The sequence below is a fragment of the Poecile atricapillus genome, chromosome 8 (assembly GCF_030490865.1).
Source record: "Poecile atricapillus isolate bPoeAtr1 chromosome 8, bPoeAtr1.hap1, whole genome shotgun sequence".
Taxonomy (NCBI): Eukaryota; Metazoa; Chordata; class Aves; order Passeriformes; family Paridae; genus Poecile; species Poecile atricapillus.
Genome location: NC_081256.1, coordinates 16,267,278 through 16,327,958, shown reverse-complemented (window position 1 = coordinate 16,327,958; position 60,681 = coordinate 16,267,278). Strand labels below are relative to the sequence as shown.

Here is a 60,681-nt window from a genome sequence, read left to right as displayed (position 1 = left end):
CTTGCTTTTACCAGATCTTTTAATTGGCTCAATTTACCCAGGAAAGACAGTGTGTTAATTCAGTGCCTTTTCCTTTCTGCAATTGTGTCAGCAAACCATCAGCCAGAGAAACCAGGAGTTTGAAATCATCTCTAGAGACCACTCCCTGTTGAAATACCCATCAGTAGGGAATTGCCTCGATGCCAAGGCTGTGTTCAGCCTATCTAGCTTTATTAATCTGCTGACAGCCTGCCACTTCTCACTGGCACCACTGAGCAAGCGAGGTAAACTGCAGCCTAATTAATGGCCAGGCTAGAGGCTTTCTTCAAAGACTGACTGAGACAGATGCTGGTCTTGCCCAACAGAAATGCCAACCCAGTTTAAGTGTTCCTGCAACCTCCACAGTCAGGGAATTTATACAAATTTGGTGTGTTTGAATACACTGTGCAAAAGGATGTTCAGGCATCCTAAACACAAATGGTGTCCAATGCGTGTGCACTTGTGGGTCAGATACCTGCCAAAAGCCAAGGCCTTTAGCAGGATGAGAAGATATTCCTCTTCATCACTGCTTTGAAACAGCTTCAGTTTGTATGAAACACAGACTCACAGGACTGGAAATATCTCCAGCCTTAGGCTGTATCAAAACATGTGTGACAGAGATTTAAATGGACTTGGATGCAAGTCATGTAAGGTCAAGTTTCCATTTAAGAGCCATTTGCATTAGCAGTCCTACCACCGTGGTAACACAGGGGAAGAGACACTAATGATATTTAGCACATTAACATGGACAAAAGCTATTTGCTAAATCCTCAGGAATGAACACAGATGAACTCATAACGAAGCCGTGCTCCCAATCCCTCCTCACTGTGCAGGGCTCTTACAGAAGTTCACACAAAATGCCTCACCGGGCAGTGAGATCTAAGATCTGGTTTGCACATAGTCAATACAGCAGAGGATACACAATCTCTGTCAGTCAGGCTCACTTGACACATACAATTGTGGCTCCTTGTGCATTCTGGTGAACAAGCAGTTCATACCTGTCTGAAAGCCATGCCTGCCTGCTCAGCCAGGTACAGGTTCCTCGCTGCAAAATGGTCTCAGCAGAAAATGTTCAGCTCCATGTGTGGGTAACATCAGCTCCCTTGACAGAAGCAGATGGGAGGTTCATGTGCTGCTATGTCAGAAATATCTGTCATTCTCCTGTTTTCCCTCTGTCCTGTATCTTAGGTTATCAGGCGTGCTCCTCTCAATGCCAGTTAAAAGGTAGGTGTCAAACACAGAAGGCACGTTCATTTATAACTACACAGACTATAATTATATGTAGTCTAGGGCTTATTTCCTGAACTAGGAAGGAGGAAAAATAGGTTAGGTGGGTGTGAGTAACAAGCAAGAGCATGTCTTTTAGAGGTTATGAAACTACCTTGATCTCCCAGTATCATAAATGCTGGCTAAGAACAAACAGAAAACTCTGTGCAGGCTGAGAGTTGGGACAAAAACAAGGGAATTGGGAACTGACAAGGGAATAGTAACAAGTTTCTGATCGAGCCTGGGAACTTAGTATTGCAAGCCAAAATGGAGGAGAAATATGAGGTCACCACTACATCTTATTTGCAGAAAGATAAGTGCAATCTTGGGATTACCAGGTGAGATATTTCAGAGAGAAATGGGGACTTTAATGTCAATGTATGAAGCATCAGCGAGACCTCCTCCCATTTCATACTCGAACTACTTTTGGTAATCCATATGAACTTTGAGATTAATTGAAACCACAGCAGATGGAGGGAAGAGGTCTGAGGTGAACTGAGAGTCATTTAGGAAAGAAGATTGAAAAGCCAGTCTGGTGTAGCTCAGTGAGAAAGGGAGACAAGAACCATCTCCATAAAAATACCTGAGTAAGGAGAAGCGAGCAAAACAGCTACTGAAATGAGAGCCAGTGCTGGTGCCAGAACATCTGGGGAAAGGTTCCTGACCAACAAGGACATGGACAGCCTGGGACAATCTCACAGAGGGGTTACAAGCAAAACCAGAAAATTGTTTAAAGTTGGAGCATGGTCCTTTCATGAAAAGGACCATAAACAACATTACTCCTGGCACAGCAGAGAACTGGGCTCTGTGATCCACGATCCTCCTGTGCTTGTAACTTTAAATTGCCTAATGGGACTGGAACAGCAGCAAAACAAAGCCTTTGGCCACTTGTTACTGGAGGTCTGTGGAATATTTTCACAGCAGTTGCAATGCCAGAAGCTCCAGTGTCCTGGCTCAACACCAGCACATTCCTCTGCTATTTAAGTCCCCCCCGTGGTTTCACTTAGTAATGCTACTCTTTGCTCCCTGTCCAAAAATTGTGGAACAATGCTGCCTTTTTTGAGCTTAAAAATGTTTTCTATTTACTGAATTGCTCTTCAAAACGTAGTATAATTCACTCTAGGGTGTAACTGTGTTGCATTTTAACCTGCACAGAAATAGCATGTGCAAGTGTGGAGAGAGGATAGGAGAAAAAATAGCAATATAAAAATATCCTTATGACAACATTGAGCCCAAGTGAGAAATATTACCCTTATTTTACAGTAGGAAATTTTTGATTCTTTTATTCCATAAACAAAAGAGTTTGAAACCTTTCCTGTGAAAATACAATAAGCAGGTGTGGTTTGGGGCTTTGCTATCAGCTGTAGCTTTTAACCACTCTCTGGAAATTTGGTCTTGAATCTTATTTTATGAGCCTTTCAATGAAGTCTAAAGTTGAATTCTGGCTTTTCATCAAGATCAGAGAAAATTAATGTCCCTGGCCTAAAGACCCTAATTTGCACTGGCAGGCTTGGAGTACGGAACAGTATGAATTTCCCAGGGTGGGTGTGTCAGTGGCTGCTAACCTGCATTACCAGTATTGCAACAGATCCTGGATCCTCCCAAATAAAAATAATGGCATGTCCTATCCCAGACCTGTATCTATGGATGGCAGGTATTATATAAAACAAGGAATCATTATTATTATTATTATTTAATTATTGTAACAATCACCAGACAGCTGAGCTACTCCCACAGCTGCATTAAGTATCATGACTAAAATATACAACCCTTTTTCATTTCATCTTCTATGAGAAAAGTGGACTGTCATATTTCAACAGATGATTTTAAGCACATATTTCTCAGTAAGTATGTTGGAAAATACAGCTCATAAAATGTGCTTTGCTATTCCAGTTTTGTCTATATTCAGTATTGCAGCCAAGTTACACAGACACGTAAAGTAGCTCCAGACAAGATTGGGTCCTGGAGCAGTGCAGGTCGCATGGAGCAAAATATGCACTAATCTGCCCTTAGAGTGGGGTAAATCAGTCTTCACAGAGCTCTGCCTCACCAAGTTGCTTTAATATTTGGATGGAATTGGGTTAGAGATGGCTTGAGTAGAGCTGATTCTAAGCACAAGCCAAGTAGGCAGATTTTCAAGGGCATTCACCACCAGGACACAAAAGCTGCTGAGATAAGAAACTTTCTGCCTAATTTTGCTGTGCCAGAACCCTGGGAAGGGAAGGAGAGAGAGGTACAGGAGGAAGTTTTCCTGCTGGAGCTGCAGGAATAGCACTGGCTTCCCACCACAGCTCCTTCCCAGCCAGTGGCAGAGCTGGGCTGCAGCTCCTCTTCCTCAGGGCGGGGGAAGCTTTAGGTGTGCCCACCTTGGAGAGCTGGTGGGGCTGCTGAGGGCAGGGACCCCTCTCACAGCAGCAGTGTGCAGCAGTGCCTCATGCTGCCTTGCAGAGGGATGGGGACATGGGGCTAGCAATGGCTATGATGCCTTGGCCAGACCCTGCTCCCCAGGACAGGTTTGTTGCAGAGGAGCTTCAAGGGATGGGGTGAAATTTGGTCTCCTAGATATCCTGGAATCACCTTCTGAGGATAACAACTGAGGTGTTGAACTCAGTCCAGGTGTTGTAGCCAACAGTGCTAAGAAGTGCTGCAGCACTTTGAGCAGACAGGAGTTTCCTTAGCACTACAGGCTTTGTGTCCAGCCATTTCACCCTGCTGTCAGCCTGCCAAGATGTGATAAAAGTATCAATAAGGGCAGGCTATTCACTGCCAGGATGGAAGAGACTCCAGGCCAACCTGAGAGGACGATGAGTTTTCCTGGGCAAGGGCAGTCCTACACTAGGGGCTGCACATAAAATCGCTGGCCACATTCTCCAGGATCAAGTGCTGGTCCAAATCTCTGCAGATTTTTATTCCACTCCTCGGACTCCCTGAAACCGCCCCTGCAGACTCTTTCAGGTGCCCACTCCTCATCCATCAGCAATTTCAGCCTAATCAAGGCTGTATCTGTGCCAGCGATAGAGCAAAAACGGTGCCACTTCTCTGGGACGAGGTGGAATCGGAATGTCCAGGGAGCCCTGGAAGGAAATTACTGCGAAGGAATCCCAGGACACCAGAGAGAATGGCAAACTTTACTTTCCCATGGGGAGGGTGGCCCGCAGAGCGCTCAGGGGCTGCGGCAGGGCTGTGTCCTCCAGCCCGCTCCCCCCAGAAGTATCCAGGGGGTCTCTAAGGGCTGCGAGCCGGCTCCAAGGGCCCCGGGCAGCTGCCGCAGGCGGGACGGCTCCGGCCAGGAGAGGGAGCCGTGGCCCCGCGCACCCCGCCTCGCACCCCGCCTCCCCTGGCCCGGCCCGGCCCGGCCCGCCAGCTGCGGAGGGATGGAGCGGATGCCCGCACCCGCATCCGCACCCGCACCGGTACCGGTACCCGCACCCGTGCCCGCCCCGGCCCCGCTGCCCCGGCTCCGCAGTGACCGCCGCGAGCGGCGGGACCGCCCCGAGCGCGAACGGAGCCCGGGGAAAGGGGCGGGCGGGGCGGAGCGGAGCCCGGGGGCGCGGATCGGGGACGACGGCGAGGAGGCAGAAGAGGAGGCAGAAGAGGAGGCAGAAGAGGAGGCAGAAGAGGAGGCAGAAGAGGAGGCAGAAGAGGCGAGCGCGGCGCGCCGGGCACGGCTGTGCGCTCCCCGCGTCCCCAGGTGAGCCGCGCTGCGCGGGGGTGCGCGGGGTACGCCCGTGCTCCTGCAGGCGTGGGCGGAGGCAGCGACAGGGGACAGGGAGCCTGTCCCGCCCCGCCCCGCCCGTGAACTTCCCCGCACGCCAAGGGAAAGTTTGTGTCGGAGGAGGCGGATTCCAGCCCCGGCGCGGGGGGAGCGGGCGGCGGTGCGCAGCTGGCAGCGGCCCCCGCTCCTCGGCTGGCACGGGGGGAGATCGGGAAGAAGGAAGAGGAACCGCTCGGGAGAGCCCGAGGAGCAGCGCCCGGCGGCCACGGGCGAGGGAGGACAGGTGGGCACGGTGAGAGGGATGGGGGAGCGGAGCGGGGGCGGGCGCGATGGTGCCGGGGACCCCCGCGGACCTCGGGGGACCCTCGGAGATCCCTCGGAGATCCCTTGGAGATCCCTCGGTGTGCGGGGACCGAGCCGAGCTGCGGGAGCGCGGGTTTGTCTCCGCTGGCCCTGCGGCCGGGCTGGCCGTGCCCCCGGTCCCCGACATGCGGAGGGATTCGCCTTCATTCGCTCCCGTGGGCCGTGGAGATCTGGGTATTCCTGGCTGGAGCGCTGCACGCACTGAGAAATGCAACTTTAATTTTCATCCGGATTGCAAATTCCTGAGCCTCTGATATCTGCTCTCTGCTGTCAAACGGGTCTCTGAAATGGAAGCGGGGAGACGAAGGGGTCAGGCTTAAGCCGTAGCATGGAAATAAAGTGGAAGAGACATGCCCAAGAAAACAGACTGGAAGCGATGAGATGCTGGCAGCAAGATGGCCTTTGCTGTGTTTGGTGGGGGCAGCTGCCCCCTTATGTGAAACAGCTTTTGGTGGTGGTGGGGGGTGTATCTGGAGGGAGACTGGATGGTGTCCTGAAAAAGAAGGGGGAAAAAGAAACCATCAGGGCTTCGCTGCTTCAAGTGTCGCTTTTCTGTGCCAGTGTCGCTTTCCCCTGTTACAGTGGCACTGCTTGTTCCTCGCTCTGGGCTGGTTTCTTGGAGTGTGCCTGTTCAGTGCTTGGCACAACTGAATCCTGATCTTGGGGCCTTGGGATGTAAACTGGATTGTAAATGCCCTCTCACATGCACACCCTTTTCATCCTGACCTCTGCTATGTGAATAGCTGGTTATAGTGCTTGGATAAAATTCTGGTTGGCTTTACAGATCTTTTTTATCTTAAAAAATTATGGATTTTGTTCCATGCATTCAGTTTTTTGTCCTAGGAAAGGCTTTTCACTTCTGGATTTGGAAGATTGCAGCAAGTTCCTTGTATTTAAAAAAACAAAACAACCCTATCTCCTTTGTAATTAAAAAGTATAATTTTCTTGACACTCCATTTTTAACCGTGCCCCTCTCAGGCAAGCAGAACTGTCACCCAACATACGCTTCCATACCTAGAAGGATTGTGAGGTGTTATTTATTAACTGTACTGTGGAGAGTCCGTATCTCATAACTTAGAGGGTCATTTATAACAGGTTGCTTTTGGCAGCTCTGGAAGATTTACTTGCTGTCTTGTATTCCTTGCAGGAAAGGCATCCCTTTTTTTCATGGAGAGCATCACTCCAGCCCACAGGCTCTCGGGTGGGCAGGCTTGGTGCTGGGAAGGGTCCTGCTTTCTGTCTCCATTGCTTGCCTGTGGCAAGCAGGAGAGGGCAAGCAGACTGGATTAAACTCTAATACTCAGATATTCTTCTTCCCTGGAAGTAAGCGTGGTGTTGTTGCTGGGAACACTTTGTCTGGAGGAGTAGCAAAGGATGTAGGATAATGAGGGACATGGAGAGTAAGCCTGTGAGGACTTGAGGTGGTGGAAGCCTGCAGGGCACTGCAGTGATGAGGAAATGTTAAGCTGGGAAGGTGGGAGCTGTGCATGGAGCTGAAGGAAGGGGCTGTGGGGTGAGAGGTTGTGCTTTTAACTCCATGCCTCTGTGCAAGGCAGAGGGCAGGGCTGCATCCACACAGTGCTGGGATTGTTTTCCGAGTCTCTGCTTCTAGCTTGAGTTCAAAGTGTCTGCATTTGGTATGATGCTTGCTGATGTCTGTCCATGCCTCCCCAGAGTCCAGAAGGCCCTCTGATCCCTCCAGGGTGTGGAAGGAAAGCTGGTGTATGAACACTTCTGGGCTCTCCCCTTCCAGGCTCTGTTGGTCTGTGCAGGTATTCTGCATTTGAGCTTGAACACGTGCAGTAGGGATGAGTACTGCCCTGTTCTGGACTCCAGCAGCCTCATCCCCAGGGTCAGCTAGTGCTACCCAAAAACACCTGGCACCCCGAAGCACACACAGGTAAGAGAGACTTAAGGGGGTAGGGAGAGTAGTATGGCAGCAGGTTGGATGGTGCCTGGATACTTAGAGGTGTGGGAAATGCCTCCCTGCTGCCTCAGAGCTGTAATTTTAAGCTCTAAAATAAGCATTCAGGAAGAATGAGGCAGAAAGATTTTGTCCCAGCTTTATTCCTTCAAGACCTGCATGAACCAGATGCCAGCTCTAGGGAGGAAGCATTATACTCCTTCAGAATAAGAGGCCAAAATTTTAGAATTTATTCCTTCTTCTCACTTACGTTTGGGTTTCTCTGTTGGTTATTTTGGCAGGCTCATGATTCATATTTCTTTTCCCATCTGTCCTGGGTCTCCTCTCTTGTCAAGTGTCCTCCCATTTCAGCAAGACTCTGACTTGCAAAAACTTGCCACAAAGCCCTTGTGACTGGTGGTGTGGGAGAGGAGGTGCCCCAGCCTGGCTCTCACAGCACAGGTTGCATTAGCCAGGGGACAGTTAGGAAGATTATATCAGCATGTGAATGCATTCATGTCTTTTTTTTTTTTTTTTATTTTATCATACAGTAACGGGGACTGCTTTGGGAATAAAAATAGAAATAGGGAAAAGCCTATATAAGCTGAAATCTGTGAACAGCGCCACATTATCTGGGAACTAAAACACATTCTACAGTGGAGCTCTGCTCTCCTCCTTCCTCCCCTCTCTCTCTTGACACAGCTCACGGATTTCAGTGCCCCCATGAGCAGAGCCTGTCTCCTCCGTGCTGCCTGGCCGGTGGCAGCTCTGTGCCTGGCAGGTGGGAGCTGGAGCATCTCTGGCTGGGCAGAGTGGGCCAGATGCAAAGGCAGAAGGAGGCAGAGCTGGCTGTCAGGTGTGCCGTGCTTGAGCTGACCCTTCTCCACACCCTGTGTGAGGCTCAGGGGCTGTGTGCAGGTGGGGCTCTGCCATCCACGGTTTGTAGCTGCTTTGTTCTGCTCCACCACCAGCAAAACGTGCGGCTGAGGTTTGCTGCTAAACTGGAACAAAGCAGCTTCTTCTTTTGGGAGGTATTTTAGGATTTCTCCCCCCCACACCAGTGCTTTTGCCAGGCAGAGGGCTAATCTGACGTTTCTCAGGCACGAGGCTGGTCCGTGTAGGGCTTTTGCACACGCCTGAGCCAGATGAGCTCAGGGAGAATGCAGGGAGGAAACTGATCTGGGGAAGTCACTGGAAATGGTGCCTACGCTGTAGGGAATTGCGATCTTGGCCAGTGTGCTTACTGTGTCCAGCCTCAGAGGTCCCAATAACACACATGCACAGAACATGATATTCATAAATTCAGAGTCTGATTTTGCAGAAAGCAAGACACAGGAAAATGAGTGTACAAGTGTATGTGTTTTGTTATAGGGTTCTCTAAAAATAGTTGCTTGTAAAACAATATCCTCGCTACAAGTCAAGAATCGTGTCTTTAGTCAGTCCTTTGTTAATTTAACAGCTCTCAGTTTCATCAAATGGGAATATATCCCTAGGAATTCCTCTGACACAGGTTTCCCCTGAGTCTGGATGATTATCCAATTACACTTTAAAGAAAATTACAGCAAGGATAATTGGCTAAAGATAGAAGCATCTGAGAGTGTTAGGGAAAGAGAAGGAGAAAGTGTGAGAGAGAGAGAGCTTCACTTTCTCATATGAGTAAATGAGAATTATTTCAGTCCTTAACTTTTGCAGTAAGCGGATTCAAGGCCCCTGGTGTTTGGATCTCCCTCCCTCTTCTCTCCCTCCCTCTACTCTGTCTTGTTATGTGTCGACTTGATATTTAGATGAAAAAGTTATATTGATTCTCATGGAATCTTTTTACATTTACATGTGTTAACAAAAAGAGACTGTTAACTTAAATGCTCTATTTGCAGCAGAGAATAAGAGATTTCCATGAATCCTGGGCTCTGTCAGGGAAGTGGTAGGTGGCTCCTTCTCCTGGGAACACTAGGAAGATGCCAGAGAGCCGTTAGCTTGGAAATGCCACTCAGAGCAGGACCATCAGGAGCTACCAGCTCTTCCCAGCTCTCTCTAGGTGCCCTCAGACCCATTTCTGCCTGGCAGGAGCCCGGATAGCCCCTCACTCCCATCCCACGCCCATCGCGGGCACTGGCATCCCTGAGCCGCCATGGCAGAGTTTCCAGTTGGTTGGGAAGCATTTGGGGCTGCCTTCAAGGCCACTCACTCTTTCATTCCTGGCAGCAGGGCTGGGTGAGCTGTGCTGTTTAACCCTTGCAGTGCTGCCTTGGTGTGGCTCAGGGGTTCTGTGGGAGCTCGATGGTGCAGCCTGGCCGTGGATGGAGTTGGGCTCCCCACGCAGCTCCCTGGACAGCTTTGCTGTGCTGCAGCTGAAGCACGAAGATACGACATGAATCATTCACTTACACAAATACTTAAGGAGCCTCTTCAGCTTTACTGAGCCAAGGTGTTATCAGAATTAGAAGAGGGCTTTAAAAAAAGAGTAAAAAAAAAAAAAAAAAAGGAAGTTTTAATACCTCTCTCTTTATCTGGAAAAGCTGCTGGGATTGCTTTTTTTGTTTGTTTGTTTGTTTTCCTCACAGTTTTGTTTAATCCCTTGAGTTACTGAAATAAAACTGTAGTGGAGTATCTTGCCTCTCTTAGGCCTGATGCTGTTTATTTAGAGGGATGTGAGATGTTTCCAGTGTTCGGAGGAAGATTCTTAGATATTTGATCAATTTGTGTGTAAAAGCTTGCAAAATTGTGACTTAAATGTTTATCTTTAGTGCTGACAGGATGTTGTGGAGTTGTTTAACTGTATATTTGTAACAATTATACTGCTTGGCAAGAAAGACATGTTTTCTTCTCGGAGGGAATTTTTGTTGTTTGTTTTTTTTTTTTGTCCTTTTTCTGCCTGTGAGTTGTGGTTATAGCTGCCTTTCTTTTCTCATTTTACTTTTTGTTTTAGATGTAAATAAAGAGCTAATTACAGTTAATCTCAGTGTAAAGGAATGAAATTTTAAAGAGTGAAAAATAACTCCCATCTGTTGGATTTGCAGTAACGTTTTGGGGTTTGCCTTCTACTTGGAAGGATGCCAAAACTTATCTTGCTCAATTTAAAGTTTTCTTTGCACTATTTAAACTGGATTTTTAATAATTTATAAAAACAAACAGAAATGGAAATAGCTTTTAAAATTATGTTTGGTCATGTTCTTTATGTGGTAGTTGCTAAAATGTGAACACCTCTAACTGAAATGAGTTCAAATCCCACTGCCAAATTCTATAGGAACAGGTTGAAGACCTTCTGGAAAAGCATCTATTTTTCATAGTAGTGTATTGCATTTCTCTGTTTCCTGCCTGCTGAGGCTCCATGTGCCCAACTAACCAGCCCCAAAACCACTTGTTCCAAGGGAGCTGTTCCTTAAATAGTTGCTATTTCAGATAGGCTCAGAACCCCACTTTTTGTGATGTGCATATGCTACTTTTTGCCCCATCACCTCCACTGACTGCTGAGCTCAGGGAATTAATCCATACTTTGTACTCATATGTTATCTTTTGTCTCAGCATCTCTAAGCACTTTAGAGATACTAAGATGCACTGCTGTGGTGTGAGATGGAGAAAGGCTGTTCTAAATGTGGCTGGGGAAACAGAGGCACAGATTTCAGAAGCCTCTACTAATGCACTCAGTTCAGGGGACAGCCATTTGTAAATTCTCTAATGCCTGATTATCAGGGAGGCACTACAGTTTTTCATGCACTGCATTTGATGATTGGTGCCTGCATACAGACTACATGTACATTAGCCAGAAACTCATATTTCTACCCTAAACTAGAGACTTTTGAAACCTTCAACCTTGGAGACTTACAGGAGCCTAGTAAATGGCAGTGTAAGGAGTACAAATTCCTAGTTATTTTTTCTCAGGTTGGTCCTGTTGCAAAAAGTAAAACCTCACTTCCCTCCCACCACAGTAACGTCCAGGCCCCCACCTACATGAATTTATTAGCAATCTGTTGAGTCAAAGCTCTGAGATGTGTAAAAAAATACTTAATTTGTCAGTAAGAGCCATGCAAATTCACTGTGATACAAATAATTGAATTTGTTCTGTTGAGAAATAGCCCCTCTTCCTTCAAGCACAGCTACCTCCCAGCCCTTGTTTTTAAGAATGGATCTGGGTAGTGGGAGGATGTTGCTGCCCAGCTGGCAGGCTCTGGAGGTCTTGAGGGCACCTAGGCTTTCTGAATGAACACAGATGTGCTGCTGGATCCCAAAATGTGTTGCTCTCGCAAATTGTGCTGGTTGCATTTGAGCTGATGTGTTGGGGTGCCTGAAGGACAGAACTCAGACTCCACTGGAATAACATCCCTGTGGACTGGGATGGGATTGCCCCATATCCATTCTCTTGAAAGAAAATAGCCACAGTCTCAGTGCATTTATCTTTCTCCTCCTTCCTTGTCCTCTCTCATGGTGCTATGTGGAATTTCAGGAGCCTTTTTAACTGTCTCCTTGGGAGGTTTCACACACACAGGGTCCCTGACCATAGGCCATAGAGAGATAGAAACACTTTTCTCCAGATTTTCTGTGTCTTCTTTTTCTCCCACTGCACAGGGGAGCTGTACCTTGCATTTCAGCCCTGTTGAATACTCCAGGAGGGTAATGTTTTCCCCTTATAAATTTTTTTTTCCATCTGACAGGTGCAATGACTCTGTAGTTGCTGAGATGAGGTTTCAAAGAGCAGGAGGGAAACTCAACCCAGCTGTGTTGGTTTTGCACAGCCTGGTTTTTGGTGGTGATGGGTGGGGGAACAGAGGTGACTTCTGTGGGAAGGTGCTGGAGAGTTCCACCATGTCCAGCAGAGCCAGTCTCTGGTGGCTCTGAAGATGGGCAGGCTGCTGGTCAAAGCTGGGCCAGTTGGAGAGGTTGGTGGTGCCTCTGTGATAACGTTTTTGGGGAGAGGATCAAGATAAAGTGGGGCAGGTGCAGTTTTCCTTCCAGACAGAGAAGAGGAGGTGAGAACATGTGAGGGAAAACAACATGGAGACACCAAGATCTGTGGAGAAGGAGGGGCAGGAGGTGCTCCAGGTGCCAGAGCCGAGGCTCCTCTGCAGGCCATGGTGAGACCATGGTGAAACAGCTGTGCCCTGCAGCCCGTGGGGAACCATGGGGGATGCTGAGATCCACCCACAGCCCGTGGGGATCCACAGGGGATGCAGAGATCCACCCACAGCCCATGGGGATCCATGGGGATGCAGAGATCCATCCACAGCCCATGGGGATCCATGGGGATGCAGAGATCCATCCACAGCCTGCAGGGATCCACGGGGATGCAGAGATCCATCCACAGCCCGTGGGGATCCACAGGGGATGCTGAGATCCATCCACAGCCCGTGGGGATCCACAGGGGATGCTGAGATCCACCTGCAGCCCCTGGGGCAGGTGCCCATGCCTGAGTGGGTGGGTGCCTGGAGGAGGCTGTGCTCCAGTGGGAGATCCAGTGGAGAGCGAGGGCCCTGCTTCCAGGCTGGAGCAGCCTGTCCTTGGAGTGCTGCACCCTGTGGAAGAGTGACCCATGCTGCAGCAATTTTGGAAGAACTGCTGCTCGTCAGATTGGCCCATGCTGGAGAAGTTCCTGGAGAGCTGTCTCCCATGAGAGAGACCTCACAGTCTCACAGGGGATGGACTCCTTTCCCTGAGCAGTGGAAGAAAATCTTTGTGATGAACTGACACAAAAACCTCCATGCCTGGTCTCCCTGTGCTGTTGGTGGGAAGGAAGGAGAGGTTGGGGGAAAAAAGGAGTTTTAAGGGGTTACTTTTACTTCTCATTATCCTCTTCTGACTCTGCTAGTAATAAATTCACTTTGTTCCTCTAAACTGAGCCTGTTTGGCCCTTGGAGTGTTTTTTCCTGGTCCTTATCTAAACTCATGAACGCTTCATTAATTTTTTCTCTCCTCTGCCCAGCTGTGGCAGGGGAGGGGGAGTGAGCAGCTTTTGTGGGTGCCTGGCATTGTGCCAGTGTCAAACCATGACACCAACTTCCCAAAGACACTCAGTGATTACCTCCTCTCGATGCAAAGATGTGAGCCAGCCCAGGGCTGGGGTTGGCACAGATTTGAGGATATGAAGGCATCTGCTTCCTGGCATTGAAGGTGCTCAGAAATGAAAATTTCAGAGGCTTTTCAGATTTTTGGCCCTTTGCAGCAAGGCTTTAGTGCATAGCAGTATTTCCTTGTGTCTCTGCACCTCATAGCCTTTGGAAATGTCAGCAGCTCATGTATTGCCTTTTGTTTGTCATTCAGCTGGAGAAATGAATTCATTGCCCTTGTGAGATCAATCATATTCTCCCCAAATAATTAATATTGATGACAGTCACAGCATACTGCTGCCTGCAGCTCCATCTCAGCCTTCCTACTGTGTGGGTGCTGTGGGTCAGAGAGCAGACTTTCTCAAAGGAGGCTACTGGACTTCAAATTTCAGGGTGCTGTTCTTTGAAGGTTGAATTTCAAGCTGCACTGATGGGGCCAGTGCAGGCAGAGCCTGAGCAAGTTCCTCGTGATGGTGCAACTGAATATTTGCAGAAGGAAATGTTAGAGACATGGGGAGCAAAAGAAATACACAGTGGGGAAAGGATTGTTTCACTTGTCTCACTTTTCCTCCTTTTTTCTGTGTGTACACAGCTTTTTCTAGTCCCCTTTGCAGAATGCAACTATACTATGCTGACCAGAAGGGGACAGGTGCTCTCATAGCCACCAGGAGGGCCAGGTGGGTGTGTTGGGAATGTGGAGGGCTGGAAGGACCCCTAGAGAACTGTTTTTAAGTGAGGTGCTGTCTTGGGGGAGGCTGCTAGCTCCTGCGCTTTCTATTTTTATATTGCTTTAAATTGATTGATGTGTAAAGCACACTTGGAGCAGCCTGTCTGAGCTGCAGGACAGGGATTGAAGCATCTTGATGTCTTATTCTTGTTTGCTTTTACTTATAAGATTAAATGGGATTAAATTAACATGATTAATATAAGTACCAGGTGTGAAAATGCTGTGTGGCCCAAACTTGAAAAAGAAAAATTCATCTGACTTGCTTTTACCCTTGAATATGTTGCTCATCCCAGGATACCCAGAGTCACTTGAGGAAATCATTCTCTTACGCCTCAGGAAGAGCTGGGGCTTCCCCACTGGCAGCAGCATGGGTAAACCTGATAGTGATGCTGGAGACATTGCAGTTGTTTGAGGAATTTGTGGCACCACAAGAAGGAAGATTCTTGGGAAGTGAGAGACAGTGATGATGTGCTCTGGAGCATGGTGGTGGTTGGAGGATTTTTGCTTGTTGTGTCCCTCTCTGGAGGAGCAAGAAGGGAAAGATACTGTCTGAATACAGAGCAGCCATCCTGGGAATCTGGTCCTCAAGCACTTAGTGCTGTGAGGGGAGGAGATGAAGGAATAGGTATGTAGCTGTCAGCAAGGGCTTGAACTTAAGAAACTCTTGGAGTGTTTTTGACACTGAGAGCCTACTGCAGGTGATGCTGAGCAGGGCTGGGTGCAGCCCCTGGTGTGGCAGGGGAGATGTGCAGTGCGGCTGCAGGGCACTGGTTGGACCAGGCTGGGCTTGCAAGGAGACGCCTCCTGGGAAAGCTGCTCTGGGGTCTGAGAGTCCTGAACATGTCCTGAAAAAGGCATTAAGCCCATCTGAAAACCTGCTCAAGTCTGCATTGTATCCTCTGGATTTAGAGACTTGTGCTGAGCTAGCTTGGGGCTGCTGCTGTGCAATCTGTTGCACAGTGTGGATGTGTTGCTATGTCCACTGGGGCAGTGGAACAACCTCCTAGGGAGGGTACTGGAGCTGCTTACATTGTAAAACCATTAAAAAGGTCAGCAGGCTGAATGTATAAATTAAATGCTTGTTGTCAGATGTCTCCAAGTGTTCCATGACAGTTAATTGGAACTTTTTCAGTGAGGGGGGGAATCTCACTTTGGATTTCTTGAATCTTCTCAGGTCTTTGAGCCACACTGATTACAGATTTCTATTTTTCTGTGCAAAGATTAGTTTCTCCGTTTATTTTGCGGTAGCACAATACGTGCATGTTTCTCAGAACTCTCCCTTCACTATAACATAGCTGTCCAAAATAGAAGCATTGTGTCGGGCTTCATGGAAGATCTCAGCTCTCTTTGAAGCACGGCTGGAAACTTTTCATTCCCTGGCTATTCACACATAAAAAATAGACTGTCTTAGCTGGATACCTTTTGCTTGAGCACAGAAGGGCTCTTGTAGCTTATGGTTGAACACTCGGTGGCCAGCATGGATCCATTTGTAATCCGTACTGTTTGATTTTATAGCTGTGGCTCTACTTGCCCCTCTCCAGCCCACTCCACAGATCTCTAGGCAATAGTCCCAGCTGCTTGTTTGACTTGGCCAGGTGTGCATATTTTGTAGAGGTGACAGAGAGCTCGTTTATTTTCAATGTATGAAATGTAGTGTGTTCTGCCTGCTAAATTGGTGGCAGAATATTGTCAGTGGCACCCTGGACTCCAGCAGAGCAGTGTGCAAGATCTGTAGCATTTCTGCTTTTTCAGCTCCTGAGAGGACCCCAGGAGAACTGCAAAGGGAAGCAAGGGATTCCAAATTTCTTCAGGTATATTTTCAAGCCCGCTGCTCCACTTCTCTCCCCATGTTTAGATTGCACTTTTTCTTTTGAGAGGGAGGAAAAAAGCTTCTTCCTCTGAATTCTCATTGTTAGCATTAAATCTGCTAAGCCAAAAGAGTGCCAGGAGATGGTATCTAAATGCCAATAGCAAATCACAAATTCCCTGCCTGGAAATCTCGCCTTCATGTCCCAAACATTGGCACTGGCACAGGTAAATTTTGCACTACCAAGGAAGCTCCCAGGAATGACTCACTGTGAATGAAAGTCTCCACGCTTTTTCCCGAGCCTCTGAGCTTGAGGGGAGGCTGCTGCCAGCTCTGTCCTCGGGAGCTCTTGGAAGGGCAGCGTTGCTTCTGCAATTTGTGCTGCTCTGTTGAAGGAGAAATAGCTTGGGATCACCTCCCATAGTGACTCTGGAGCATCACACTGTTGTGCTTGTTCATCCCCTTGTTGGGGATTTTGTAAAATGTCATTATTAAAAAGCCATCAGGCCGCAGTCCTTGGACTGGATGTGCAGGCAGGAAGCCAGGGAGGGGCTGTAGTGGGTGACAGGCAAATGGAGCACCTTGGATGCCTGGTGTCACGTCCTTGGCTGCCAATGAGCTGGCTGAGCCACTGGTTAAGAATACTATTTACAGATTTTCTTGTGTATTTGGTTTTGGTTTGGTATTCTTTCCCTTCAGTGTATTCAGTAGCCCTGGGTGTAAAGCTGTGTGCCAATGGCCAGGTCTGGCCAAGCAAGGCAGAAAATCCTTTGTGCTGGTGACAGGAGACGCCTCTCACCAGGGCAACTTTCCATCTGACTCCCACTAGTTTATTTTTTTTTTCCCCCTCTGCAAAAGCAGGTGTGTAATGTCTGCTGTGATTCTAGCTAGTGAAAAGCTTTCAGGCTGCTCAAATTTCAGCATTTCCTTTGGTTCTGATGACATAAATGACTTTTGTAATAGAAACATTTCAGAACAAATTCCTTTCAGCCCGCTCTGCTGTCAGGCATGCGATGGCCTGGTGAGTGCAGCTACCCTGGCACAGGTGGGACCCAGCATCCATTCTGCAGGTCCCTGCCTTAGATGTGTCACCAGGAGATGCAGTGACTGGGTCACACCTATGGCTTCTGTCATATCCCTGATTGCAGGGCAGGCTTCAGCTCTGCTTGATTCCTGCTGAAATGCGCCTGGCTGTTTGGGAGCTGCTGCCAAGACAAATCGGGCTCCCTGCCCTCAGGAGAGATGTGAATGTTTTTTCCGAGGACAGCGTTGGGGGCCCTCTGGTCAATGTGCCTGTGTTTGAAGTGATGAGTGTGGCGTAGCATGCACGAGAGCAGGCAAAGTGCTGCGAGCTGCTTTTGGTGCTCATCATCAAACTGCTGCTGGATTCCTCCCTGCTCTGCTCCTGGGAGCCATCTGGGGATGAAAATTGTAATGAGTGTGGTTATTCCTCCTGCAGGGTAAAAGCTGGACTTCCAAAACCCGTGGCCTGTCTTTCTGCCCAGGTGTCACATTCAGTTTCTCTGGAGGGCTGTCCCTGGGACTGACCAGTTCTCTGCAGAAGGGGCTCCCCTGTGGGCAGGACAGAGGGGGGACCTTGGGCACCACAGCAAAGGGCAGTGCCAGGCAGTGCCCACGTGGCCTCTGGAGGAGACGCGGGGTCAGAGACACTGCGCAAACCCTGGCTAAGTGGCACCAAGATGGTTTATGCTACAGTAATTCCACCTTTTGTCTGACTTACTCCTGCACATACTGAAAAGCAAAAGTGTTTCCTGGAGGGCTGAAGGGCCTTTTCCCATTTTCCATTAGTGTTTTTGCTGTTACTTTTCTGCAGCTGCTTTTTCAGGCTGCCCTTTGTCTGCCTTTTGGGTTCTTTGAATTTACTTGAACTGTGCATTTATTTTTTTCCATAAGAAAGCCCAGCAAACTCATCGAGCATCCTTCTCCAGTGCTGCTGGGTGATGATGCAGGGAGCCAAGGCTTGTGGGCACGCTGTGATTGGGAGCAGAGAGCCGTGCCCCTTTCTTGAGCACCAGCTCTGCTCTGCAGCCCATCAATCAACCTTCATCTCCGAGTCCATGTGGCACAGAACCAAGGCATTTCCTAAGCTAGCCCGCTCTGGATTTTGACAGCCTTCCTTTTGTCTGTTTGGGGGCTCTCAAATGCTTTTGAGTTGGGACAGAATTACAGAAAGAAAATAGTATGGAAAACCTGCTTTGGCTGAAATGATTTAATAACTTTTTTCAGAAACTGCTTTATTTTATATTCCCTTTCAGTCAGAGCACTTAGTGGCAAGGTTCTGAAGGGTGCTTTTGTTCTGCAGGCCAAAGTGTGACTTCTCAGTGAAAAGCAGAAAACCTATCTGCTCTCCCTAGAGGCCTGTGGTTAGGAGGGACAAAGGCATTTGTCTTGGAAAATGCAGCATTGTTCTGTAGAATTGGTAGAGTGTCTTTGAGAATAGGTGTGCAGTAGTTACTTTGAGTGCAGTTCTCTTCGTTAATTACTTGACTTCTGTCTTTGGTTTTATAATTGTTTGGAGAATGTGTGGGCTTTGCAGGGTCCATGCTGCTAAAGGCAGGAGGGAATGATGCCTTGCTGAAGTCTGTTTGGCAAGAATGTTTTATTAGAAGATGTTTTATGTAAAAATATTCATGTTATTTTCTGACATAAAGGCCGCTTGTGACCAGTATCAAAGGAAAAAATCAAACCTTTCCACCCCCTTTGATATTAAAAGCATGAGACACTTCCATGACTCTGCTTCCCCCTACCTCACTTTTCTTTGCTCCTCAGTAGACAGAAGGTGAAAGTTTGAAGAAAAAAGTGCTCAGGAAGGAAAAGGGAACAATTTCTGATTTGAAACAAAGTGAACATTTCAAGATAAGTTCCTTAAAAAAATTCTAGCAAGGGCTGTGATGGATCATTTTCCCTAACTGCTCTATGAATTATTATTAAAATGTTAATTTATGGAGACATTAAGAACGCCTCAGAGTATATTGGTCTCGTGAGAAGTTCCTGGAGTGCTGAGGATGTATCAGAGCTCTCCAGCTACCTTCTGGCTGCTTTCTAGCTGCAGTGTGATTTCTGAGCTGGTAAGCTCTCCTGCTCACTGATTTTTTTCCTGGCTCCCTTTAGCATTTCCTTTTATTTTATTTGCACTGGGTGGATGCAGCTGGGTGAAGCCCTGTGCTGCAGCCTGGGTTTGCACTCCCTGGCCTCTGGCTCCTTTGGCTGCAGCCACATAAACTGGAGTTTTGGTGCAGTTCTACAGAATTGCGCAAGTTCATCCGACGCCACTGGAGTTGCATCACAGCCAGGAAAAATGGTGACATGCATCCTCCTGTCAGAATCAGGTTGCTGGGAAAGGTTGAGAAAACTCTTCTGTTCCTGGCACGACCAGGGTGGGTTGTAGTCCTGTGGTGTCAGGTTCTTAAGGGCGTTGCAAAACCCACCTCTCTCTGCAATGGGATGCAATGCTCTTCTGTGTCACCACAGGGCTGCTGTGGGAAGACCTTTTTCTTTGTGGGGTATCACAGGTTTGGGGCTACTTGGTTTTTTGGGGTTTTTTTTTAGTAATTGTGTGCCATAGGAATGGAGCTGGGCTGGCAAATGGTGGCATGGTCAGGGCATCCAGGAAGTTGTGATGCTTCCCCTTGACCAGCCCTTGGCTCTGTGCATGTCCCTTCCATGGCCCCTTGCATTTTGTGTAGAGTGGGAGCAGCCAGGGCTGTGGTCAGCTGTGTCCCTTTTCTGTAATGGAGAAATTGCTGTAATCTGACAGGCTCTGTGTCTGTCTGTCTCCACTGATAAGATCTCTGGAAAGCCTGGAATGAACCAGAAGTAAATCACTCTATGTGTAAGGCTTCTGATTTTATAGCTGGGTAGGGCAAGGAAAAAAGGATTTTCCTACTAGTAGGCAGAGCATGGAAATCTTGGATACCTTGCTCATGGGAGCAGAGACCTGGTGGCTCTGTGAGGCAGCTGAAAGGAGCATGTTCCTGTGAGCATAGCTAATGGATGTAAATATTAGCTTGCTGCAGAGTTCATGTATCACCGAGTGAAATGTAGTAGTTTATTTTGGCCTCAGGCCACACAAATGGCCTTGCTCGATACAAGGAAAACTCATCCAAAGTCCGTAGTTGTTCCTGCTTGCTTCAGGGCTGAATTCAGTCTGATTTGTGCGAAATGCAGGAGAGAGTCACTGGAAAATAAGGGTGAGTTAGGACACGCTGTGCATTTAGCTAATGACAAATGGAGAGGGAACCATGAGGGATCTTTATTATGGGAATAATTCCCCGCCACTATTTACGCCCCCTCTCTTCAAGCATCTCAATTACCAAAAGTTCCTAAATTCCTACCAGAAGTGCGGCATGTTGAATATCTCTGTTCAGTCTAATGGCATAAAGATGTTTTATCTTTCTTCAGCATTTCCAAGGGGTAGGAGTTCTTAATGTTGTTTCTTCCCTATGGAGTTTTAAGTAACATTGGGAGCTGGTTGTAGGTGGCAATAGAGAGGGGTTTGATAAGCAGCTGGCATTTCAGTTTGGGGGAAGGTGGTAGGGGATGATCAGCCCTCTCAGCTGGGCCCTAGGGGAAAAAAAACCCCTTACTTTCTTCCTTGCTTCTTGACCATTTTTGAAAGCCTGATGGCTTCAGAGGCAGTGTGCAGCCCTTTCCATGGACTGTGCTGGGAAGAACAGGCATGCTTCAGATTTTCTTTGTCTCTTTGAGATGTGCCCAGCAGAGGGAAGGCATCGCACAAAGGCTTTTCAGATGTAAGCTCTGAAAAGGAAGGATTCAATATCCGCTGCTGGGTTTTGAGTAGTGCAGTTCACGTGTTGCATTCTTGTTAATCTTTGCAATCTGTACAATCTTAGGTGTTCTCTGCTTATGCACAATGCCCTTCAGTGTACTGCATATATTCTGGACAGGTTTTTGAGGGACATGTTTAAGGGAGCTCTGTGGCTTCTCCCCCCACACTTTCAGTGCACCCTGATGGAGCAGGTTTCTCTGTCTTCTCATGAGCACATTCCTGACAGTATCACCGTGCTCATTACTGCATCTGCCTGGCAGAGCTGAGATGCTTTGATGGAGTTCAGCCTTTTAACCATCTCTTCTCCCTTTGTGATCTGACAGCACCCAGGAATATCAAATGTGACCTTAACCCCTTTAATGAGAGCATCTAGTAGATGTCAGTTTTCATGACTACCAGCTTATAAATTGTGTCCTGAAAAACCTAGAAACAGAGGGAAATTTAATTCCAGTGAGTGAGCAGCTCTGAGAGCCGAATGCCAGATACTGGAGCGGGCAGCCAGTGAAACTCTGGCAGTGTACATTTATCTCAAATTGCAGGAAATTGTGTTCTGTAGCAGGAATGGAAAAGTCTGGGATTGTTTTTTGCTTATCACTGCTGCTTAGAAAGTCTAAGCCTTTGTTTAGATCATTTCTAAAAAGTGTACAAACCTGACGCTTGTTTACCTCCTGCAAGTTCCAGGGAGGGTTTGACTGGGAAGAGCTGGTGAGGCAGTGTCTTGCCTCCAGTGCCTTCAGGAGCAGGCTGAAGCAGGCAGCTGGCCCCTTTGCAGGTCACTGGCAGCAGACCTTGCCAATTCAGATTGCTCTGGTGTGGCTGTCCCGTCAAAGTGTCGCACGCGTGTTCGGTGCAGATGTGCCACAGCCGCCGCGAGCGCTCTCTGCACTTGTTAGAGATGAGCAGAAGGAGGTCTTGGCAAAGGACATTCTTTTGGGAATCAAAACTCGGGATTTGTAGCCTCCATTTGACTCCTTGTGCTCCCTGATACTCTATTTTGGTGAGTCGAGTCAATGAGCTGGGCTCTCCTCTTCAGAGCCATCACCTCCAGGCTTGGCAAGCTGCCTGCAGGAGGAGCGATGCTGACATGAGGGTGCTGTTCTTAAGGAATCTTAATGAAATAAAACAGGCATGTCCCAGAATTAAAGGATCACTGGGTTGATGGAGGGATAAGCACATTTACTCAGAGTTTAAAAATGGCCTGCAGTGATAAAGCAGTGTTAAATAACCAGGTCTGTGTGCTTTGTCTACCAGGATGAAGATGGTCAGTGTCCTGCTGGTTTCACTCTGGCTGTCCATGGTCACCCTCAGCAGAGGCTCAGGTAAGGATGTGGCATGTGATGGACTCACTCACTTACTGTGCATAGAACAAAACTGTCTCCAGCAAGTTTTGAGCATTCACAGTACTTCTGGACTAAATGGTTGTGCGTAAAGTACTTTAGTAAAATGCATGAACACAGTGTTAGTTCTGGGGGGGGGGGGGGTTGTACAATGCTCTGTGTAGAGACGACCAGTGTGGTGTGAGCGGGTGCATTAGCAAATAGCAAGAGCACCTCGACCTAAAAGTGCTTTGCAAACTCAAAGTGTCCCCTTTGCCAGTATCATTATTGCCCTTCTGTGAGGGGTGAATCCAGGGCTTGGCCCATGGAGCTGCCTTATCACTGAATTGCAGGAAGGACCCAGGCTTGAACCTGAACTCTACTATCCCTGGTTGGATCTGGAGGGGACTGAGATTCAGCTCTCCAATTCTGACTCATGCCTCAGCAATGCAAGGGGAGAGGGGAACTTCTAGAGTAAGAGGAGCTCAGATACCCGTCTCACTGAGTCACTTTCCTGACAGGAAATATGTTGTCATGCTCGCAGCTCCTCTGGCACTCGTTCAGCCCAGCTCTTGTGAAGAGGCAGATTGTGCATGTCTCGGCTCCGGACTTCCTATTTGGGGGTGGAAGGAGACAGCATGATTTGCAGGAGGCAAGTGGAAGGGGGGAGGGAGGAAAGAACAGGAGCTGGTTTTATGGGGGGGAAATGTTCAGAAATAAGGCCTGTGCAGGGATTTGATGAGCCTGCCCGTGAACTCTTGTCCCTCTGCAATGCTGGCAAGCAAGCAGTTACAATATACCCGGAGCAGATGAACAGCTCTTCTGTCATTCTCTCTTGGACCACACTGAATTATTGTGGGCCAGATCCACAACGTGCACTTCAGCAAGGTTCATCTCAGTGCAGTGTTCATGCAGAGGCTGAAGCCTGGGATGTTTTTCTCCTTGGGCTGCCCAAGGGCTGCAGGCACTCACAGTAGGCTGTGGTCTTTAGTGGGGGATGTCCCGTCCTGGCTAACAGGGGCTGGGTGGAAGTGGTGAGCAAAGGAGAAAGAATACATGGCCTAGGTCTCCTCCACTAAGCCCTAGGTAGCAGGAGTGCGTTGGGAAGGAGGGACCCAGCAACATGGATCTCAGCTGCTTGCTGGGAAAATCCCTGCTTTGCTTGTGCTTCTGGACGAGCTGTTCTGCTCTCCACCAACGCAACATCCTCCTCCTGCTGAGACAGCATTACAACACCCCACGTGCAGTCATCTTGGGTTTTTGCAGAAATGGGAGGTAGGTGCAATTGAATCAGGATTGCCCAGGAAGTGTTAGAGCAGCTCTAAGAGCTGACGCAGTCGGCTGGGAAGAAGCTGATTTCAGTCAGGTGAAATGAGCACCCTGGCATTTGGGTCACACAGGCTTGTGCCAATTGATCTGACAGAACCAGAACCCTCTATGCATTTCTGCAGGGCATTTAGTACTTCTTAAATATTTCTCTAGCAGAGTTTTGCTGTTCAGGGTGGCCAGAACCCTTGTAGAGTCCAGCAAGACTGTAAGTCAGGGGGTGATACATGAGACGTGTGATCAGTTAAAATACACTTCTGCAAATCCACTGCAGTGTATGCATTTAATTTCCTGACCGTCTGCGGGTGTCAGACACTTTTCAGTTCAAAGCTTCCTTTTTGTGCCATGGACTTCATAAACCAGTTTGGGCTGTCAGAATGTCCTTTGTGATTCATGATGGGCTTGGATGGCTGTTTGTACTTGAATGGAGGGGCAGCCTTCTGTGCAGCCCTCTGTTGCACTGCAGGGTTTCCTGGGACTGGCACCAAAAGGAGACTGGAGCTCAAGTTTCACCCTTGCAAAATCACAAATACAGAACAGTATGGGAGACTGGCCTTGTTCTGGAAATGTTAAAGCATTTTGGCTCGCTTTTCCTTCTTGAAGCAGTGCATGTAGGTGGGGGGAGTAGAGCTGAGCTGATCTGGAGTGAATGCAGAAGGGCTGTGCACAGTCTACTGCTGCCCTGGTGGTCACCTAGTATCAGGCAGCACCATGGGGATGGGTAGCTCTCACTGGGGAAACTATCTCCTGGTATATTTAACATGTGTGATTTGGTAGGGATTTGTCATTTCAGCTGAGTCCTTTTCTGTGCTTTGACTGTTAAGTCATGTAATGCTGTGTTGTTTGGACCAGCTCTCTCTCCAACCCAGGCTGGACTGAGGAAGGCTGGAGGCAGGGACAGGAGTCTTGTTGTGGTTTGCTGCCACTTTTCCTGCCTCTGCCATCCTTCCTAGTGGAGCAGTCTTGTCAGCAATACTGACCAGGGACTGCCCAAGCCAGGGGTACCAGCTCTGCTGAGTCCCAAGCTCTGTGAGCTTTCAGAGGAGAGGCGAGGAACCCACACTTGCTAAATTTCAGCTCTAAAATACCAGCACTGCTCTGGCTGCAAGTGGCCTTTCCATCCAGTTAAGCCACTATGGCTGTCAGTCTCTCTGGCAGTGCATCAGAAAGCTTTAGCATTAAGCTTCACCCTACTTCCTACTGGAGAGACAAACCCACAAACTTTATTTCCCCTCCAGATTTTGCCTACAGCACTGTGGCTCTAAACATCTGTTCTCTAGGCTCTGCTGTTTCTGCTGCGTATGGAGGCTGGTGCTGAAACAAAATCAGTTGCTGAAAGGGAGGTGCAAGCTGTACAAGGGAAGAAATGTGATCTGAGTAGTGTAGAGTAAAAGATGTAGAGCCTGAGACTGAATTGGTGCCTGAGTCTTCTATTCGCTCATGCTGAATGCGTGGGCAAATCCTTTCCTAGTGTTGAGAATATACACGATCTGCAGTGCCTGGGTTTAAATTCCTCACTCGTGACCTTTGGGTCAGTGTTTGCAGTGGTATTCAAGGTCTTCTGCTTTCCTTGCCTAGCTAAGCCATCCTTAAGATGGAACTCATCTTGTAGGGTGCTTGATGAACCCAGATGTTCTGATAGCCAGGGAAGGATAACAAAAATCAATGGACCCGGGTCTGGTCATACAATAGTTTCTTTGGCACTACTGAAGTCATATAAATATACTCTGGCTTAAAAGAGATGAAAAACCAGGTGGACAAAGAACATAACAGCTAGTATGAATACAGAATAATGTTATCTTCTTATTTCTGAACAGAGCTGGCCAATGTTAGATATCAACTTATTTATAAGATGTAGCTGAAATTGTGCTTCTTGTTCCATTTTTTTTCTCTCTGATAACTAGGTTTCTCTCCCACCCTCCAAGAGTTCTGAGCTTTTGCAGGGTGAGGGCTGGGGAGGTGACCATGGTTGGGAGTATTGTTTTAGGGAATTGCAAAAGCAGAAGAATATTGCTGCCAGGAGAGGAGGAGCAGCCTCATGCTGCTCGATTATCTAACGGACCCATGTAGTGTGAGCAGGTACCTGCTGTGCAAAAGTAGCCCTTTGGTGGGGGGAATCATCATGTTTGCATAGGAAATGCCTCTGTAGCTCCCTTGGGGGCTATCAGACAGGCTGTGTGGTAGGATGAGCCCAGGACTGGGCCAGAATGATACCCCAGCATGGCAGGTAGTGGCTGGAAGGCAGCCAGGAGCTTCTCTCCTGGGAGCTTTATTTCAGGCTTTGCTGTTACTTGCTGGATTCTGAACATGTCTATTTACACTCCCCCATATCAGAGGCTTCCAGCTACTTTGGTTTTGTCTGCTCTGAAGTTGTCTCCAAAGTGCCAGATGTCACCAATGCTTCTGGGTTCAGGTGGTGGCTGGAGCAGTGGAGTTCTGGCTGCAGTGAGAAAGAAACAGAGGTCTGGCTCCAGAGGTCAGAGCCACTGCCTGCACTGTCTCTCCCGAGTGCTGAACTGCAGTGTGTGTCTCTCTCACGCTTAGCAGAGAGGCAGAACAGTTGCTTTTGGCCAGGGGAAATTTGCAGATTAATAAATTACTGTCTGTAAAACACTTTGAAGATGGAAAGCCCTGTACAGCTCCTCAGGATTATTACTATATGGCTCTTATGCTACTGATGGGGTTCCAGTGGCCTTATTTTCCTTATGATTTGTGACAGCCCCAGAAGCTGAGAAGCTTATTTTAGTGTGTAAAGTCAAAAGAAAAATAGATTAAACCACATTATTGTTTTCTAAAGAGACCAAATCCCTCCCCCATCATCATCTCCTGGGATTTCCTGACTTCCTCCTACTCTTCCAATCTCAGCTTCTTGCTGTCCTAATTTAGGATGTGATTTTATAACCATCCATACCCATCTGTGAGCTACTGTGGTTGTAGAAGTTTATGGCACTTGAGGGCATGAAGTCATTTGACACTGAGGTGTTGAAAGGTGCACAGCCCTGGAGTGGATGGAGATAAAACCCGTGGAGCAGGGTTGACCTGGCTGCAGACGTGTCCCCACAGCCGCCAGCCTCCCTCCACACCAGCCCGCTGAGGAGATAAAATCTCATGTCTGCTTCTTGTCAGCTGAGGAAATGGGTTGTGAGGGGGGCAAGCTCTGTGCAGGCATCTCCATGGTGTGACCTATCTGCATTGAAGAGCAGGAATGTGTGGAGGAAAGCAGCCCTTTTTGGGTGTGTTACTGATATGGTATTCACCAGTCACTTTTGCTCCTCTGTGTGTATCAAATGGGGCATCAGGGAGCTGTCATGTCCCCCTCCCGCAGCCCAGAGCTGTGCTCTCACTGTCAGATGTTTTGTGGCACCTGAGTGACCCTGCTGAACTCCTGGACCTTACAGTGCCTTTTACTGCCTGCTGCATTTGATCAGCTCCCATCCTTATCCGAGGACAACTGCTGCAGCATCTTCATAATGCAGACATCCCTGTGGGATGGACGGGGAAGAATTGCTGACTGTATATTAAAGCAGGCAACACCTGGCTAAGTGCAGTAACTGGGCTGCAAGGGTTTAGCTAAGCGAGCCTGTTGGCAGAGCCAGGAGTTTAGGCTGGACCTTGTCAAGTCCCAGTGTGGTGTCCCAGGCACACGAGAGCCCCTGCCAGCTTAAGCACAGCTCAGCAGTGATGCTGATCAGATAAACCCCCTTTTCATGCTGCCTCTCCTTACAGATGACTTTGTAATGAGAGCAATGGGGTGTTCCATTTCCTGTACTTGTCCTCTTCCTATGCTGCTCTGCTTTGCTTCACGCAAAAATTTTCTCAATGAAGTGGGATGGAAAGTAGCTGTTTGCTCTTCTTATCCTTCAGGGAAGCAGTTCATGCCCCTACCTTTATCGTTTTGATCTCAAATTTAAAGAAAGCCTCCAGAAAATTATGTCAAGCTTGCTAGAGAAATCTGAATATAAATTCTTTTTTGGGTTTTTTTTTTTGGCCCAGTTGCTGGAGGTAACCAAAATACTCTGCCACATGCAGTAAACAGCTTTATGCACAGATAGAGAGTGAAGTCACAGAGCTCACTGTGGAGGAGTTCTAAGAGACACAAATAACGACTACCCCATGTTGCAGACTGTGCTTGATGAGATAAGGAGATTCAGAGTCAGAAGCGCTGGGCTCCATTACAGAATCATCGTTTTTTGGATGTCTTGCTTTGGCTGTTTCCCCTGAAGTCAACAGTAGTTTATTTAGTCAGCTTGTCTTTCATGACTTTCACGACTTTCACAGAGGCAGGTTTTCACACCTGTTTAAATTAGACATCCAGGGTCTAAAGTTAATCAACCACAATGTACAAGGGCTTTTCAAAACTGAGCCATTCTGCAACACAAAGTCCTTTTCCTTCTTCTTTTCTCAGCTGTCCTACTTGTTCAAAAGATAAAAGCACCTGGGGGGACAGAGTCTCTGTCCTAGTGTGCAGCATCCAGATGAGAGGCTTCTGTGGGGCAAGACAGGATGAATATGATGGAACTTGGGAGAAGTGTAAAACCGTATCACCAATGCCATCAGAGCAGAGCTACATGGATGGGGTTGGGCTGTGTAGGAAGTTTGTGCCAGGACCACTTCCACCTCTCTGCTCTGCTAGAGAGGCTGTGGGAGGAAGGCAGTGAGGTTACGAGAGGCCTCTTTGGATGCGTTTCCACTGGAAGTGAGATTATAAATTTCTGTGGAATTGGCACAGCTTCTAGGCTGATCCTCCAAGGCAGCATTCAGCTACAACCAGTTTTAGGTGTTCTGTGGCCACCTTCACTGCTGCAGAAGCAGTGATAGCAAATGGTGAGAGCCAGCTGATCTTGGCTGGGTCTTATCCAACTTCTACGTCATTCTCACCCATCTCAGCATGTTTTGGTTTGTGCCTCTTCTGCCATTTACGGGCAGAGCTTCTCATTTTTTTGTTCCATGCTTCTCTCCCTCTGCCCTGTTGCATGATCAGATGGGATATTAAAGAGCAGAGAACAGCCGGGGAGCAGGAGGTAGTCTCGTGCAGGGTGGAAAATGAAGAATGCAGACACAGTGGGTAGAGTGGGTGCTCCTGGCACTGGCATAAATGGGAGATGAACCCACACGTGGTGCTGGCCACAGCTGGTGCCTCCTGTGCTCACAGCACGGCTCCTCCACACAGCCTGGGTTCCTCTGCTTCCTTCTCACTGACTGAACTTGAAAGGTGGTGGTGAGGAAAACTTTTTTAAGGTTGTAAAATGGTTAAACTGGTTAAAATTGTTAAAATTATTAATTCTTGCTTAATTGCTTTGTGTGATCAGTTCTTTTGCCTTAATGATGCTGATTTGTGCATCAGGATAAGGGGCTGGCCTTGCTGCACCCCCTGGGCAGAGGCTGACTCACACCAGCTTTGCTTTAAGGCACTGCAGCAGGGCCAGATGAAGAAAGTAGAAAGCTGTTGAGATCTGGCTTGGCAGCCCCAAAAAGGCAACTTTGTCCTGGGTCACAGCAGGAGAAGTGTGGCCAGGAGGTCAAGGGGGGTGATTCTGCCCCTCTGCTCTGCTCTGCTCTGCTCTGCTCTGGTGAGACCCCAGCTGCAGTGGTGTGTTCAGCTCTGGTCCCAGCACACAAAGGACATGAATCAGCTGGAGTGAGTCCAGAGGAGGGCAAGGAAATTGATCAGAGAGCTGGAGCACCTCTCCTATGAGGACAGGCTGAGAGAGTTGGGGCTGCTCAGCCTGGAAGAGAAGAGGCTCTGAGGAGACCTTAGAGCCCTTCCAGTACAGAAAACCGCAGGACTTCTCACAAGGGTGTGTAGTGCTGGGAGAAGGGAGGACAACTTTAAGCTTAGGAAGGGTAGGTTTAAATTTGATATTAGGAAGAAATTCTTTGCTATAAGGGTGGTGAGGCACTGGAACAGGATACCCAGGAAAGCTGTGGATGATGTATGCCTGGAAGTGTTCAAGGCCAGGTAAAATGGGTCTTTAAGTAATGTGATCTAGAGGGAGATGTTCCTGCACCCACATCAAAGGTGTTGGAGCTGGGTGATTTTTAAGGTTTCTTCCAATCCAAATCATCCTATGATAGTACAGCCCCATCTGATGCTGCAGCTGAAATGTTGTGAGGAACAGGGATCACTCAGCTGGCAGCACTGATGGTTTCGTGTCCTGCTGCCACAGCACAGTCCCAGTCTGCATGCATGGCAGGCCTCCTGAAGGCACATGAAATCAAGGTGGGCATCCTTATCCTCACCCTTCTTCCCTGCCTGCCCTTTGTCTTCCAGTTCTGGAGATGAGTGTTTCATTCCACCATGCAGCCTCCCTCTAGCCTGTGTGATCCTCACTCCTTTTCCTAAGCAGGGCTGTGCAAACAGGACCATTTCTTGCCTTTTTCCTGCCTTGTCTGTCCCAGGTAGGTAGTACAGGTCAGAGGCTGCCTCGCTGTGTAATTGCAGAGCGTTCAGTGGTAAGAGGGGTCAAGGTATCTGCAGTGCTCTTGATTGGTACTGAGAACAAAGTGGCTTCTTTCAAAATGGTTTTGCAGAGACATTTCTAGGAAGGTGCATTTATGGGATGGTGTATTTTTAGAGAATTTTTCTGTGTCCCTCAGGTGTGTGTGTGTAGTGCTTCATTTGCTGTGGAGTTGGCTATAGCTCCATTCCTCACCAGTTTCCATTTGTTAGGGAACCTCTGGAATCACAGCATGAATGCTGATCCCACTTGATTTAATCAGGAGCTGCTCCAGCAGCTGTTTTGTGCAATAAACGTTTCAAGAGAGAAGCAGCTAACTTCTGAGGCTTAGCCAGTGAAAACAAGTGTGAATTGCTACAAATGGGCACAGCACCACAGAAGTTAGTGCTGTTTCTCACAATTAGAATTGGATCCTTGCATCTTCTTTCTGCAGGGCACACTCAAATATTGTTGCTGTAATCAGGATATATCAATGTGTGTGTATATATATATATAATTTCATAGTGGGACTGCTCTATGCCAATGAGCAGTCATGCCATTTTTTTTAGGCTATCTCCAGTTTAGACTGACACACAAGTAGTTGCATGCTGATGTTAGCAGCAAGTAGGCTCTGAATATCCAGTAGAACTTAAAACAGTAGAAGGAGCACAGAATGTTGTGGGGAACTGTTGGATGGAAATAAAATTATAGTAATAATAATGTGGGTATCCCCTCTACTTAATGGATGTGTGTGGACACGTTGCCCCATCTGCTGGGCTCTGCTGCAGAAGTGCCACTGCAGCAAAGGTTGCTGTTGTCACAGGGTGAAGAGCATGGTCACAGCTGAGGGAGAGGAGGCTCACAAAGGTGTGTGTGAGGGGTGCCTGCAGCTCTCCCATGTTATACCCAGCAGAAACCGGCTACCTTGGGAGTAAAACACCCCAAAATACAGAAATAGCAGCGTGACTGTCAGCATGGCACAGGGAGGAGGGAAGCTGTGGAAAGCACAATTTCTGTCTTTGGTGTTTTATGTACTAAGGACACTTTGCTGCATCCTGTGGTGTTCCTGCCACCTCTGCCCTGAGTGATGGGTCATGGCAGCACTTCCTGAGCCCTCAGAGTCGTGCTGGGTGGCTTTGCCCTGGCAGCCAGGAGGAGTCCTTGCCTTGGGAGGGAGGCACAGCCTGGGATCTCACCCTGCACAGCCGCTCCTGTGCTCTGGGTGTAGCTGTTCATTACCAGCAGGTATGTGCTGTGTCTGGAGTTCAGCTCAGAGCTTGCAGCACCCCAGGGTACAGCACTGGGAGCCATAGCAGCACCTGTTTGCTGTGACAGTGTCCCTGAAGCCAGACCAACTCTGAGACAAAATCTTCAGGTACAGCTCTTACAGTAAAACAATAACAATCTGCTCTTCCCAAGCCAAGAGGGCAAGGCCTGGGCATTGTTTTAGAGAAATGTAGGAAGAAAAAAAAAGAAAACAGTTGTATTTATTTTCAATAACTCATTCAGGTTGAACGGGTAAGTAGTTTTACAGTGCTGATTTAAAGGCTGTTGCAAAATGCAAGAGCTGCTCATGATTGCAAATTTCATTGATCTTGACTCCAAGAATTTCAGTACAGTAATGTTTTACATAGTTTCTTCTCTCCCCAGTCCTGCCATTTGAAGTAATAAGGATGATTTGCCTTTATGCAGCCCAAGAGGAGACTCAAGTTCAGGTGCTGGGAAGAGAACCTGGGCGTCCTGATTTACAGACCCAGGTCTGCTCCTTTCAGAGGGGAAGCCTTTCTCTACAGAAATAAATGCCCTATCTCCATGAGTAACAGTCCATGCTTTATCATGCAGTTAGCAGGCTCATTTGTCTCATTACCACTCTAAGGACACTTGACTATGCCTATTCACGGCCCCACCAGCATAAAGCAGCTTGCCAGTTGCAGTTTGCCCTGATCATGGTGGTGATGGGTCATTATGCTCCTTCCCATGGTGTGAGGCTTCCAACAGTGGTTTGGTCTTTGAAAATGAGTCTCAGCACTGCTGTGGTAGCAGCCATAGTGTGTGATGCTGTGCACTTTTGAAAGATCTGTATGTTTTTAGATAATGAGCACTCTCTAGGTATTTGGGTTTGGGACTCCTATGAACAAATGCTTGTGTTCTGGGTAGCTTCACTGCCTTTTCCTAGCCAAATTAGTTCTCTTCCTCCAGAAGTAGCACTCTGTCATATGGGTGTTTGGCATACTGCAGGAGGAGCAGTGCAGCTTGCATTTACATTTATGTGTAAACCCGCCAGAAAACATTTCTATTCTTACTGGCCCAGATTCCTCCTGCCCATGACTAACCATTGCTGAGCCATAGGAGTTAGCATCACTGCCTTTAAGTGCTGCAGGCCTGTCTTCTCAAAGGATTATATCTGCTTTTTTTAATTAAGTAAGAATTTGAGGGCAAGCTACATTCCACTGTCTATTTAGGGAAGAATAAATGCCAGAAATCCCGCTTTGGGCCTGTGAAGTCAGTTCAGAAGAATTCTGAAGAATTGGGCTCAAAGAGCATATTGTGTTCTGCTTCTCCTCTCAGTCTGAGTTCTTCTAATATCTGAAAATGGGAGAGGCTTTGCATTGTCGTCTCTGTGAGCCTGTGTGTGATGTGCTGAGACACTGCTCCCAAGGACTGCTGCAGGCAGCACACCCTCTCCTGTTTGACTCATTTTGGGTTCTCAGACGTCAGGCTGCCCTAGCAAATGCCTCCCAGCAGCTCCAAGAGAGGCACTGGGAAATGTGCCATGCTGTGCTCTGCCTCGTCAGCGTGGGGAGACAGGAGTTGCAGTGACAGCAGCTTCTCCATGTGTGGCTCTGACAGTGCAGGTTGCTCTCAGGTTTGCTGACACCCTGGTACTGTGCTTTGCTTGCACCGAGTCCCTGCCTGCCTGACATCCTGATGGGTAGGAGGAATGGAGTGGAGAAAAGTCCTCAGAAGAGAAATGGGTTTGGACCGCACTTTTTGTCATGAAAGTGTTTGCTAATGACAAGAATATCTTTTTTAAAAAGGTAATTAAAGGAAAAGAGCTTTATGCAGTGTTTTCTCATGCTGGCTGGTTTCTGTGTCAGTCCAAGTCTGCTGTGAGCCACACTGAGCCACTGCCTGTTGTTGAACTGTGCCTGGGGTTTGCACCTGGGCACTGCCTGGGAATACTAAAGAACCTGCTGCTACCTCCTCTATACTGTCCCTTCTTCACCCCAACCTCCAGTTCTAAACTTCCACTATTCCATTTATTCCTGCTTGTACTCATTGTGTTATCCTGGTGTGCACAGGTGTCACATGAATCCATCACAGGAAAGACAGTCCTCACTTCTGGAACCCAAAATCCAGCTTGTTCTGGCAGGGAAAGTAACCCATAGCTATAAGGGAGGGTTGATGTTTGAATTTTTTTTTTTTTTTTTCCTATTTCAGCACATCTGTTTCCATCTTCCCTACCATTGTGTATGGACACACACCTCTGGCATTGCTGTCATCCAGGTTTTATCTTCCCACATAAGACTTTTGTGGTAAATTTTCTTGGAGCTCCCTAGGAAGCCTAGTTTTATGTAGGAATATCCTACTCCATTGTCCTGATGAGAGATAAATAGCTTGGCAGAAACGTAGGAGGTGTACAAATGAAAACAGAAGTTTCCGAGTTCTCTAGAAATGAACACAATGTTCTTGCTCTGTTTTATAAAAGCCCAGTTTGCTTTCATTAAAAACACTACAGTTTTGCCTCTGATTTTAATGGGGGCAGGACCAAGGGCTGTGGGGAGCATGGGCAGAGCTGTTTTCCTCCTGCAGACTTGCAAGCCTAAGGCACCTTGTTCTTCCTGGCTGCAGAACGCTGCGATGACTGGGGAGTGGACACCATGAAGCAGATCCAGATTTATGATGGGGAACCTGCCAAGATTAAATGCCCACTTTTTGAGACCTTCTTGAAGTACAACTATAGCACAGCCCATTCTGCTGGCTTAACCCTGATCTGGTACAGGATCGCGCAGGACCGGGATCTGGAGGAGCCCATTAATTACCGTCTCCCGGATAATCACATCAGTAAGGATAAAGACACCCTTTGGTTCTGGCCTGCCCTTCTCAATGACACTGGGAATTACACCTGCATGCTTAGGTAGGTTGTGTGGTGCAGTTTCTGTACGTCTTCAGTGCAATCAAAGGACTTTAGTGGAGGTGGGAAAACGATGCTGTTAGCACCACATCTTTGTGCGGAGACGACCATTTACATAAGCATTAGTGGGAAAAGAATGTTACAATTATAAGACTGCTCAGTGCTGAGCCAATTTACATGGCAATAATGCTTGGAGCCTTGCAGACACTAACGAGCGTGCCTCTCCTTGCCGCAAGTGTCCGTGAAAATATTATTGCTGAGCCCATGGCAAAATCCACAGGCACTCACCATTAAGAAGTGATCTGCATGTCTAGAGTAAAAATAGCTTCAGATGCAGGGGTAATGTTTTGACTGCACGCTAATTTGGCAAAGATTCATGAGATTCAGACTTCTAGGAAATTAAAAGTGTCTCTAACTGTGGTGCAAAATGAACATAGCATCTGCTGTGCACAAGAGCTCTTTTTGATCTTCCTCACATTGTCTTTTGTCTGTGTCTTTGACCTTATGATCTGCTTTAGCAGCAGGGGAGTGGATGTTGCTTGTTAGTCATCTTTATAGGCTTTTGTGAGCTTGTGTGGCCACCTCTGGTGGGGTTTTCTTTCCCATTTATAAATGAGTCAACTAAGGCTGTACATACCTCATCAGCGCTATGATGCTCGTTATTGCAGATGTAATTTTTATTTCATTCCACTCCACTGTTATAGGAGTAAACAAGTTTCAACTAATCAGCCCTGTTCTCATCCACCCTTAGGAACACAACCTACTGCAGCAAAGTTGCTTTTCCCTTGGAGGTTGTTCCGAAGGACCAGCACTCTTGTGTGAGCCATTCCATAAAACCCACTGAGGAGATGTTCTACTTGGAGCATGCCAATCAGAAGATCACATGTCCAGATATTGATGGCTTTTACCCTGCCAGTGTGACACCAACTGTCAAGTGGTACCTGGTAAGAAGGGCTTACTTGGTCAGCAGGGGGATGCAGTGGCGTGTGTGAAAAAGCAATGGGTGGCATGACAGTCACGGAACTGCATTTCAGAGTCTCCCCAGTGACAATGTTGTTAATGAAGCTTTACTAATTTTAAGAGCTCTGCTCCAATTGAGTTCAAGGGTAAAACTGCTCTTGGAAAGGAATTGAGAGCTAACACTGAAGCTTTTTTTGACCAGCATGCACAAGCACAAAATACTCCTAGGAGGGATTTAGGTGGCTCAGTTCAGTTACGGGCGGTGTGCCTGACCTGCTGTGTGTGAGCCTCTCACTTCCCTGTAAAGGAAACTGCCATTCATGTTCCCTCTTCTTTAAAAAAAACCCCACCTGTTAATGAAATATGCATCCTTTCCAAAATCCTCTGAGGTCAGGAAATGGAGTTTGCAGGCTTTACAAGGACAATGGGTGCCCAGTTCGACACAATTCATCAAACCTCTTTTCTGAAGACTGAGGCATCTCTACCCCACCCTCCATACATTTTTAATTATTAGACTGTCTCCAACCATCCTCAGGCTCTTGCCTACAGAATTACTGCTCAATTTTATTAAATTTGATTTTACTCTTTCTCTCTAGGTGGATGCCTTTAGTCAGTAGAGAATAAGAAGTCTCAGGGGATGTAAAGTCTAAGAGTTATGGGAATAAATTCTTTAATAACATCATATAAAGTGCTTTTATATTTCTAGATAGAAGATTTTGTATAAATGAATTTAATAACAAGGGAAGTTGTCAACAAATGTACCTGCTGATAAAAAAAAAAAAAATACCTAAAATGAAAACTCCACCTCTAAAACCCTTCAGGAAAAAGTTCCTCTTGTATCAAGAGGAGCTGTTTCACTCCAGTAGTTTAAATGCTTTACTTGTATCGTTCATTGAAATTCACATCTCGGCAATCAATTAGCAGAATGAAACAAAAAGCCCCTTGGAAGTAATTTTTCAGGCAGCAAGTCATCCCATGCCTAATAAAAATCATTAAAAATGGTATATGACCCCTGTCTTAAACTACCCCATTAGGATGTATCTGATTTGGAAATGTACCATTCAAAAATAATCTCTTAGAAAATGCGCACATCTTTGGGTTTTATGACGATCAAGATGTTATCTGCATAACCTTTTTCTGAAAAGGGATCTCCAGCTTGGTATTTTGGCAGTTTTCCTGCCTTGCCTGACAGAAAGAGAGGAGTTATTAAGGTTTATGTACTACAGATTCTCGTTTGCTATTTGCAAATTTTGGGGCCTTTTCCTCAGCTGAAGTCAGCCAGGAGAGCTTGATTAGTCCCGAAAGATGGACATCAATGGGGTACATGTCCTTTAGTCTTAGTATCCATTTGTGAATACGTCATCATTTTTTTCTTGTCACTTTTACTTTTTTTCTTCACTCTGCTGAGATGCTCACTTTGATTGCCAAGGTACTTCTGGATCAGAGAGCTCTCCTTTATAAAATTGTCTGTGTATAAAGTGGGATAAAGCTATTAGGGTGATCTGCTTCATCACTTCATTTTCAAGGTGAACATAGCAGTCTATTCTCCAACATGCTCAAAGTTCATGGTATTTAGGTCTGACCTATATCATGATCCCAAGTGTCATATCAATAGTTTAAAATCAGATCTTTGTAGTAGGATTTAAACCAATATCTGTACTTTTGAATCCCAAACTCAAGTATTTTTCTGCCTGACTCCAGAACTGCAGCTCGGTGGATGGCTTCTATGAGCGGTATCCCCAAGGGCCCAGGCTTGTCATTGGCATTGTCCGCAGTGTGTATAAAGGGAATTACACTTGCATTGTGACATTCAAGGACCACGGAAGAACCTATAATCTCACCAGAACCATAAAGATGAAGGTGGTGGGTAAGAATGACTTGAAAATGTGCAAAATGCATGTGGGTAACTGCAGGAGTGGTAAAAACAGCTGGAAGAGTTTGTTGCAGGATCCATTTATGATTGTATTAAATCGGTGTTACCCAACTGACCTGGTGTATTTTTTCATGCTGGGGTCAGACTTGTGTGACTGCCCAGAAGATACTGCAGAAGAGGTCTCTCCCACCACCATGTCAAATGCCCCAAACACAAAAAGAGAGTGGCCAGGCTGAGGCTGGTGAGGTTCAGCCCATGAGATGGCCAGGGGTACCCTCTGCTGGCATGTGAATGCATAACCTTGGCACTCCTGCTCCTGGTCTGTGCCCTTTGCTTGTCACTATTTGTGGGATTGTCACTTCATAAGCAACTTGTCTTCATCTTCTTGGAATCTCAAAGCCATTTGTGCTGGGGTTGAGACTGCTAATCAGCCAGGCAGAGCTCCAGGTACCCACTGCTTGGACACGTCCATCCCAGGCTCAGCCTACCTGCCAGGGAATTGTAAAGCTTAAAAACGTAGTGAGCTGTAGGATGCATTCTAAGTTCCACAGAAAGAGCTGTTTTAAGGGTTGAAATGAGTATTTGTGACACTAAATGATGTTTGTATTTTGTTTTTTAGAAGCAGTAGTAAAAAGAAACTGGTGCAGGTTATACCTTGTGGGAGATGAGAAGGTTATACAGCTCTTCTGATGTGAGAGCCCCAAACTATCTTACCTAAACTTTGGGGGAGCCACAAAATCTGCATGTGGCCCTGAGTTTGGGGACTAGGATTAGATTTGTGTGTGCATGGAACTATGCAGCAGGAATGCATCACGAGTTAGACTGGGGAACGTGCAGTGAGGCGCGAGGGCATTGGGAGTGAGGCTGCAAGAATTCCAGGTTCTCATGAAATGTGGGTCCCCATGGGGGCTCTCTGTTGTCTCCTGCAGGATCTCCAAACAAGGCCTTGCCACCACAGTTCACCTCTCCAAATGAGAAAGTTGTGTATGAGCTGGAAGCAGGTAAAGTCCAACACTTGCAGCCTGCCAGTGGGACAGGGAGAACCAGCCAGGCACAAAGCTCTCCCCTTCCCCTGCATCCCCGGTGCTTTCCCTTGCAGAGCACATGAGCTGCCACGGCTTGCCTGGTAGACAGTGTGGGATGCCAGTTCTTGATGCCAGAATAGGAGAGCACAGCTTTAAAAGTTGATTTTTTTGCAAGCACAACTAAAGACAGGCATGGAGATACAAAACTGCAGCTGTAGAAGCAGATCAAATGGGGACACTCAGCTGCATAGGAGAATTCCTGCAGGACCTGGTCTCAGCCCTGGCCCTGCTGTGGTTTGCTCCCATCCTCCCTCATTCACCCCTACAGTGGCTTCAGCCTTCTAGCCAATTCTTGCTCATCTCTCTTTTTTTTGGCTGATGACTTCCTAATTAATGACAGCTCTCCTTCTGCTGACCTCGCAGCGCTGGCTAATGGGGTACCACACCCTTCCCCTCACTTTCCCTCACCCCTTCCCCCACACAATCAGTTTTGCCTAATAGCTTTTTGGAGCAATTCCCTATATCAAATGGATTGTGTCCGATTACATCGCTGTAATAAATGTGGTGGCAATGATGATGATTCGCACCAGAGTCTTCACTTTAAAGAACAGCTCTTTTGGCTCAGAAGGTCAGATTTCATCCAGAGTCTCCTGTAAGATAAAATCAGATTACAGGCTGATCACCAAAATATTCACACTCCCAAGTCTGATCTTGAACAGAAGTCAAATTCCTGAAGAAGTGTTTCCAAACCAAAATGGTTTTGTGGAGCTTGATCCTTCACTTTATGGTATCTGTCCCCTGTGCATTGGGATTGATTAGCACTGCCCCGCTTTCCAAGGAAGTGGTTGGCAAGGAGCACGCCCCTTTCGGTGGGTCACTTGGTGCAGTCAAGGAATTTGCAACACATTTGTGAAGGCAGGACATTTTTTTTTTATTATTTACCTGTCTGTCACAAATCATCATGTCAGGGATGTTAAGCTGTTATTACAGTTTATGTCAGAAAGTGGATATTGGCCTCATTGCTTCCTGAAGGGAGGCAGAGCTCAGGCTGGTAGGATTTTGGAAAGCACTAAAGTAAGGGTGGTGCTGTTCCTGCACTGCAATACCTTTTCTCCTAGGAGATGGTTCTTTCTTTGCAGGTGATGACCTTATCCTGCCCTGTGAGGTTTTCTTCACATTCCTGAAGGACTCCCGAACTGAGGTGTGGTGGACCATAGATGGGAAAAACACAGATGACATCTCAGACCCCAAGATAAAAGTGACACAAAGGTAACATGTAATGTGAACCTTCATTTTTATCTAATCCCCTGGGACCTGTGATGGTACAGGCATGTGACAGTCCTAATGGAATGTGAAGTCTCCCTGTTAATCAGAAGCCCCTGTGCTTGCACCATGCTATGATGAGCACCAGGACCTCCAAGGAGGAGGCCTCCAGACCTGGTCATATCTTACAGATGGATTTGAAGGAGCTTTGTTAACCAGTTCATATCATCATTTGTTCGGGTCCTGGTAGTGATGCCAACAGCTCCTGTGTTGTGGGACTTACAAAACAGGGGCAGACAATTCTATTTAGAGAAGTGTTCCCAAATAGCATAAGGGATAAAAGTGTTTCAGAAAAGCAGAGGCTGAAAACAAAAATGTAATATTAGACATAGTATTGATTAGGAAGAGTAGAGATTCAATCACATAAAGAGCACAAATGAGGATCAAAGTCCCATTTGCTGGATGCTGAATTTCACACGGAAGGCAGTCACTGCCCTAGCTGATTTGCAAACCGATGTAGAAAAAGGAAAGGCAAAAGGAAATATTGTATCCTCATTTTGCAGACGGTCAATTCAGGCAGAGGGAGACAAAGTGACTCATCCAGGACTGCATAGGGAATGTGACGTGAGCTCTGAATCTTGAGTTTGTGAGATCTTGTTTATAGGCAAGAACTTCCATTTCCTCTAAAAGGCAATATAGCCCAGCTGCAATGAGAAAATTATGAGTGGTAAAATAAATATTAAGGAAAATCAGATAAAGGAATAGCTGCAGCTGTATTACAATCTGAAGTGTATATTGATTTATAAATCTCAAGTTATGTGTTTTGGCCTCTTTAAAAGAAGAGGTTGTATCAGGGAAAGGAATATCTGTCACTAAAAACTTGCTGCACTTTCATAAGTGTAATGCTCTAGTTTTTCTCTTACAGTGAAATTACTAGAGATTTTGAAGACAAGACTCTGATAAGGACTCTAACAGTTGCAAAAGCCACGGCAGAGGAGCTGAAGCGGAATTACACTTGCTATGCCAGGAACGCCAAAGGCGAGGAGCGCAGCCAGGCCGTGGTGCGCATGAAAGGTACGAGACCTGCTGGGCAGGGCTGTATGGATGCTAAATGTGAGCAAAAGCAGGCAGCACAGTGCTTGTGGAAATGCAGGCAGCATAACTTTCTCAGACTCGCCTGAGAAAGTGGCCTGGGAAATCATAAAGAGGAATTAAAACAATCCTCAGAGACAGAAGACAGCCTTGCAGGTGCTGTTTGTCAGTCTCTTGTTTTCTTGCAAGAGAAGGTCGAGGGGTGGTGTACCCCACTGACCAATGATGGTGATGTGTTAGTTCACTGACCAGTAAGAGTTTTACCTTTCTGTACTTTCATGTATCAGTCTATAAAAGAAGATCTGAGGTAATAAACCTTGCTCTCCTGTTCAACTCACAAGAGAGTTGTGTTGTACTGCCTCGCCCTTCCCAATACAGTGTGACAGGGCTGTGCTGGGAGCGTGCTTGTGGGGGCTTTTGCTGCTGCCTTGAGCCTTGCCCTGCAAAACAGTAAGGGAGCAAAGAATTCCATCAGGCCTTTCTGCCTAACACAGCCTGTTCTGTAGGCACTACTGTCATACTGCACCACTTCTTGGAGCCAGGGATCAAAGGGCAATTCCATGGGCAAGTTCCTCGGAAGAGAAAGGACAGATCTGTTGTCCTTATCCCATCCATGTACCACAACTGAAGCAGAGCTGAGGGGACAGGCTGCTTGAAATTGTTTCAGGTTATTTGGTTGTGTGAGGGTTTTGCATGACACAATGGCTACCAGTTGGAATCCTCCAGAAGACAGTCTGCACTCGCTGGCTTTGCTCAGGGAGTGAGACAGTCACACCACAACACACTCTGGTTTTACTCCTTGCTGTCATGATGCTGCAGTCTAGATACAGCCACCTCACCATGGATGGTATAGACTGATTCAGCTCTGTTCTGTGTGGGCTTTTCTTACATCTTTTTTTCTTCAAATATTTGGTTCTTGTTTCCCAGACCCACCTCTCGGTAATAATAGCTATGTGAGGCTTCCTGATTAAGGTGGATTTTTCTGCCTCCTTATCAGCCTCATCTAGAGCTTCAACACGTGCTTTTACTGCCAGACCTCCCCGATCCCACGGGGAATGCTGCCATGCCTTGTGAAGCTCACACCAGACACCTTCTTCCCTCTAATCTGCATTATAAGTGTGGGAAGGCTCATGGAGGTCTTTACTGGAAGATCTTTTTCTTCTTGGTACTTGTCCTCCTTCTTTTTTAGTTTCATTCCATTGAGACAAACCTTTTCTGGATTGTTAGGGAGGAACAATAGACCACACACATAACTAAGAAAGGCTGAAACCATCTGTCAGTGTGTTCATACTCCATATATAATTCTTCTGGGGTGATAATATTTGTACATGTAGTAGAAGTGAATCTGAAGTACTCAGATTCTTTCTCTATATATCAGTGCCTGAATACTGTTTTCTAATGGACTGATCTGTACTACCCTCCCTTTTCCTCCCCACATCTGTTCTTGGTTAGTTGACTGGGTTTGCTCTAAGCAGACGTGGTTACCCACCACTCCTTTGTCCTGCTCTGTCCACAGCAAACTCCAAGAACCATCCTTAGCTGCTGCTGGCAGAGCAACCTTATGCTAAGCTCAGTGCAGCCCATCCCACTGCACATCCTGCAGGAGCATTAGGCATGCCAGAACATAACCCCTCAGCACCAGGCTTACATTTTTAGCAAGCGGCTCTGTATGTTGGCTCCAACTCTTTCATTACATTAGGTCATATACTTATCTTGCTTTTTCTGGATGATTTCCCTCTCCTTCTCATGTACCTCTGCTGCTCATCACCTAATGAACATTGATAAATGCCTTCCATTTTCAATTTTGTAATTCAGTTTTATTAGAAACTTATCAAATATTAGAATTTGGTGGTGTTTCCACTCCCTGTTGTTCTTTTATTGTGCAGTTTGCCAATTTGCACATCAACTGTTACCAACAGAGTTGCCCAAGGATACAGTTAGAAATTTTCTATCCTAAGTACAAAGAAACAGCAGTGGTGTGACAGACAGTGTATGAGTTGGAGGGGACCTGTGATGTTCTGGCTTGATGCCCACAGGTTGTCCTGTTTGTTTGCAAGCATTTCAGCTTTTCTGCAAGGAACTCTGATTCTTCTTTCATGGTAGAAAAGAGTCAGACCATGGCTAGTTACATCCTGGGTGTCAGTCTGGGACAAGCCACGAGACCCATGTCTGACAGGGAGGGAGAACTGTAGCCATTGCTTTTATTTTGCTGCAGATGCTTTATCTGGATCTCTTAGAAGTCAGAACAATTGTGTTGCCCTAATAGTTTGTTGATACTGCTGAGAAGGTCATGTTCATGTTCTGGCTTTGGACTGTGCAGGTTTTTTCCACCAACAGGTCATTCTATAACCTGGCTGCTTCCAGGCTCTCACTCAGAGACAGAAGTGCAGCTATGGACTTGCTCTGCCAGCATAAGCAGACCTAATAACCCAGAATGGGGCTCCAGGATGGCCAGCCATCACGTGTCCTGTCAGAAAAGCCTTGGCTTGGCCACCTTACTCTGAAGGGTCAGCTTGGCTCCTTGCTGTTCCTCTGTGGTATTTGGCTGCATGTGACACAAGCTTGCTCCTGTCCAGCGGAAGGTCCAAGCTGTTCTTTAAACCTGACCCTCCTGTTTATTTTTGTACTCAGTTGTAGCACCCAAGTACACTGTGGAGCTGGCCTGTGGCCTGGGGGCCACCATCCTGCTCGTTGTGGTGCTCATAGTCGTCTATCATGTCTATTGGCTTGAAATGGTCCTCTTCTATCGGGCTCATTTTGGAACAGATGAAACCATTCTAGGTAAGGAGTTAAAAAGTTTTCATTTATTTATTCTGCTGCAAGCCAGGCCCTTTGTTTTCAAATAGGAATTTTCCTATAAGCTATTTTTAAACCTCTTCACAGCATAATAACATTTTGACCTTCCATTTCTCTATCTACATGCAGTTGTGTGGGTCATTGCTCATTAGAGCAAGAGGAGTCAGGCTTTTGGCTCAGGGAAAAGGAGAAAGAAGTCCTCTGTATTCTCTGCAGAGTTGGAAAATGGACATGCCAGGCTCCCTGGGGCCCTGCCCTGCTGATCTAGCTGCACCATCCAATCTAGATTGTTGAGATATGTCATCAGGTTTCAGTAAGTCCTTGGTTTCCCTGGTGACTCTATGTAAAGGATTCATTATCTGATCCAGAGTGATCTGCTTTAAAATGTGGTAAGGCATCCAAAAGGATGGATGTGGAAATCACCATTCTGTCCTCAGTTCTTCCACAGCTTCCCTGTGTTCCTGGGAGTTCATTGCTAGGGACTCTGAGGTGAGATTTCCTCCTCTGGAGGAGGAGGAGGGTGTTTGAGCCCTTGCAGCTTGTGGTGTGAACCTGCCACGGGGGTGCGGCAGCTCTCGGAGGGTGTAGGCAGGGTGCAAGTCTCTGTCTGGTGGGACTGCTTGTGCGGATAGACAGCAGCGAGAGGGAGCAGAGTCAAAAATGTCCAAAGACAAAAGAAGCCTGGACAGAATGGGTTGGACTGGTGGAAATTGAGGTGCCTTAACCTGCAGTGCCTGGGATCCAGGTGAGCCTTCCTACCTGCTTTAATTGCAAATGAAAGGCCCAGCATGGGCAGTATCACGGGTGTCCTTTTCCCGTTTGTGTCTCCCTGTGCTCCCGCTGCCCAGACGGGAAGGAGTACGATGTGTACGTGTCCTACGCGCGCAACGCGGAGGAGGAGGAATTTGTGCTGCTGACGCTGCGGGGAGTCCTGGAGAATGAGTTCGGGTACAAGCTGTGTATCTTCGACAGAGACAGCCTCCCTGGGGGAAGTGAGTATCTCACAGGGGGCTGTGCTCCATGCACGTCCTCTCTTTATTGTTCCTTGAGGTATTGATCACTGATTGCAACAAGCCTATCCAGATTATCTTTTGGGTTTTTTTGTTAATGAACTCTTTATGGTGTCTTCTAATGTTTTTGCTTCACATGTCAGTGTTGCAGATGCTCCAGGCCACCAAAAGGGCTGCTGTGGGGATGGTGATTGGTTGTTTCAGTTGCTCTTTCCAGGAGTGATGTGCAGGAATATCAGAAGGGGGAACCGGAAAACTGACCTTCATGCACGCCCTCTGAGCTGCCCAGAGCTCATAATCTTAAAAGATGGGATAAAGTCAAGACTAGAAGAGGCAGGGAAAGTGTTATACTCGATCAGCTCACAGAGGGTAACAGTGATCCTTGTAAAAACTGGGAGTGTCTACTTCAGGAAGGAGTGAATAGTGCTTGTTAGAAAAATAAGCTAAATCAGTGAGAAGATAATATGTCATTCATCCTCGTTAATTAGTGAGCTTGTGTCTAATATGGCATACAATTAAGCTACTATTATTAAAAATACTTTGTTGAAGGTAGTGAGACTCATCTCTTCAGTAAGATGTAGTCCCATTTTACTGTTTTGAGATAAATCATAGAAGGTTCTGGACAAAGTGTCTGCTGCAGGGAGGCAGGGAATCATCAAGAGTGGAAGTTTGTGAAGCTATCTAGATACAGATACTTTCACAAAAGTTCCACAGCAAGGGCACAAATTTAGACAAAACTCTTGATTTTCAGTTTCTTGGAGGCTGAGTTGGTTATGTTATATTAAAAGTTCAAAGTCTGAATTTCTGCCAGTGCAGACCACCCCACTTTGAATTCATGGGCTTTGGGTCAGGACCCCACTGGTGACAAAACCTGTGCTGAGAAAATCCATTGGGGTGTCCCTTTTGAGTAGGAGCAGGAGGGACTTCTGAATTCTCAGCCCACCTGCCTGACAAAGGGAGCAGAATCTCCTTGGGTTCTGTTATCTTTCTCTCCTAGATGGTTGCCAGAATCTAGGAGCACCTTGAAGTTTGAGCGTAAATACATGTCTCAGTGAGATAGCTGCAAGCCTGGTTCTGTTCCTTCTTGAAGAGAGCCTGAATGACATGGCAGGGCACCCTCCAGGCTCAATTTGCTTGATGGCAATGTCAGGCTCAGAGCAGGTTTGTTATGAGCCATTTTCACCAGCTGTCCATCTCCCTCCTGTTCCCTCTGCTGCTTCTTGCCCAGTTCACTTTGGAGAGTGTCATTTTCCTCCCACCACAGCTCTCCTGGGCTCTCTGTCCTTCACCCTTAACCCCAAATGTTCCCATCTCTGTGCCCCTCAGTCCCTGCAGTCTTAAGCCAGCTCCAGCCTGTGAGCACTGCCGGAGTGGTTTGTCACTGCACTGCCGTCTGCAATGCTGCTGGGGCTTCCCTGGTGCTTCTTAGTGAGGATTTGACTAATCTCCTTCTCAAGAAAGCACGGCAGGCCAGGAAATAGCTTTTGGCAGCTGGTGTCATGCCTCCAGAGCGTGCATCTGTGTCATGGGTAGAGAGTTATGTTGTCCTTGATGAAGAAACAGTGGGAGATGGATTATCCCATGAGTTAGCTGACAGGAACTAATCAAGCATGCTTGACAGCTAAATGAAGTTGTCTGTCAGCATTATTTTGCTCTCCATTGTAATTTCTGACCAGTCAAGAGTGTGCCCTTATCAAGGAAGTGTGGGAGATCCTGCAGCAGAGAGTACAAGCTCCGGGATTCACACTTACAAGAGATTTTCACATTAATTACAAGAAGGTGGCCAAGGACAGTCTACCTGCAGATGTTAGAAAATTAAAGAGGATCCTCGGTTACCATGACATTTCTCCAGCTCAAAAGGTGTCATTTTTTGGACACTTCACTAAAAGTCCTCAGAGTCAGTGCTAAAAATGCTCTAATCTGCTTTCATAGGTGACGGCAGCAGGAACAGATGGATGAGTAACCAGAGTTAGGATGGTAGCATTACTAAAGCAAATTATCCCATGAGGACATTTGGGGAGGGTGTAAATACTTATTTTGTGTGAGGAAACTGGCAAGAGAAGTGAAGGGAGTATCCAGAGTCATTCTGGACATCTGCCTGTGGAGGATGTAAGCATAGACATTCAGGCTTCCTGAAACCTCTTCAGGATGAGTCTTTCTGTTGAGTTCATTCAGCCAGCAGTTTCCCTGCCCTGCTCCAGAGAGCCTCTTTTCCCCCTCTAACTAGAAGGAAGCTAAATCTCAGCTGGAGATCAGCAGCCCTCTTGGCCACAAGGCATCCTCACAGCACTGGGTGGTGTCACTGATGTGTAGTACCGTGATTTTTAGGTGTAGCTCTCTGGGTTATCTCTGTGTAGCATGGGGAGGAGGAAATGCGTCTATATATAGTCAGGAGCTGATGGAGAAGATGTCACTGTATGGGTAGGGGGAACCAGGAGGTCCCACCTGGAGTCACTTACAGAGTTGGGAAGCACTAGTGTAGTCTAGAGAGGGCCTCCAAGGGATTTATTGACCCCTTCAAGAGGCGCCTGGTGTCACAGCAGCAGGTCAGCAGCGTGTTCTTGGGCATCACTAACCACCTCAATGTTTCTTTCTCCCAGTTGTCACAGACGAAACCCTGAGCTTCATCCAGAAAAGCCGACGTCTGCTTGTTGTCCTGAGCCCCAACTACGTCTTGCAGGGGACACAGGCCCTGCTGGAGCTCAAGGCTGGCCTAGAGAATATGGCCTCCAAGGGCAACATCAAAGTCATTCTAGTGCAGTACAAAGCCATCAAGAAGAGCAAAGTGAAGGAGCTGAAGCAGGCCAAGGCGGCCTTGAATGTCATTAAATGGAAAGGAGAGAAATCCAAGTTCCCAAAGGGCAGGTTCTGGAAGCAGCTGCAGGTGGAAATGCCAGTGAAAAAAATTAGCAGGAGTTTAAGCCTCGATGGGTTAATGCATATCCCTGAAAAATGTTTGACACAATCAGAAAACAAACCAAAACACACTGCAAAAATCCACAAGTTAGGCCAGGGAGTGGGGAGGAACTCAGGTTTTTTTCCGTAAAGGACCATGTCCCAAGCATTTCAGAGGATAGTCATGTTTTCCCTGCAGCTTTGATATTGCTCTGTCAGTAGAGAGACCAAAGATGCAAACACCTGCTCTCTGCAAATGTATGTCCTTGTTATCAACCACGCAAGTCCTGGGCTTAAGATCTAAATTTGCTATCCAGGTGGGATGCATCCAGCACCTTGTGATAGCATGGCCAGTACTCCTAGATCCAGTTCCTCTGGGACCTTCATTAGCATCCAGGACAGAGCTTCTTTCCACTCCTAAGTGACTTCACTCCTTTCTGGTCCTCAGTCCCTGTTGCAGAGGCTGAGGAGCAGTTTGCAGGGTGGCTCCAGTGTGGAGCCTTTCCTGCATGTCCCAGGTCTGTAGTCCCAATCACTTGTGGGATCACAGGCTTCTGCTGCACTGTGAAGAGCGTAGGCTCTTAAAGCTCCTCATCTTTGCTCCCCAAATTTCCTTTAAGGCAGATGCATCCAGGTAGTTTGGTAATAGGAAATGGCTGTTACAGAAGCATTAAAAAAACACCCCATAACTCTACTGGGTGCTATTTGTATTGTAGCACATCTAGTAACAAGTGGTCAGTCTCTGGGACTCTGCAGTCTCACAAGTACCCCAGATCCTTAAGAGCTGCTTGTAATCCAGGGAAATCTCTCATAAGTACAGGCCATGGAGCATGTGAGAGATGTTTCTTTGTAGAGCAAACTCAGGGGCTTCACAAGCACTACAAGAAACCCCAGTGTACTGCTGAACCTGCCTACTGTCTGCCACTGGCTGGGAGAAAGCATCATGCAGGTGCTTCCAAGGTCTTTGGGATGACACTGGATAGATGTCCAACTCAGAAGGACACCTGAAAAACTTACTTGAACTTCCTGAAAACTACTAGTTCTGTCCATGTAGGTAGGATTATGAGGGCAGGCTGAGAAAGCTGGGGATGTTCTCCCTGGAGAAGGATCCTGGGAGACCTTTTTGTGGCCTTTCAGTGCTGAAAGAGGGCTTATAAAAAAAGTGGGGACAGGATTTTTAGTAAGGCCTTTTGCAATTACCCCTTTAGGGACAAGGGCTAATGGTTTTAAACTAAAAGAGGGTAGATCCAGACTATATTTAAGGAGGACATCTTTTACAGTGAGGGTGGTAAAACTCTGGCACAGGTTGCCCAGGGAAGTGGTGGATGTTCCATCCCTGGAAGCATTCAAAACCAGGTTGGACAAGGCTCTGAGAAATCTGATCCATTGCCTATGTCCCTGCTTATTGCAGGGAGGGTGGTCTTTGAAAGTTCTTCCCAACCCAAAATATTCTATGATTTTATGAAGACATTGTCTTCAATACCTGGCTATGAACAACATTGCCATTTTTAATTCAGGGCTTAGGTTTAAACGAGCTTTGGCTTTACAAAGCAAGTCTCTCCCCATCTAGATTCCAGCCCAGAGCTGCAAAACAGAGGGTGTATCTCAGCTTCTGCAACACTTGTGCAAATCGGAAGCACAAAAACCTGCTGTGTAGGTGTCCTTGCTTCAGCAGGAGAGGGCGTGGTGAGTTAACCCCCATCACACAGCTGCTGCTGAGGAGGGGAGTTTCCTGTCTTATAGGACAGACCGAAGCACAGTGAGGCCCTGACATTGACTGGTGCTATGGTTCGCAATGTTTTCAAATAAAACTTCAGGCTCTGGGGGTGTCTCCATACTCCTGCAGCTCCTAGTGCAAGGACCTGCCCACTTAATTATGGAGTTCAGTATTACATGCACCGAGTGCATGCTACTTTTTATTGGTGATGGTTTTGCTCCTGAGTCACCTTTGGCTCATGCATTTGTTCTGTTGGTGTCCAGTGGGTGAAGCATAAGCATTCATAATGGCACTGTAAAAACACTACAGTTAGGAGTCTATGCACTATTCACCCAGCTGAATTGGGAGCTTTGAGAGCATCCCAGTAAAAAGCCCAGCCTTAAAAGTGTGGGACTGAATCCTGGTGTCAGAAAAACTTTGTCCTTAGCATCTTATGATTAATAATGTTATTCCAGGGCTGCAGGGAGCTACAGCCCCCATGCCCTTAGTCATGTACTGTATGTTTTGTTTAGGAATGGTACCACAATTCAGTGCTCCCCCTGAAACCATGTGCCCTCTTCTTTTTTCCCCTCTTCCTCCCCTGCAGAGGACAGGAGAGGGAATTGAAGGCACAGAAGGTAAAGATCCCGCCGTCAGATAAGAAAAAATTCTTTGCTGCAAACAGGAATGAAATAAAAAAATTAACAACAATACTGGTGATAGAGGGTACAAGAAATGAATGATTCCCATGGAAAAAAACCCTGACAATTGATCATATCCAACCATTCCTTCTGCTGCACTGCACTGGCCCAGCTGTGCTGTGCTGGGATCCTTTCTCTCCAAAAGAGACCCCCTTCCCCCAACCTTTGCAAATGCAAGGTGGTTTAGAATAATGTCAGTGATTCTATAGGACATGCCCCCTCCTGACTACTGCAGAAACTAACCCTGTCCTGGCCGGAACCAGGACACTGTACAAATGTGTAACAAATAGAGCTTCTTTCTTACTGTCTTCTTCATCTTTCCCACCCCAAGTAAGCTTTGATTTAAGCAGGTAAAATTGCAGTCAGCTTCACTGGAGGCAGTGGAGCTTGTCATCTGCTCAGAGGTGCTTAAAAGTTTTGTTATGAGCTTTTCTACCGTGGTTGTCTGTGGAGGGATAGAGCTGCTTCCCACACTCCAGAAAACCTAATTTATAAGAGATAGCACCCAAACCCATGCTTGGCTTTGTGAACTCATTGTAACCCTGTCATTGTGCCCAGCTTCATCTCTTTTTTTGTGTTTTAAGCATCTCTCTAATCAGCTGCCAGATCTGCAAGCAGACGGAAGGCCCTGAGGCCAAAGCAGAGCTGTGTTAGATTCCTATATGATTTTTAAAAGATTGACTCCCAAATACTCATAAATTGAATTGACATCCCAGACCTCACTACATCACATCTCACTTTTGACTGAGTTACCAAGAGAATTTATGCGGATTGTTATCTTGAAAACTAAGCCTTCTGATCTTGTTTTCATAATTTTAGTTACTTTACCAGGAAAGTAACTATAAACATAAGTTGTTTATACATTCCTTCTAAGAAACATCCTTTGATGGACATTTCTCATGACCAGTGTGATTGGGAAGGTGGTAACTTAATTATCCAATCCCTGGTCATAGTTGAGAATCTATAAATACTGGAGTCAGAACATAAAGTTACTTTTTTTCCCTGTCATACCACTGAGACATGCTCATGTGAATCATACCGTGTCCTTTAGCGACAGCTGATGTTTTAGTAAGTCTAATTATTTTAGGAAATAAAATCCACCTCATGTATTTTGCTGATTTTATTGAAAGAGTTTTAAAAGTAATTAATAGATCTGGACTTTCTCAGGCATACACTGCAGTGGCCTTTGGTGTTATTGCAGCCGAAGAACAGGGTTACTGAGAGACAGCAGCAGAGCACCCACAAGGCAAAGGGTGCAGTGGTTTGGAAGGGGCCTGAGAGGTCAGAGGGAACAGTGTGCAAGAGAATAATCCTGGAGCAAGTTCCTCTCACCCAGGAGCTTTACCACCGGCCTTGCTGGGGTTTTTCAGGCCAGGGGTAAAGCCCAGTCCCAACTGTAAAGCAAATCTGCAAGCATCTTAGATACACCTGCCATTTCATTCTATGCCATATGCGGTTTCCATTGTGGGATTCTGTCACAGCATCCATCTGAATCAGTTAATTCATTTGAATTTCTGTGCACTAACCTAACATTTATCAATATGCAGCTCATGCAAAGTTCCTCATTGTTTTTTCATCAGGAAACAGCGTGGCACAAATTGGAAAAAAATGTCTTCCCTTCCTGTTCTGTTTGATGTTGTACAGCTGTTTCAGAGTTCTCCTTTTTTTGTATGTTTTTGCCTTTGTGTGATTTGGTCTGTGAAGTGTCAGTATTATTTTATTTTGCTTTTCAATAAAACATTTTCATTTTTGCATTTCAGTCCTTGTGCATTTCTCATAAGTACCATCTTCCCATTATGTCTGCAAAATGCTGTTAAAGAAAGATGATTGTGTGTAGCCCAAGCATCAAGATCATTTGGGACTGCTTCTTGGAATGAGACATTTTCCTGGTTGTTTCATGCTGTGCCTGCAGAGGCACCTGAGTTCAAAGGGCCATCCAAGCAGAAACACAGTGACACACAGCAGTCAGATATCTCATCAGTGGACCCACATACACAGAAAGTCTCTGAAGGGTGCTCACTTGGCAATCACAAGACAGAAAGATGGGAAGACAACATCATCTCTTTGCTTTAAAGATCAAATCAGAATCTTAGAAATCTGCCCAAACCACAGAAATCAAACTCAGGCTACTTTGCCTATCAGCTTCTAGGTTCAGTCAGCTTCATATTTTCTCATCCAAGTCACTTTCTTGCCCATTTCCCATGTTTGAATGCCTGCAGGTAAGTTGAGAGACAGCCCAGCACTTCCAGACCACTAGCAAAATGAATGCCCGTGACAATCTGTGGATTTGAGGTCTATGGGTGTGGGATCTGTGACCATAATCCTTATAATTTGTTACATCTTTGGGGTTCATTGGGGAGACACAAGTAAACTAATAAAAATATGCAGTGTCTTTTGCAAACTTTTAGTAAAGATGGGAGGTTTTTCAGTAAAAAGCAGATAACCAAGAGTATTGAATCCCCAAGCCCCTTCAGTGTTATTGCTGCCTGTCCCATCCAGTGCTGTTTCACTGGGAGGGAAGATCCTACCTGCACATAATTCCTGAGCTGGGTAAACATTGCAAACTGAACATCCCAAGGTATCCTGGTCAGCCAAGCCTAAATGCATCCCTGTCTCAAAATCAAATGTATCTTTGGAAATTTGAACACCTTCCCTGCCAAAAAAAAGTGTCAAAAAAAGGAGTCTCAAAAAAAATGAGTCTCAAAAAAAAAAGTCTCAAAAAGTGTTGCAAATTCAAAATTGATAAAAGAAAACCAGCACTGTCACCTCAATCAAAACATTTCACTTCTGCAGCATCAGAGTCATTCATGTTAATTGAACCTGGGCTTTTTGAGCAGGCAGGTAGAATAGGTGACCTCCCAGGGGCTGCTCCTGCTTACATTTTGCTGTGGTTCTGTGATTCCAGTTTCAAAAAGAAGGACCTTTCAAACCAGCAAAAGAGATTTTCTTTCACAAACTGTTGAAGCCTGGCTGTTTTCAAAATAGATTTCAATCAGTTGTAGAAAAGTTTGAATGAGGTCTGGACTTAGTAAATTGGAGATTGCTGCCAATTCTCTATGCCTTTGAAATAGGGTGGTAAAAACATGTCATGGTGCTAAGTGACAATTCTGACAGAACTGACTATCATCTACTTTTGGTTTCAATGAATCAGTGATTTCCTCTGTGTGTTGGGGGTAAAAATCCCCCCATACTTTTTATACAAGAAAAAAAGCCCCTCAAAATAATTTGATTTTAATTCCAGTATTTTGTTAACCAAATAGTGCCCTACTTTCTCCATTAGGATATTACTGGATGATAATTTTTCCTATCTTGGTCTCCAAATAATCTAGTGGCAATGAGTTTTACAACTAGTCATACTTCTTTGAAAAGTATTGCTCTGTACAATATTAAAATAAGGTGCATCCAGGTGCAACACAGTACACCTTCTGCTGTGAGATAAGAGACAGCCAAGTGCTGGGAGAATTAAGAGGCATTGCCATTGCAGGGAAGGAACAGTATTTTTATTCATATGAAAGACCAGTGTTCCACTGTTAGGGAGAGAGTCTCCAGCCTGAGGAAGAAATGGCAGAAGGGATGCAGGAGGTAGGTCTTCTTCCCAGAACAGCTCTTTGAAAGACATTCCTACAGGCAGATATTTCTGAATGTCCAAGAGCTCTTACTCTAATGATCCTTGTCCTGCTTGAACACCAGTTTGTCCTTGGAGTCCCTCTCATCTCAGGCACTAGCACATAGTAAGTGTATGGGTTTTTAAAATTTTTTACAGTTTTATTACTCAGCTTTTGTTAAATTGCTGAGTGCCACAGCTGTACAGTTCCCATCCTTTCCACTGCTCACCCTTTAGCCACTACACCTTCAATAGGCATCCCAAGCCACAGGTACAAGTCCAAGGACATCCTTCAGGTTTGCTGCTTTTCAAAATTCTTAATAAAAGAGATGTTGCTCTTGCCTGGCATCATTCCAGCTAAGCTTCTTGCTAAGCTTTACAACTTGCAATTAATCCCAAGAAATGCTTTGAAGGACAGTATTTCCACCCCCCATGATGCCTAGGGGAACTGGTGGAGGGGTTTAAGGCTGACATTTTTGCTTTCTAAATTTGGAGGTTTCTACTTAAAGATGAGTGTGACGGGGGGGGGGGGGGGGGAGGTGGGTCAGCCCCTGCAGTTCAGGCTGGGGCAGGATGACACCATTGCTTTGATCCCCTGATGCAAAGAGTTGCTCAAGCTGTGGGCAGGTGGTTCCAAACAAGACCCACCCTTTATCAAATGCTTGCACTTCCCTGGGCACGACCGATGCTGTGCAGGGCAGAAGTCAGAGTACAGTCACGGCACATCGTGGCCTCTCATTTACTGCCTCAGCCTTCTCAGAAGCCCACTTACAGCAAAAATGCTGCCAGCAGGAGTGTGGGCAAGTCAAAAGTCACAGCGCTTGTGCCAGGTTCCTCTGTGGGAAGAGGGATCTGTGCAGGTATGCCACCAAACACCTTCTTTGGCTTTTCTCTCCCCACTCCCTTCTCCTTGTGCACCCCAATTCCTCTGCCCTTGTGCTCTTAGATACCACTGAAGCCGTGTTCGACTTCATCCAGAGGAGCCGCAGGATGATCGTTGTTCTGAGTCCCGATTACTTGACAGAGAAGAGCATCAGCCTCCTGGAGTTCAAGCTGGGCATCATGTGCCAGAACGCCATAGCCACCAAGCTCATCGTGGTGGAGTACAGGCCGCTGCAGTGCACCCACCCCAGCATTCTCCAGCTGAAGGAATCCGTCTCCTTCGTCACCTGGAAGGGGGAGAAGTCCAAGCGCTCCGGCTCCCAGTTCTGGAAGGCGTTGCGGCTGGCCCTGCCGCTGCGCAGCCTGAGCGCCAGCGCTGGCTGGAACGAGAGCTGCTCCTCACAGTCGGACATCAGCCTGGACCCCGTCCAGAGGAGAAGGAGCCGGTTGAAAGGACAGCCCGACCCGCGGGGAGCCACTCCCGTGACTGTCGCTCACGGAGGGACGGCCTCGGCCTCCGAGTCAAAGGCCAAACACCGAGCCAAGCACTTCCTGACGTGCCGGTGTTGTGGGACCTACTGCAATGGTGGCAGCAGACACAAGCGGCAGGCCGTGGCTGAGCCCAGGTGGGACAGTCACCTCTGCAGCCCGGACTCGGGCAGGCCCCCGGCACAGGGCCTTCAGGGCAGGCCTCGAGCCGAGCCCCCGGCGGCGCAGGCCCCTGCTCTCGCCCTGTGCCATTACAGTGACCTGTCAAACAACAATGACTTCTATGTGCTCTAGCCAAAGGGCTGAAGCGCTGCTGCTGCTGCTGCTGGGCCAGTGAAAGAAACTCACTGTGGCCTCAGGATATTTTTACCATGTCACAGGCTGGCACGGTGCCATTAAGTGTCAGTCCCATGCCTGCATGGGGGACTGCAGCAATGTCACTGCTGGTGACCTGAGCCAGGGACCTGCAGCCATGCACACAGCAGCATGTACTGCAGGAGCCCCACAGGCCGAGGGATTCCTGCCCGGCTGCTTCTCCTGAATTTAAATTGCAGAGTGGAGCTGAAAATGTGTTTCTCTGGCGTTGTTTTTCCCACTCCGTGGCTGTGTTTGCAGCAGGACTGCTGCTGGGGTCGGGTGCAGGAGGGCAGGTCCCCAGCTGGGGCCTGGGAGGGAGGGAGCAGGAAGAAGCCATCCTGCTGGTAGTAACCTCTGGAGACAGGAGCCTGCATTTTGCAAAGGCTTAAACTTTGCTAATGAGGGTGATGGGAGCCCCTGCCACTGCAGTTATCCACTGTGGTCTAAAAGAACTTGCTCAACAATTTTAAGACAAGCCCCTTCTCTCTAAATAAAATTGATTTCTTTAATCTGCTGTTGTAAAAAGTTCCACAGGAACTGGTAAGTGCTGTAGCATTGTTCACCAGGTGGTTCCTGGAGATTTGGTTTGCCCAAGCTGGCTGAGGTCCCCTCCTGTTCCCAGAGCTTGCAGTGGGCTCCTGGGCTTGGTCGCTATCCCCGCTTCACCGTGTGATGAGTTTGTTCTGTCACTTGAATGGCCTTCCATGCAGCAGGAAAGAAAACCATTACAGGAAATATGATTAAAAAAATTCTCTGAGTAGTCAGTGAGCTCAGGGATAGGAGCAAGACCTCAAACATTCACAGAAAACCTCTGGCGCTGAATCTGAGGGGTCAAAACCCAACTACACTTCATTAAATAACCAGAAGAGCCTTTGAACAGTCTCCCTGGGGCTGCTGTTTCATCAGTCTGTTGACCTGGTTGTCAGCAGTGTTTCCCACTCTTCTCCTGCTCTGAAAACTTCATTTGTCTCATTCCACATTGTGTAAGGACTTCCCTCCCCAGCAAGGAAAGGCGCTAATCCTGGGAGCCGGTTGCTCACCTTCAGCTGATGCTCTGGCATGACAGACCCACTAATACACTGCATTTGTTTTCTTTCCCTGACACCAAAAACAGGCTCCTTCACCACTCTAGTCAGTCTAGTAATTGTGTATCAGGTTGACAAGTAATTATTATTCTTCAGCCTTGGAAATATGATCTGAGCCCTTGGGGTACAGGGTCTGGTGGCCCCAGGATCCCTATCTGATGGCCTCAGGTGAACTTGCTGGAGCTGTAAGGAAGGAGGGGGCCATGTCTCACCCATTTTAATAGTGCTGAAGTCCAGTTATAATTCATATATCATTTTCCTTCCCTCAGCAGACCCTCTTCCTCAGTATTGCCATGACTTTTTTGATCCTTTCCTTCTGAGATCAAGCACCACTGACAGCTCTCCTGTTACAAGCTTCTGTGAGCTGAATCCTAACAGCCTTCTGCAACAGACTGAGAAATAGAAACACAAAAATGTGGTGCTAAGTCAATCTAAATAAAACAAGGGCAACAAACAAACCCCTAGCAACTCATAGGAGTTAAAAATTCACACTCTGGAGAAGCTTCCAGGTATGGATTTCTCTCTAATTTCCATCAGAAACATAGTAAATTGCTCAGAAAAGGTTTGTCCATAAATGGCTATTCTCAGTGATCAGAGGAGAAACAGGAATGAGATATTTGGAAAGCAAGTTGATAAATTGCAAGATGCGTTGTAAGATGTAATCAAAATACCATGAAATGACTCCAGTGGATTACAATTAAATGTGGGATGGTACTGTCAGTGAGTCTGCTAGAGCAGAAACATGCAGAAACAAAATATAAATAATTTGTAATCAATTAGCCTCCAGAGTCAACATATTTGTTTTTTGTTGGCAGTTAAAGAGCTTTTCTTTACAGACTAACACTAACCTGCTAACCCAAACCCTAACACTAAAACCTACCCCTAGCCCCAATCCTAAACCAAAACCTAACCCTAACCCTTACCCTAACCCTAACACTAACTCTATCCCTCTACCCTAGAACACGGCTAACAAAACAGTTAGGGGACACAGACAAGTCCATCTGAACCTGTCTTCACTTTGGTGACTGCAAAGGTCTGGTACCTAAGAGGTTTGTCCCTAGCAAGTGCTACTGGACATGCCAATAATGAGGTGCTCACTACATCTGCAATGCCAGATGAATCACTAACCTGCAAGAACTAAAAGAAACTCTCTTTCAAACATCAAACAGATTTTTATTCTCATCTGTTACACTAGATGCTGATCTCAGAGCGTCTGAACTAAATGTATTTATAGCAGACATTTTCCCAAACAATGACAAAATTGTGAAGGAACTGACCGATGCCAGTAATAGAGAAAAAAATGCTTCAAACCTTTAATCCTTGCTCCACATTTACATTTTGTCTTCCATGGTTGATTCACCACCAATACCTATGAAGGGCAGCACCGCCTCTAGCATGGTGTTTGTCCTGTGTGACACACCCAGCCTAGGAGTAAAACCCAGAGCCATGTCACACACGGGAGGGCAGACTATAGGAGGGTGCTTAGGGGGATGTAGGTGCTCCCTGCTCACAACCCAGGCCTTTGGCCTCATCTGGCATCCAGAAAAATGTGGTGCTGTTCTGGAAATGCACAGCTTAAAACACTATGGACCAAGCAGGGAGCAACACGAATGATCCTGCAGCTGCCTGCCCAAATCCATGTGAAAGAGGTGCAGGGGTTTGACTGTTGTCCACATGGAAGTTCACACTGGATACCATCTCTGGTCGTGCTGGGGAAAGGCTGTGGCTCTAAAATGACATCATAAATGCACCACACAGGCTCCTTTTGCAAAGATGTTAATGACAAATAGAGATGCTGCAGAATGGTTTACAGAAGAATATTACTTGAATTCTTCATAGCACCACTAATGGCCAGACATCAGGGGACACAACATTTACACTGAAATGCCTGTAATCAGGCTAATGATTTGTGCTTCACTAAAATGTATCTGCCACAAAGTCATTTGGCTTGAAAACTCCAAAGAGTTTTCCAACTCATCAGTATTTGTTCAAGTGAATAATCAGCCTCAGCCTTAATATTGTGCCTGATTGCTGTGTAACCTGGGTTTTGCTTCCAGATGGGGTGGTGCAGCAGGTGGTGGGTCTCTGCTGCAGCAAAGAAACTTTTCAGGTATTTTTCTGTCTGTGGGAGTTCTTGTACACTATTGCCAAATCATCTGACAATCCATTGCCTGCAAAAGGATTGTTTTTCAAAAGGTTTTCTTTCTTTTCTTTGCTATTAATAATTTTCAGACCTTAGGTGGCAGAGGCTGGGCTGCACAAGGAAATGAAGTCCCTGGCCTCCTGTTATTCACTGCTTCCCACTGACCCTCTTCTTCATCCCACTGCATCTCAATGGGAAACTGGACTTGATTGCTTTTTGCTTCCAACACTTTTCCCAAGGAAGTGCTATGGCTGAGGTGTCTCCCAGCATTCCACTGGAATGATCTTAGATGAATATTTTGTTACAGTGCACTGTGACTGCTTGGGGCCAGTTCATCAGGGAAGGCAGATCACGTTGCATGCTTGGTGAAGCGGGAAATAGCAATGACAGGCAATCCTTGTTCCATCTGCCGTGGTTATTAGCAAATGATGTTTTATTTATCTCCAGATCAGCCATGAAGACACTGAGACACTGACTCCCATCAGAAACCTGTTCAATAACTAGTTCTTACCTTCTGAGATCTATAGGTTAATGGATGAAGAACCAAAACCCTGCTATTAATGTGTGCAGGGTGATGCTTACAAAACATTACCACATCTATGTACCCACTGTTACCAGCCAAGCTGGAAGTACTATTGATGGAAAAAGGTCATTTGGGAATATCTGCTCCCATTGAGCCATTTTCAGTGGCTGCTGCTGATCACAGTGACACCTTGAAATTCCACATGTGGACAGTTCCATATTGACCAGTCTGGGAATGAGCCTGCAGTGAGCTAAACAGATTCACAAAGAACTCCCATCTTCCATTCACAGCAAATCCCATTTCTTTGATTTTTTTTTTTCCTCTGACTCTCCTGTCCTCAAGCAAAAATCAGCACAAGATGACATCAAAATTTTCCATGAAAATGGAAAACGTGTGATTGCCATTTAAAATTATATTTGATTTAACATAAACATGTTTTGAAAAGTTTTAAAACAAAGCTCAAAATGTGCTATACTGAGAGTGTCAAAATCAGTCTGGTGTTTCACTTCTGTTTTGCTTACAGCATACTTTGTTAAGACTAGTGCCTTTTAAAACATTTCAACTTAAATGGAAACAGCGTTTTCCTTTGGAAAGCAGATTTCATTATAAACACATCAGATCTGCCTTGGTTATCAAAATTACCCTTTTCTGCATATTGGCCCAACACTCTCAGTTTTCAGTATTTGCAGTTTCCCAGTCTGCTAAGATTTATTAAAGATTTAGGTCAGTGATGCCACGAGCTCCCTAACCAGCCCTCTGGCAATTGAAAAGCCTCAAACTATATTCTTACAGCTTACTGGAAAAAAAATCAACATGTTTGCATATCAGATTGTATCAGCTCCTCAAATCACACTCATGTTTGTGTATCAGGTCCAAGAACTTGGCTGAGGATAATACCTTACTAGCTCTCTCCTCTGTACACTGCCAACACAAATGGGGATATCTCTGCAGACAGCAATCCATGCCTTCTGCTTTGCTCTCACTCTTTCTGTGCACACTGTTGCCAGTGAAAGAAAATTCTGCTCCATTCATGCTTACATTTTAATTGCATGCTCCTTTCTGGAGGCAAGCAAGAGTAACATCTATCATTTTGTTTCACATCTCTGCCTCGAAAGCATCTGCTCCGTTTGGGGTTGCAGGAGAGAGCAGCTGCTGGCTCCCATTCAGTGTCAGCCTCCCTGGCACATGTTCTTTTACCTGCATTTAATATCAAACAGCGTTTCAAATTCACTCACTATCCATTTCAGATCTGCATACATGAAGAAAACCCACCCCAAATCAGCCAACAAATATCTGGCATTTCCCCTGATACCCACATCTGTGTTGGCTGGTTTCATCCACTCCAGCAGCACAATACTCTCAGAATCCTGTCTGACCCAAACAGTAGTTTTAGCTCATTTGGAACCAAGCTGGACCTGAATGAAGAAAAGTGAGGGTATCTGGGCTATGTCAGCATGTAGCTACTACTCAGCTCCTCAAACAACCATCAAAGCCCCTGCTAGGCTGCTCTGCTAGTGCTGAATCCTAGTTTTCTGCTGGCTTGGCTTTGTGCTTCTTTTTCCCTTGAGGACTTCAAGGCTACAGTTTAATAAACACCCACAGTGTCATCAGAGTCCATTCACATCACTAATTTTAAGCATTTATTATTGTTTTTTTGGGTGGTTAGATAAGAAGACCAAAATAACTGGGCTAAGTTACCCCTTTCCCTGGGGACACCTTGCACTTCTGTTTCTTTTTGTTGTAATCAGTGAACCAGACCTCTCCCACAAGCTGCCTCTCACTCCTGCCAAGCTCCTACACACAGACATAATTGGGAAGATGCCCAGAGCTCTCTCCAAACTTAATGCTCTGCTCAATCCAGCTCAACTGCTCACAGTTCCTCTTACATGAATTTTATGCCAAGGGGGGACCCAAGGTCACCACTTTGTGAAACTAGATCAAGATGATTTAGCTTCCCATCTTCTTTTCTAATTTAGCTACCCCTCTGTCTTGCCTGTCTTAATATGAAGTTTCCTGATAACCATTGCCATGCACACAAGCAGCATCCAAATATTTCCAGCTGCTCTGCACACCGGCCTGACTATTAGAGGGAGACAGACTTAGCAGGTGGCAGGGGCTCACCATCTGGCTGTACTCCATCTCAACCTGCTTGCTTGCATTCTCTTGATTGTTCTTCTCTGAAGTACAGCAGCTTATCTCCTGCACTTACTCCCCTCTGCTCCATCAGTAGCCAGATTATTCAGTCTCCAGCATATTCTTCCTCTCCATGCTCCATGGCTAAGGAAGTGTGTACCAGGTGCTACGCCTATGTCAGTGGACCCCTTCTCTAAAGGGGCTCTACTCTCATTTTGTGCAATCTCAGCTGTCTGACAGCAAACTTCCTCAAGGTACACTAAATTTGTTCAGTTCGGCCGTGCTTCCAGTGC

At 46.7% G+C, this 60,681-nt stretch overlaps 1 protein-coding gene across 3 annotated transcripts; it reads left to right on the top strand.

The window, feature by feature from the left end:
* Window positions 1–4,871: 4,871 nt before the first annotated feature.
* Window positions 4,872–54,590, top strand: IL1RAP (interleukin 1 receptor accessory protein). Of its 3 annotated transcripts, none has more exons than XM_058844288.1 (11): window positions 4,872–4,975; window positions 21,899–21,966; window positions 33,579–33,864; window positions 34,613–34,805; window positions 36,523–36,688; window positions 37,624–37,695; window positions 38,859–38,988; window positions 39,908–40,056; window positions 42,706–42,855; window positions 43,719–43,862; window positions 53,723–54,589. In XM_058844288.1, exons 2-11 carry the CDS (start codon window positions 21,900–21,902, stop codon window positions 54,439–54,441), a joined length of 2,076 nt encoding a protein of 691 aa, XP_058700271.1. In that variant the 5' UTR covers window positions 4,872–4,975; window position 21,899; the 3' UTR covers window positions 54,442–54,589. The 3 variants fall into 3 exon arrangements, with proteins under 3 accessions (XP_058700271.1, XP_058700273.1, XP_058700272.1); XM_058844290.1 differs by lacking the exon at window positions 53,723–54,589 and adding an exon at window positions 46,481–50,931; XM_058844289.1 differs by lacking the exon at window positions 4,872–4,975 and adding an exon at window positions 4,994–5,282 and having other exon boundaries at window positions 53,723–54,590.
* Window positions 54,591–60,681: the final 6,091 nt, after the last annotated feature.

Coding starts and splice junctions, on each gene's coding strand:
- IL1RAP (XM_058844289.1), top strand. CDS start 21,900: ATGAAGATGGTCAGTGTCCTGCTGGTTTCACTCTGGCTGTCCATGGTC. Junction 36,689..37,623: donor CATAAAGATGAAGGTGGTGG/GTAAGAATGACT, acceptor TGTCTCCTGCAG/GATCTCCAAACAAGGCCTTG. Junction 37,696..38,858: donor TGTGTATGAGCTGGAAGCAG/GTAAAGTCCAAC, acceptor CTTTCTTTGCAG/GTGATGACCTTATCCTGCCC.